Genomic DNA, 72,089 nt, shown 5'->3' on the forward strand with positions numbered 1-72,089 from the left:
TGTTTGCTTGATTTGCCATTTAGTAATGGCTGGTTTAAATTTCAGTTCCCAATTAAATTGTCAGGCTCAATGTGACGAATGGCGGAACATAATTACAGAGATATTGTGGCATATCATTCAAACAAGTATTCCTCACACAATTTTGAAACGTCGTACGCAAACACTTAGTACGGGCCTCGACCTCCATCAAATGTCTAACGTAGGCTCATTGTACGTGTATGTTGAATGTTCCTGTTATTGCGGTGACTCCCGAAAGCTATTGTTTACAAGACAGTGTTATTGTGTGCCCTCCTTAATTTCCTCACCTTTATCGTTCTAAATCTCTCTTTCAATCTCGCCCGCCGTCTCTCTCCCCTCCGCTCTGCTCTCAAGGTCAAAGGCGGTCTTCCATTATTCCCCCTCCTCTTCCATTACAATCTTCATGTCGTCCTCCCCGCACGAATCACGTTCCCATTCCTGCTGGTTTCAGATGCAAATCCCATTTAAACCCGTCACCTGCTGCCACACGTGCTGCGAGAGAAATGGAGCGAAAATGGGCCGCCGGGATATCGCAGCAATTTGCGAAATGAGCATGAATTGATTTTTAAGGGATATCAGGGCTTAGATGTGGGCAACAAGTTGACGTGGAAAGGTGTGGAGCCGGGGGGAGTTGGGCCACTGATGCGTTAATATCATCGTCAGGCTCATCGCATTGCCCGTGCTTAGAAGTTGTCTGTAATAACCAGGATCCTGAGTGTCTTAATTAAGTCAGAGACGAGCAGCCTGTCCGTTCCGCCGAGCATTTGACCTCTGGTTCTCCGCCGTCCCTGTTTTGCCCCTCGTTTCATAGCGGCCTACGTTTTGTTAAAGCTTGCAGCCTTGTCAATCAAAGGGGGCCAACGTCTGTTCTCCCGCGAGGTCCCCCCGCCGCCCTCCGCCGTGTTCGACACAAAACCTGCGGCGTGCCACGTCGCATCTAATGCTATCGAACGCCGACCTCTCCACCTCGCCGCTCCGGTTTCCTCGCTCCAAACGTGATCCCCAGCGTTGAACCCCCACCCTCCTCCTCCTCTCCCCCGTACCAGGTCATCACGTCCCATCATCAGCCCCGGGTCTGACAGCTATACACACTCTCGCTACTCGCACACTCCAATCGTTTCACAAAGCGGCTTTTTAAAAACAGTGAAACCGTCACAAGCTGCCTGAGGAATATTTAGTGGTAGACACTGACATTAAACTACAACACGGCATATTCCATCAGGTTTTTGGGGTTTTATTTGTTCAGAAGCAGACATTCATCATGGAAATAACGCATTCAGCTCACACTCTGGTACGATAAAGGCTTCTCAAGCTCAATGCAAACTGTGACTGCACAAAATGTCTTATCTATTGCTTTTTTTGTTGTGAAATGTATAAAAACTTGGTTTGGAACTTTCGCATTTCTTAGTCTTAAAACACTTTCTTTTTTTGGTAGAGGTTTAAGTGCAAAATGGATCTGACAGAATTTAAATGAAACAACAAAATAGTTTATTTTTTAACAAGCAGGTAGCAAAAATAAGCAAAATGATGCCAAGACCAGAATGACCTTGTGAAGATAGCGAGCTAATGTGTGCCGGGGGTAAGATTGATATTGATTTCTGGTGAAGGACAAGTACATTTTTACACAATTTACCACGGTAATGGATGGTATTAACTAAATATGACTCTCCAGCTCGTATCTTAAAAGAACAAGATGTAAGATGTTTGTTAGTGAGCTTTAAGGGTGCCAATAAGCTGACAGAAACCAGGCTAGCTGCGTCCACCTGTTTCCATGCTATGCTTAGCTAAGCTAACTGCGTGAATAAACATATTTCCAAGTATGACAAACCAAACAATCCCTTCAAACTATCCGTTTCTCAATCAGCAAGTGAGACCTCTCAGTGTTCAAAGCTAATGTCAGACATTAATTGCACCCTCTGGTGTTCAATGTAAATGAGTTGAGTCATTTTTGTGTGTATAGTCGCTGACACTGTATTGGAGTATTATGCTCTCTCTGGGCGAATGCAAGCGTTTATTTTCTTGTCCTGTTGGTGTCGCAGGAAGGTTGGCTCAGCAGGTGCCCCCTCTCGACATGGCACGCTGTAATATCTTCCTAAATGAGCTAAAAGGAGGGCGGCCTCCCTGTGACTCGGCAGTCTGTCAGGCCCAGATAACACAGTGGGAGGAACATCAATGCAGTCAATTCCTACTCCTCTCCTTGACCTTGGCACCCTCTGGCATCACTCAACTCACCAAGAGGTTTGCGGTTTTTTTGTGTGTGTTTTTTTCCTCACTGCACACTGGCAGGACCCCACATCCCATCAAGCAAGGCGACAGGGAGTTTTATGACTGATAAAAGGTTGAGCGCTTTTACTGTTGTGGCGCTTTGGCAACGGACCGGCGATCTTAAAAGGGCCAGCGTTGGAGGATTTGCCGGCATCTAGTGGTGAGGTTGCAGTTTGCATACGACTAAAAATTCTCCTTTAGATTAGAACTACGGTGGCTGATGCAAAAAGGCAAATGGCTCGATCCAGAGCCAGTGTTTGGATTGTCCGTTCTGGGCTACTGTAGAAACAAGAGGTCCCGCCCTCATCGAAGGAATTCGTACAGTTTGGTGTTCAAAATTAGTTTGACACGTTATGTGGATAATGTCGGAGAGTATTGTACATACATACTAGCTAAATGTGAATGTTGATGCTTAGCTTTTGTGTTCTACTCTGTTGTCTGTTGTTTTTTTTAATATATATTTCTCTTGTTTATTTGTAATATGTATGACAAGAGTGTAACCAGAGTCAACTTACATGTGTGTGTACACAACACACATGGCCAATAAAGCGGATTTAAATCACATTTCGTGGAAACTAAGCGCGGCATTAACTTGATTACCTCGATTTTGAACAGAAACGATCTCACCGAAGACTTGATCTCCACGGGTCACATGCCCGTTGCTTTGGTTTCGACGGCCTCTCCGTGTCTCGCCAACCTCGAAACGTCCACGCGCAATAACTAGCGAAGGGATCCAAAGCCTCATTCAACGCATTACTCGCCGTGCCGGTGAGCGATGACAGAAACCAGACGAGAAAAAGAACCAAATCAGCAAAGGAAATGTTTTCTTGATACACTTCAACTGCAAACCACATTTCAGAAACGGTTACTTTGATAATCCATGAAATACATGCCTGCAGGCTGCAGGTCTGGCTCATAATGACTGTGGTTATTGCTGTGGACAGCGCAAGGCCATTTATCAACTGGCTGGGGCATGACCAGCTCAGATTGCACTGCTAATCAAAGGTTGCATCAGCTGGTTAAGGATTCTGCTGGATGTCTGTGGACTGTCTGGAGACCCGCAAGCAACGATAGGTTAATGTGCTGTCTCATGCTAAGCAGGTGCAGAGGAAGTTGTTATGCCCAGACATCATGGGTCCTCACATTAATTACGTTTTTTTTTTTGGGCCTGCCCGTTTCCCCAGTGCCCTCTAATTAGTCTTAATTAGTGGCTGTGCCGATGAAGTTGTAGAAACTGATACAGTGCCTTGCCGGTGATTACGCGCTCCCCATAGTTTCCCTTCTGACTCCTCTTATCTGACCTTGCCCCGACTGTCTGAGTTACCTCCTGCCATTATGTGAAATTAAAATAGACACGGGCAAAAGTCAGAGCCGAACACCCAAAAGTGTGTATTATTCATCGGAACGACTTGCTGCCTTCTCATGGAGGATTCACGAAGGGTTTTTTTTATTTTTGTTTGTCAGTTTTGCATGCATTCAGTTGCGATGACATTTACAAGCGCGTGGGTGTCCATATTCTTGATGAACCCCCAACTGCAGGGAGGCGCTGACTTATTCCTCTCCGTCCGACAGCTTTAACGGCGGTCTTAAGTGAGCCGTAAAGAACAGCTGCAGAGATAATAATCTAATGTGCCTTTTTCCGGATAATGACCCAGTTGCGGTCTGACCTCCGTTTTTCGGCCATTGCCCACTTCAACCGACGGCGACCGCTGTGCGAGCGAGGCTGAAAGAAAGAGCGCACGGCTCTCGCGACAATGGAGGCAGCGAACAGCGGTGTTGCTATGACGGCCATGGGACCGATGATTGCTTCCTGCAGTACAATTCCACTGCGTCGTGACTGAATATCAACAAAAATATCAACAGAATAATTAAAAGCTCACATGGCTCAGGGCTGTAGTGCCCAGCGCTGAGGCCAAGCAACAGTGGAGGACAAGCCTTGGACGAATGCTGGTGTACATGCACATATAAATAGTAAACAGTATGTGTGGGTTCGGTCAATTAGTTCCAGTTTAGGAAATTGACCTTAAAGGGTAACGCAAAAAAGTTACTAGGCCTTTTGAGCGAGAGCGCCGTGGCCAGCAACCACCAAAATGGGCTGCAATGTAATCCTAGCGGACCATCAATATACATCCACTTTACATCTGGCATTGATATGAATGTAGTATATATATATATATATATATATATATATATATATATATATATATATATATATATATATATATATAGGATTTAACAGGATCACATTTACATTTGGTGTTATATGTGTCTCAGGGTCCTCCAGAGGCTGCATTTGACCCCGGGGTTGCAGCCAAGGAAGTGTCGAAGAGACGGAGACAGGTACGTCTACACTCGCACACGCACTGGGATGAGGAGTGCAAACGCAGAGCCGTGGCGGCGAGCTCTCTGGTCACGGCGGTCACGGGCGAGAGCGAGCTGCAATTTGAGCCCGGCGTATGTAAAAAAAAAACATTATACGAAAGGGATTAGAAGTCGACATGATAATTACCTCTAAATTAAAACGGGACCTGTAATTAGAAGCCTGTGAAACTACTGTCAGGGTTCAACATAAATGGATTACAAGGAAAAGGATTAAAGCAATGCGAGCCTCTGCGTTTCCCCGTAGCTCTCTACCTTGTTCATAAAACATGCCTGATGGAGTGCAGAAACATTCAAAGTACTGTGCTTTGACAGGGAATATAACATGAGACTCTTGAACATCGTTTCCCATAAATAAACAAGGTGAAATTAAATGAGTCTGTAACTAGAACACAGTGCATTGCAGTGTCGAGTCTCCTGCATGGAAATCCAGATCCACCTGACAGAAAGCAGATTGGCTAAATGTGAGCATGCCAGAGGATTCAGTTTACTTTACAGCAGGCCAATAATTTGAACTGGCTCACATTTTCATCCTGAAAGGTACCTGCTCGAGCCCACTTCCATCACAATGAGGATGAGAGGGCTATGGAGTGCACATTGAGCCCTGTGTAAAAGGTATTAACGTCAGGCTACAGATCATTGGGATGCTGCGTAACCACTGGTACACGAGGCAGGCTTTTTTCTCAGGCAGTTACCGAAAGAGAGGGTGCGATGCGTTTAAATCACGAGGCAAAAGTCAGTAGACTTTATCCGCTTGCACATTTTGTGAGGCACTGCAACCCTGCTTCTATATAAGCGCAGACGGAGCCTGGACTGGACTTATGGTAATACTGTTCTCCAATCATGGGCACACACTTGCTCACTGAAAAGGTGCATAATAAGGCTGCACACACGGCTGCCAGCCATCCAACACCCTCTCCATTGAGCAGTGTAGGAGTGACAGGGCTCCCGTTGGTACAGGCCTCGTCCTATGGTCGTAGAACATGGGTTACCATATTGTAACTTCATTTTTTTTACTCACTCAGGCTCCGCCCTCCACCTACCCAGTCCTAGTGCCCGATGAACGCCCTGCCGCGACCTAACATCAAGTCTCTGCGGCCCATTTAGCCCTTTATGACATGAGGCTGCCACAGGTGGAGCCATGACCTGACCTTGCAGGGTTCAAAAAGACACCTGTAAGCACACCATGTCCAGAGAAGGAGGGGGGTGGAGGTGTCAGGTGCAACGCAACCAACACACACGGCATCATTTACACTCGCTCCAGCCAGCCAAAACCCTGAAAAGGAGCATGACATGACCCCGACATAACCCTAACCCCGAGCGATAGAACCGCTTGAATGGACAAAGCGTCTACCACGTGTCCTTGCCACTCACCTCACCGAAAAAGGTCGCCGCCACGCCACGTGTAGAGTGTAGAGAGCCCCGGACCACGGCTGGAGGTTGTCTTCACGGCTGCCTATAAGGCTTAGAGAATGCACTCCCGAAGCCACCATCCCAAAAAGGAGAGTATTACCATAGAGTCCTGTAGAGGGCGGAGCCTATATGAGAAAAGTGTTGTTGTTTTTTCCCCCCCGGCATATTCTTGCTATCCATTGCAGCACTAAGTACCAGCACTTTGATGCGAGGCTACTGTCATGCACCTGAAAAAGGAACTTTCTCCAAAGCAAGCGGCGGCAGCGAGCAAGTAGAGGCACACCAGCTTCCTCTCTGGAGCTTTGGGGAGAAAAAACAAACAAGCGAACCCTTTTTACCTGGCCCACTGTGTTTACCCCACAGTCGCTCTGCAGCCTGCGCTGAGAGAGGGGGAGGGGGGGGGGAATGAATCAGAGAAACAGACAGAGAGAGAGAGAGAGAGAGAGAGAGAGAGAGAAAGAGAGCGAGAGAGAGGCCATGGTGGGTGCAATGAGAATGGGCTGAGAGTTCATGTCTCTCTTCAGCATCGCAGCAGAGGGAAGCCGGCGCCCTGCAGTTTACTTTTCCTGCACTGAGAGTTTGCCATTTGCACTCAAATGTTATATTGGTTTTCCTCCAGTACCACTGGGAGCAGTCAAGTGAGTGTGTTGTTTGCGGTAGAATGCAATCTCCTGACTATAGTTTCCACGAGCAACTGAGTTTACAGCGAAAGGGCACAGGGGCAAGTCGGAGTGCAGGCATCCGGCAACAAACCGAGCCACTGTCACGTACCAGCCGCCCATCGTGTCGAAACTCTCGCGAGGGTCTGTATGTGTTTTCATGAGTTATTGAGCAATCCTGTATCCCTACACTTCCACGAGCGCTTTGTAATTACTTTGACGCCCTTTAATCTCATGTTGATTTTGGCGGTCTCTATGGATAAAAGCGGTAGTGTTTTCCCTCCGAGCACCAGATTCCCTTTAGGAAACCTTTCATTTTAGTGCAACAGGGTTCTGGCTGTCTGGTTATGTTTTTTTTCTTGTGCCTCTCTTCCATCCAGAGGGCCCAGCAATATGGCCAGGGCCTCCAGCAGCGTGGTGCAGGTCTCCTCGGGAAGCAGCGAGGCAACCAGAGCTCCCGTAAACAGAGAAAGAGCCAATGCCGCCGGCTCCCACCAGAGCTCTGAGTGCAGGGAAGCCGGATCCGTGTCTGCGGCCGCGGGCCCTGCTGGAGCTAAAGGACTTTCTGGTGAACCAACATGATTTCGTTTGACTTTTCCAGGACGCGATAACCGCCATTTTGAACGTTGATCAAATAGTCTCCCTGTGATTATCGAATGGTATTTGTGCTGGAAATGGACATCTCCACCCAGCAGCTCTGCGCACGTCATTTCCAAACATGTATTGTTTATATTTATTGTGTGTTAGTTAGGTGGGTTGGGTGAAGGAGCTCACAAAGACTCCTTTGATGCAGGCTAATTCCCAAGTCTTTTTTTTTCACACTGCTCCACCTCGGGTCATTACATTTTAACACTCCATTGAAGCCGCAAATTACAAATTTTTCTTCTTGAAGAGTTATTTCTCTCGAGACAGAAATTGGCACTTGCAGGACTTGGCTGCCAGCGTTAGGATGCCAGATTCTACAGTCTACGGACGTGTTGTACATCATCGCCACATGATGCATATCATTTCTTTGTTATCGCTGATATGATCCGCTTCAATATGAACAGAAATAAAATACACTTCTGGTAAAAGTAAAACTATCTCCAGTTACGACATGTTTATGAAAACTGAGGTTTTTGCCCAACACAGCCGACATAAATCAATACCAAAGGGGGTAATAATGAACAATATAAAGTCTCTGAGAGGATATGACTGTTAGTTTTATCTTCAGCTTTTCCTCACTAGAAGCCATGTGAGAAAAAGCTGGTAATGAAAGCACATAAACAGTAAGACATGATTATTTATTTCATTAGTGTAGTAAAAACTGAGAGCAAAAGCTGAATAATGAAAGGAATTGCTGCAACTTTGTAGTTTCATCCTCCTTTAAAATATCCAACCTCATCTTCTACACATTATTTGACTGTGTCCATATGTGAGTACTTTGCTAAATGTATTCCAGGGAAACATAACGCCACATGGATTGTGGTTGTCTTCATCATATCAGACAGCACATTCGCACTGAATGCATTTTAAGATGTTCCCTGCAGACACTTTCCAGTTGTTTAGTCTTACAATATTTCTTCGGAGCAGCGAGAAATGCTGAATAAAAGATGAAGCAATTAAAACTACTGAGTTAAGGTTAGAGAAAGATTGTGGTTATGGTTAGAAAAGCTACTTAGGCCAAGGGCAGACAGGGTCGGTGACTCAAAGCACCCAAAAGATCTTAAAAGGTCGGCTCACACTATTTACTCAAAAAATGTTTGACATTTTGTTCACTTCACCAGAGATTTCTGAGATATCTGCTGCCGCCGCAATACAATGAAAGTGAATGGAAACAAGATTCCAGCAGCATGTTTTTACAGGAAACAACGTCCTGTCCAGTGACGGCCTATAAGTAGTCGACCGAGTCACCGTGGACTCGAGCTTTAACGCTTTGAGTTCGGCTTTGCCACCGAAACGTTGACCCTCGGTCATTCAACTCCAGATCTATGAAATAGCTCACTATCTCACACTTTTGCATGGTCGTGCACTTCTTTAGTTTCCCTACAGGGGGGGCAAGATGTCACATTTAGTCCGCCCGAACAGCTCCCTCTTGTGGAGAAGCTTTTGAATGTGGAAGATTTAGGGAGTGAGTTCAAGTTCGGGAAATGAAATGTCAACACTGACCACACGAGATGGTATGTGAATGTTTCAATTGTGTTTAAGTAGCTTACATCGACATGGCCCCTCGCGAGCCGCTACACATTTTCATTCTTGCACTACGTAAACATCACGATACGTCCGGCATTGCCTCCTAATTTTGCCAATGAATGTGATTCGCTACAACGTGCATACAAACAGAGAAAGAGTTCCCATCATATGAGCTGTAAAAGCCACTGTGGCCTCTTTTTTTTTTCATCAAAGTTAAAAAGCACATGAAAATGCTGTCAAACCATATATTGATTTTGGTGTTATCCTACTCCAGGAGCAGAACAACAACAGGAGCCTGTGGCCTGAAATGAACCGGGCATCACTTGTCAAATCGATACCCAGTAAAGAAACAACAAAGATAGTTGTGGAGTAATGTTCCTCTGTGTGTGTTTGTGTGTGTGTGACAACTGTTTGGAAGCGTGTTTTATGGGATAATAATGCGCGTGTGTGCTCACAAGTTTATGTTTATCCGGTAATCGTACGTGTAAGCCCATCCCTCTCCTCCTCCAGTCCTCCTCTCCCGGCCTCCCTCTTTATTTATTTACCTCGGTCTCATCCAATCGAGCGGCAGATCAGTCTGTGGAAAGGGCAGCTTGCCAAGGCAGCCCTCTGTGACAGTGCAATGCATTAGGACATTAAGACACCCGCTTCTGCGGGAAAAAAAAAATCAATCAACCACCCCCGGATGCATTAGAGGCAGAGAAGGGCACCTCTCGCACCTATCCGAATGCCATGCCGGCTAGCTCCGCGGCGCCGTTCCAATCTCTCTGCCGAGCAGCGTGCACACCTGGCGGGGTTTGTTTGTCTCGCTGTTTTCTATTCATGCTTCCAGCCCAGGAGCAGTGAGCTGGCTTTCAAACAAATCATTAACCTTCTCTATGAGCCGAAATGGTGAGCCCGAACGGCCAGTGGGGTCTTAAAATCCCCCCCCCCCCCCCCCTACCCTCTTTTTCTGAGATTCAGTAGATTAATGGGTGGCATGTAATTGTTCGCTCTCTTTCATCTGTTTCTCCGTGTCTTTCATCTTTTCCTTCTGAAGGTAGGAACTATGGAAGCTGTACCCCGTAGACTGGAGCCACTTGCAACTTGCCAAACACCTAAAATGGAATAGCATGCTTAGATGTTTGCAGATGAATCAGTCAGATTCAATTTAACATAGCCCGAGGTATGGAGATGAATACAGTATGCTTCTTGTCAAGCGTGCTCTGAATTACGCTTCATCAAATGTATTGATCCGAACTGCCAAGTTTCCGCTCGTTAAATACATTGTGACTCATTCAAATCAACGTTCATTTTTCACAGGACGCATACGGTTTCCACTCGTTACGTGCACACCGATTGTGAAAGAAAATAAGTAAGGTTGACGCATATAATATTCACGCTTGTAACCCATATGTGGGCAGCTCACTAGTTTCAATTGATTCATACTTTCTGGGCCGGGGATCGATGTCATAGCATCACAGTGCTGAAACTCAAGAGGCACAACAAATAGTGGAAATGGCCAGAGAGGATGAAGGACTAAATTTATATTTTATTTGAATTAATGAGGAGGAATCTTCCAAGATGGAATATTCCAGATTTTAGGGCTTTAGACTTGGGTGATCTAATTTGTTAGGTCAACCCGTTAACATATAGGCGTTTGTCTTTTCTAAAAACTCTCTAATTTTGTTCTGCTTTACTTCATCAAAGTCAAGCTTTGCGAAGCTAATGTTCAGATTTTGTGCTATGATTTGGTCGAGGTTTGAAACTGCAGCTGCATTATTCCAAAGGGATGATCATCGCGAAAGTGTTTTTTTTAGACGAACCTGAAACGGTTTTCATTTTTACTGTGTGCCAACTCCTAACCAGTAACATATATAGTATACTGATATTTAGACATCTGAACAAATCTCGCAAGCGGTTCCTTTATTATAACACCAAAATTATTCAAATAGCCACAGTGGCTGCTGAGATATATGCGATTTTTGAGAGGAGGCTTAAAAAATAGGTTTGTTTATGAAAAGTTAAGTACATGGAAACTGTAGCTTTTTCTTTTGTCGTTTAGTTTTAGCATTAGCCTGGCTTCTCTTGTCTTCACTATTTTCCAAACACTTTATTGTTTCAATTAATTTCGCCAGATGTATTATCGCACTAGTACTATTACTGCTCTGAAAACTTTCCAAATTTAAACCTCCTTATATTCATTCATATATTTTCACCGTTTCGCTTTTTTCCGACACGCACGACTGGATCGTCCGAGACCGGGGTGGGAGACAACAGAGAATCGGAGATCAAAAACAGAACATGAATAAAACGCAGACGCGCCAAAAGTGTGAATAAACAAGTGGAACCCGGGAGAATCGGTGAAAGGCAGAGCCAGTGCTAAAGGGAGTTAGATGAGTAGTTGCGTTAGCCGGGTACTTTCTGCCTACTGAATCAACCTGGCAGTATGTCAGCCCATCTCGCTTTGACAACATGTCTCCACGAGGGACTCTGAGGAGTGCCAAAGCAGCTCATTAAAAAGGAAATCCTCTCATTTCGAGGGGGCACATTATTTAGTGTACAATAAGTCATTAATTTTAAAGTGCTACAGCAATTTCCCTTAATGAGTAGTCCCACCACATATTGTGTAAAAAGTGTCTCGAAGTTTACACACTAAATTATTTCAGACGCAGTTGGATGGAGACGGGAGGGACATAGATTTTTTTTTTCATGTTAAAGGATTTTTTTGTTAAAGGATACTTTGTTCATTGTGTTTTTCCTCCCAATTTTCCAATTTAACTTGGTATTTACAAGATATTCTGTGCTAATTGGTCGTAGGAGAAACTTCTAAAGACTGTATAACTCTACATACTGGGTACTCCTATCAAAAGATACTGCAAAGCAAAGAAAAATTAGAGAGTTAAGGTACAGCTGAATATAACCAACAAACAGTTATCCACATAATTAAAATCTGTTGAACTGGAAGATGAGTTCCTGGTGTATAATAGTTTGGTTTCTAATACGGAATAGTTTTAATTTTCGTCTGGTTGGAAGAACAAGAGCAGCACTTTGCATTCCCAGCACACTTTGTTGCAAGAGAAATTCAGAAGAAAGGAAATAACACCAGGACATTATCTGTGGAGGGCAGCCCCATTAAAAAATGAATATTGCTTTTCTCCCCTTCCTCAGCACCGGCAACAGATAACGTCTAAACAAATAAATAAATAAAAGCTGTAAATAACCGTTGCCTGTTGCTCCAGTCATTTCTCTATTACTTTGGCCACTGGAGTGAGACCGACTTCTTTTTTCTTGCTCTGAGAAGCAGCTCTCAATTTCTTTGATAAAATGAAAAAGGGAGGAATTGGAGGAGAAGAAGAAGGGAATGGGGGAATGGGCGGCGAGATGCAAACAGTGGATTTTGTGAGTGAATTTTTTGTTTGCGTTTTGTCGTGTTGTCAGGCAAAGGTCGGGTGTTACCTGGCTCCCTTTCCTATATCCTTACTTGTGGCCGTTCCTCCGCCCGATTAATTATGCACACTCACACACAGCTCATTTCTGTCACACAGATGGTGGAAAAGACATAAAGATGATTCTAAATTACCCGATCACCCTTTTATTACTTTAATGGTTCGAGCGATAACTCACGCTCTATCCATCGTCATAAAAAAAACATAAAAAAGCAGCTGAAATAAACTGCGCTTTTTAACAAAGATCTAATATATGCTTGAAGATAGTGGTTTGGCTAATGCGCCTATAATGAATCCAGAATGACATAAACAGCCTGTTGATCAGACCGCGTTGGGTAAAAGCAGTGAACTGGTGGAGCCGTTTGAATAATTGCGGCAGAAAGCAGATGTGAGGAGCAGCCGAGCCTTCGTGTTCAGCGCATGGCCAACATGCTTCAATCAATTCACCCCCCTCTGCCTTGGAAACAATTTAAATGGCAAATGAATTATCATGCCACACCTGGCTCCACAACCGAGGGACGACAAATGAAGTATAGCTTTTGTTGCAAATGTGTCAACTGCTCCATCCATCACGCTGCCGCCTGCATCTGTCACGAGCCATGCTACTCATTTCGAGTAAATGCTAACAGAGTCAAGTCAGGTGTGCTGCACAGTTTGCATTTAACAGCCAGAACCTTCCTTTATTATCTTTTTTTTACAAATTAGTACCAGCTGATTGTTGTATGTTAGGTACTTTCGTTTATTGTTTGTTTGTTGCCCCAGTAGTTAAGGGTTTACGGGAGTCAGTGGTTAGCGTCGAACCCTCTAAATGTAGCCGCCATTGCTACGTTGTAAGCTACTCCACAGCTAACGTGCGCCTCAAGAATGGAGCTACACATCTAGATAATGGCGGCAATAACTGTGGCATTGGAGAAGCCCCTGGAGATTTTGAGACTAAAGACACTATTATGGAAGTTGAATAAAGGCTCAGCAGTCTGGTCCTTTTCATCACGCAAAGCTATCTCTGCCGCAAAGCTTTTGTGTGAATGGAACAATTATTCGAAGAAAATCAACATGGTGAATAGTCTCCAATCCAGTTTAGACACGAGGTGAAATATAAGTTACATGCGTGCAACTTAATATGCAACCCCATAACTAAAGTGTCATTCTTCCATCTTAGACTCATTATGAAAGTACGGCCTTTACTGACCCAGCAAGATGCAATAACAATGAATGCATCTTCATCTCAATTAGACTTCCGTGGTCTATTGGTCTTCCTTAAAAAAATCTATTGAGATGCTGCAACTTATCCAAGACGCTGCTGATAGACTGCTAACAAGAACAAAAATTAGAGAACACATCACTCCAGTCTTAGCTTTACGCTGCACCGGCTGCCTGTAGCCACCGGAATCATTTAAAAGCCTTTTACCCGTGTACGAAGCTCGAAGCGGCTTAGGACCGGCCGACATCACAGACTCCCTGTTGCTTTATGTTCCTCCACAAACCCTCAGATGCTCCACTGCTGGGTGTCTCGTTCCTCAAAACCCCTCGAAAGAGAAAACGGAGATGCAGCTTTTTACACTTTTGCTCCCAAAACTCTGAAACAGCCTATCCTCCAAAAATGAGAGCGGCAACATCTGTTAATATTTTCAAGCATCATTTACGAACTGATTTATTTCACCAAGTCTTTCTCTTTTTTTTAACAGCTTTGTGTGTACGTTTCACAGAGTCCCACATCTGTCTTTCAAATGATCTTTTATGTATTCAAACACTTTCATGTCGATAACTTTTTATTTATGTATTTGCCATTTTCAAAGTAAAATGATTTCCTGTTTCATTCATTTGTTGAAATGTTTTAATTACATTCTATTATTTTTTTTAATGTATGGCACTTTGAGCTACACAGCCTGTATGAAATGTGCAATATAAATACAGATTATTATGATTAAAATAATACTTTATACATATTTGTGTTGCCTAATCGTTTTGTTGCGTCAGTAAACCTAAAAACTAAGTAAACATAGTTAAAGTTTGTTTAAAAAAAAAGAGATTATGAATGTAACGAGCAGGAACTGTACGTCTCCTGTAAATAAGGACGTTTATTTTTAAAAAGACACGGCACTTCGCTGAAATGTGGATACTTAAATGTGACCCCTGACCGAGCGCCGGTGTTTGACGAGATGGGAGTGAGAACATTTTGGATGATCATAGGATTCAGACTATGTGGCCACAGTGGATATCTGTACATTTAATTTAATTACACTAAAAATCTCAAATGTCGGCATCAAGGTGGAATGAGAAGAGAGGTCAGTGGATCACCAAAGTCATTAGGATTCATTTCATGGCAATCCATCCAATCGTTGTTGAGATATTCCATCCAGACTGAACTATTGACTTTGCCATTCCACGAGCATCTGAAATAAAAACCCAGTGATCCCATTAACCCCTTGTGGCAAGTATAAATCTGTCTTAGCGCTTTGAACTTCTCGTTATTTACATGTTTTGGAACAGGTTTTCCCAAATGGGCTCGGAATGTCATATCTTAAGGTGTTTTTTTTGTTTGTATTGTAACGTGTGACATCACATCAAGTATGAGGAAAGTCAGAAAAAAAAAGGAATAGCCTGAGGACATCTGAAATGATTTGGCATTCCAGTCCTCTGACTGGAGATTCCTCTGAGCCGCCGATGACAACAATGACATTCGGTAAGAGACGCGACCGGCTGAGCATGACTTCAATCTAATTCTGTGCCAGCTTCTGTGAAAGTCACAGAGCCCAAATGATTCTGTCCAGTGGTCAAAGAAGAAAACCAGGGGGAAATATCAAGGCACAGAAAAATCAACAGAAATTTGCTTATTTACGCCATTAACTTGAGAAATAAAGACACAAATTGATATTTTCCGGAGGCCACGTGAAGGCGTGCTGGACATGCCAGAGCGCAGAGACGTCTTCCTATCGACACATTTCATCCTCGTGAAATCCCATCAGAGCTTCCTCCGACTGTAAGTGATTTTAAATATTTCCTGGATGAGCCTGCGCAACATCCAATACATGTTTTGCATTTCCATTTCATTTCACCACACACAGACACACACACACACACACACACACACACACACATCCCAGCTGCATGAAAACAAAGTGACTCTCGTCGTAAGCCCGGCCCTTTTAACAGCTGTGCCATCTCGCCATGTATGTAAATAACATATCCGAGTCCCCTTAAAGGAGATTTAAATCATAATTATAAAGATTGCAGCAGTGACGGTTGTTTTCATGCAGTTCTGGAACACTAAAGAGTGTATTTACAATAAAGTTCAAACATGGCTGACATAGAAGTCCCAACACTCTTAAGGGTACAGTATGATCATGGTGTTTTCTGCTTTTCAGGTCAGTAGGGTATCTAAAATAGAGATGGTATTAATAAGACCTTGATGGTAGGACATTGGCCTTTCGCCATAAAAAGTAGCACCTGTACAACCTCATTAAACACCAAACTATCATTAAAATGTCTTTTCTAAAAGCCTCTCACCTTCACTCGCTTTAAGAGGAGGTGGCTTTTTCAGAAGATTTAAAGGTCACTGAGATTCCCAAGGAAATTATTTAGAGCCACACACACACACACACACACACACAAAGAGAGAGTGAGACATGGTGGTTTTGTCTGGCCTTTACTCTCCTAAAATGAATTACTTGGCTCTTTGTGTCGAGGAAGAAAAACTTGATCTGTGTACCAGTTCTGTACAACATACTGCGTTAATACAGTCGTGTAATACACAATCATTTTCATACTATAGTGTGTTTTACATCATTTACCAATGTGTACTTTCAAACGTCAACTTTTGAAAAGTCACCCTCAGTTAGTTTGTTATAATGACTCCATTAAATGGAGAAATGTTGAAGAAAGTGCAGAATTAATGTTAATTATGTTGTCTTAAGGCAATAAAGCTGCTCAGCAAACAAAGACAATAGATTGAATGTTTGTGAACATTGACAGTACACTGATGTCAATGACTACATATCCCCTAGACATAATTAACAATGTGTATCACTGCCATGCTTGGTTTCATTAGTGGACATAAGAGGGTCAATATTCAGCTTTATTGTCATTAAAGGAGCCATATGGTGCTAATTATCAGGTTTCCTTTAATTTTGTGTACTCTACAACATGTTAACATGCCTTAATGCCAAAAAACACACAATATTTTTACGATACAGTTTATCTAAATGTACATGCATTCATACTGTTGTGGCTGCTGTCTCTTTACGACATCATGGAAAAGCCCATCTACTCTGCAAATGAGCGCTCATTTGCAAAGGTAGTTTTTTATGTCATATCTCCTTTAAACAATGCAGGAATTTACAAATGAAGTGCAGCTGTGGCCCCTTAATGCCACACACATTGAAATGATATGAAAAGTACAGACTAGTACTAACAAATGTGTAATAAGCCGAACATACGTGTAACAAAAAAGCTATAAAGACGTATAATAAGTAACACAGTAAGAGTAGCTACGGTATTCATAGCTACTAGGCTTTCTTATAAATAAAAACAAATATTATTATTATGAATACACACACTATCGTGTAGTGCAGGGGTTTAGAAAAGAAATAAAATACAGGGCTAAATTTCATGGCCATTTCTCATTCTGTGTTCGTTGCATGTCGAATACCTCGGTGCATCATTTGAGCGTCAGTTATGGAGTATCTATGATATCCTCCATTAGCCATGGAAGGACTTTTTTAATAAAGACTGCATGGAAGATTGTGCTATTAGTCGTGTGTGTGTCTGTGTGTGTGTGTGGGCGTGTGTGTGCTCAGGATCACTTTACAAAGCAATATTTCACAGATCAGCTTGCATGAAACCTGGCTTTTGTTGGCAATTATTTGCTTATTAATTTTTAACCTCGTCCCAACAGCTCAATAAATAAACAAATGCATTTAATGAAACAAATTGGTTCCATACCAAAATAATTGGTAATAAATCATTCAAAGCATGTGTATAGATTATACATGCTTCGTCCCTGATTTCCATTAAAAAGCCAGTGCTCATTTCTTAACAATTGCTCTAAGCCCCAAAAGGCATCTGCTAATCAATATGTAGGACTGAATTGTTTGGTCCCCTGAGGGAAAACACAAACTTTCTGCATACTGTCGAAGTAAAAAAAAAAAAAAATCCTTTCTGGCCTTACAAAAGTTGAACACAGAATTAATGAAGTACCGTGTCCATTTCATTATGAACGAGATGCTACCTCTGGATGGAAGCTGACAAGGAAACACGGATTGAATGTTCAAATGGGGGACGGCGGCCACGAGGAAATTAACCCTGATTATGAAGGTCAGAGTATAGACCTCGCAGAAGCATCCCCTCAGTCTCCGGGGCCCTCGATGGACTTAACCTGAAGCCGAGCGGCGTGGAAATGACTCGAGACACTGAGTGTGTGTGTGCTTGCTCAGCGGCCGGCGCACAATGGATGTGCATTTTCGTCATCGGGCCGCATCATTACGACAGACTCTGGGCTGCTTCCCAGTCGTCCGCCGTCCGGCTAGTTCCATTGTTGCCGATGAGCCGATCTTGCGTATCCGTCCGGAGCCTCTTATCCCTCGACACTAAACAGGTTGTTGCTCCACCGTGATGGGCATTTTGTCATTAGCTGTCATGATTGTGTATAAATGGCTCTTGGCAGTATTCTGTCATGCCTGTGACAGCCCTCTCAGGTGCTCGGTGATTGAGGGTCTTAGTGAGGCGTCATGTGTCCCTTTCCGAGCGACCCGAATGGTAACGCCGTACTCACCGCGGCTGTTGCACATGACACATTATAGACTGTGACAGGCTATTAGTTATCGCTGCGCGGGGAAACGCACGTCTGTGGCGCTTTCATTTGTTTGGTCACGCCGATTTTCTCTACAGGTGAGTCACTGGAAGGTTCACGAACAAATAAATGGATTCACGTGGCGGCACGTAGCCGCATTTCTTTCATCAGGGGGCTTATTTGACGGAGTGACGCTGTCATGCTCGAGATGATTTTTTTGTGCTCGTTAAACCCGCCAGTAACTCAGAAGGAAGCAGCGGCTGCATGGAGAGCTTGTTTGGCAGCTCTGATTCTCAGTTATAATGCCGTTATTGAAACAGGTGGGTGAGTTGATCAGAATAAACTGTAATATAGCCTCACTCATGAAAAACTAAATGAAAAAAAAGACATGCCAGATGGAAGGGTTAAATGCATTACTGTCATACTTTAACATCCAACAATTCGACTCGACAAGAAGCAATATATGACATGCTCATCTTTACAAGGTGAGCAGGGGATCAGTAGTCCAAAAGTCCTAAATGTTAGATTTAGATGCAACCTGCAATATTTGTTACAAAGGCCCTTTCAACTTCCCGGTTAGCTGCATTAGCAAGCTGCAACCGACAAAAATGTCCGTGAGGCTGTCTTTTTGAGCCTCTGCAATACCCCGTGCGTCCAATAATCGACACTCTCCTGCATTCAGTAAGCTCGTCCCACAAGCGTCATCGAGAAGCAGGTCATAAAAATGCATTAAGGAGGGCGTGGTTTAAGTTCAGGGGGGCAGCGCTAACCCACACCACTGACAAAGGACCCTTGTGCTGAGACCGATGAGGCCTCCCACGAGAGTAATACAGGTCATGCGTTTGGCCGTTGAAAGTGAATTCCTTGAGAAGTTTTGTGCTTTTTTTGCCAATCTCCTCGCCACGCCCCCTTCATGCCAGTTAGCCTGAACACACACCTCCACCCCAACAACACATTTGACCACCATTTTAACTGTCATCCTCCGATAGCGACAACTGTGACCGCCAAAGGTCGAAGGAGTTGCTGTGGACCGACTGACCGACAGGCTGAGCTATCGGGCTGCTAGTTGTAGCTGATAACCTCCAGGGGGTCGGGGGGGGGACAGTAAAGCCTTATTTGACTATTTTCTCCCTCCATTTTCCTTTTTGCTTTGGCAGAGAGAACCCCCTAATGGTGTCCTTGAGCCTCCAAACGGCTGTCCTTGTGTCTTTGGTGGCACATGTCTACACGAGCAAGTCTGTGATGAGCCTCTGTAGCCTCCGGCCAACCAAGAGCACACCGTGGTGAGGCTCCATTTGAAAGGATGAGATGGCACAGATTGTCTCAAAGGGAAATTTCATTCTCCTCTGCAATGAGGAGCAGCAAAATGCAGGACACACACACACACACACACACACACACACACACACACACACACACACACACACACACACATGCAGAGGCTGCCGGTCCCACCGGGCTGCTGGGGGGAAATACATCAGCGTGGCGCGGTGGTGTCTTGAGCATCACTTGTGTTTTATTTTTTAGAAAAGTCAGAGACCCTCTCGGGATACTGCACCAGTAGGTGGCTGCTTTGTCAAGCTTGAGTTAAAACGCCACATATGGGCAGAGGTATGGGGGGGGGGGGGGGTGGCGGGTGTGGGGGAGTTAACGGCCTTCATGTTTTCCACTAGGTCACAGGGCGACGTGCGCCGACAGATGGCATTGGGCCCACGTGGAGCTGGCCGCGTGACACAGCGTATGAGGGAAAACTAACAAGCGGCGTGGCCTTGAGCGAAGACGGCTAAGGCGACACACGGCAGAAGACAGTCGAGCTGGATGCCAGGATGCGGTCCGCAGAGCTCCATGTGATGATCAAGCTGTATCTCAAGTGGCAGCCCCCCCCCCCCCCCCCCCCCCCTCCGCACCCTGCCCACCTCTGCCTTGATTAATGAGGGCAGAGCAGATGCTATGGATGCAGAGCAGAGGGAGTAAAGCACTCTCATCGGCGCCCCGCACAGGCGACCGCCTTCATTTCCTCACCTTTGCATCAGGCATGTCTGGCCGTGTACACGGGCATCCACATACCGGTACATCTGTGAGTCTGCCGCTTCTCTTTGCATATGTGTGTGTGTGTGTGTGTGTGTGTGAATGTTTGTGTGAGAGATAGAGAGACAGAATCAAAGAGGCTGCCAGCTGGGATTGAGCAAGTGCGACCCTCGGGCATTTTAATCTCAAAATGCGGTGATGAAAAATAATGCTTTGAATAATTTGATGGTATTAACACATTATATCAGTGCATTTCCCACAAACTGTTGAAAGCATTACTCTAAATCATCCATTTTTTTTGTCCTGAAGTCTCTAACTGCTCACATGTCATGGAGATGGCGGAGCTTTAAGGGACGTGTTCGGTTCATCGGTATCGGGCAGAATAAAAATGCAACGAATGGCATTGTGAATATATTATTTGCTTTTTTTGTGTGGCCCTTTTCAGCCAAGACAGGTGTGCATCCCACAACCCGATAATTTTTTATAAATGCAGAGCATGAAAAGCACTTCCTCTTATGCAAATGAGCCATGTGTTGTACCATACTCCATCATATCGACGGGATAATGATATATTAATAAATAAAGAACAGATTTCTAATCACTGACTACTTCAGAAAGTACAAAACAGCGACGCATCCTCTTCAAATACAAGTGTTTTTGTGTGCGTACACAGACACTATTTACACAACTGCAAGGGGTTTAAAGTAAAGCAGTCATTATTTGGTTGAAGTGTAGACTTTCAGCTTCATTTTAATGAATACAACAAAAAGTACAGCATGAACTGTTCAGGAAATACAGCCATTTTACACAAGCACCCACATACTCAGAGTTTCAGAAGCGACTAACGTATTGTTAGAGTAATGATATTTTTTTTAACTTGGAGGAAAACCCTTTGCAGACAATGATTGCCTGAAGTCTAACACCCAAAGTCATCACCAAACGCTGAGTTTCCTTCCTTGAGATGCTCTGCCAGGTCATTATCCATCTGTTCTGAGAAGCGCCGTCCAATCAGTTTGGCAGCATTCCTTATTTTTAGGGACGTACCAAACTGATGTTGCTGCGGTCTGCCTGATAGGTTTGTGTAGTCTGTCAGCCTTTTTAATGGCCTCCTTCACTTGCATTGACACCTCTTTTGGGCCTCATGCTGAGCGTCCTGTGGACCAGCCACCAAATGCAAATTCAACATTTTGAACCATCTCCAGACCTTTTTATCTGCTTCATTTGTCATGAAATAATGAGGGAACAGGGCCACCCCTGGCCATCAAACCAATTGTGAGACAATTGTCCAATTACTTTTGAGCCTCTACAAATGTGGGCGACTGTGTGAAAATGGCCGTGACTCCTACATCGTTAATGCGACGGTTTTGTTATATCCATTGAATTAAAGCTCAAAGTCCACACTTGGTATTAAATCGTGATTCCAAATTTGTGTAAAGTTGTGTAAAGAGTCAAAAAAGAAATACTTATGGCCCTGACTGCAGCTGACATGTAGTGCACATACACTAACACAGCGTGCCTGTGAGTGTGAGACGGGGAAAAAAGGAACTAATAAATGTGAAAATAGGTTGTGATCCATGATGAACGGGGATGCATTTGACTGACATGCCGGTGAGACATTTCCCTCCCTGTCACCAAGCTATAAATCCCTCTGAATTATTGCCACTGAGGGCTCACACCCCTTATTGCCATTTCTTGCCCCGGGTTACGCCTCGCCTTTATTTTGTGCATTTCCTTTTATCACCGGGGGCATAAATTAGTTCATACTTAAGTGAGAAGACAGGCTCGGCCCCCTGCAAAAGCTAAGACGAGTGTCCTCCGAACCACTCGTACAGATTTAGATCTCCTTGTCGAGCAAGGGCATCTGAAAACGGAGGGAGCCGTATATTAATGATCCTCGCTGGAAGCAAAACAACCGCAACGAAAAACAAACTCTCTGGCACATTATGAAGGCAAGAAAACGAGTATTTTGAACATGCTTCCAATTACGGGCGCCGCATATTTATTTATTTTTCCCGCCGATGGATTATTTATGATGAAGCTTAATTTACATGCGGTGCATTCGGATCGGCGAGGTCTATAAATACTTCAGCGGGCCGACTGCAAATTAAGCGATAAAACAAGCAGCAGTGTCAATACCGTAAGAGCGCCCGCGCTGCTGGGCCAACGGCCGGCTGTTTTTGCGGGTGAGCGGCGAGCGCACGGAGACCGATTGCGTCCTTCTGGAGTCGATCCTGGTTTTGTTTTTGTTTTTTCCCGGTTGCGCGGAGGTGCCGTCGAGCTGGCTGCTCGTAAAAGGTCAGGTCTAAATTGAGAGAGGGAGAATGATCTTTCAAGGTTTAAGTATCAAATCTCAAAAGTCACTTTAGCGACCTATATGCAGGAGGAGAGCGAGCGAGATCCCCTTGTCCTCCTCGCCACACTGTGAACTAACGAACCTCGGCGGCAACGACGACCCAAAGCTGTTTTTCTTCTCACGGCGGCGTCCATTAGACCTCCAGCCGCCTTGTTGTTGCGACAGCTCAGCTGCACGAGTATAAATATGCATGCCCCTATTCAAATCTCAGCTCACTTACCCACATGACTGTGAGTCATCGTTTGCATTGAACACAATCTTTTTTTTACGGAAACAGAAGCAATGTGTTCTCATGTGAACAGAGGCCGGTGGAGGGAAGAGCCACGCGGAGAAGGTGAGGGGCACTCGTTCATTTATCTTCTATTTATGTTCCTCCATTTAATTGAATTTCCGGTTATAGGCCCGGCCCCGTTGATATAAATCATGCCTCTCAATCAGTCAAGATAGCCGAAAGACGGCTCCTGCTACAGATGTACGAGACGGGCGGGCACGGGGGCAAGAGGAGGCCAGGATTTATGTGCGCGAGGAACAACATGACCCTGGGTCTCTGCTGCCTGTCATCAGAGCATCTTTTCCATTACCTTGAGGATTCATAAGCACTATATTTCAGTCAGGGGTCCTTGGGCAAAATTCAGGACCGACAACAAAAAAACGCAACCGATTCCACTGCACTCCTTCAACGTTTTTTTAAATGCAGCTCAAACTTTTTTGGTATGGTAGGGCCTTGGTTATTTTGACACGAGTGAGTGGGCAATTGTGTGTTAAGCATGTATGCCACAAAAAGAAAATTGAATGGCAGAAGAATGGTGAAGAATTCACCTTTTTTTTTGCAAATACAAATGCAAAAACAAATATGTTCTTTAGAATTTCTTAAGGATACCCAACACATAATACACAATACATGCAAAAAAAATAGGGATATGAAGAATATGAGAGGTTTTTCAACATCTTGCAGAGTTCAGAGTTTGAATTTCCTGAATGATTCAGCAGAAGGAAGTGCCTAATACAATACCATATTGCTGAATGCTCTTGGAAAGTGTTGTGATTGCGTTTTTGTTTCCAGTGTCTCAACATGGGAAAGATCACGGGAGCAAGGATGTGAACCGGAGACAAAACTAACATTGTCAACTCCACACACACCATTTGCTGAAGAAATTGATTTAAATGCGGTAAATACAGATGAACAACAGAGTGTGAATGGTTTCTGGGTTATGTATATATATATATATATATATATATATATATATATATACACACACGTTTAAATGAGTGTTAAATGAGTGATTAATTGTACGTTGAAGAACTCATGAATGGCTCGCCGCGTTGAATAAAAACATTGTGCAACATGTTTATGACAGGCCTTCAACCTATTTCAGCGTCATGTCAAGTACATGTGAGTGGTTTTTCATTCATTTTCAATAACAATTACTGTTTTGTTCTGATCAGAGGAGACTGACTCATCCCAGTTGGTGAGGCCCATTGATTGATTGGGAAACGTCTTAACCAGCGTTTGTATTGACTCAATGAATCCACACGAGGTAAGTGGCAAGACTAATATTGTTGGGTGAATGTGTGTTTTCATTCTTTTGTTTCAATGAGAGAAAAAGTCCCGCTGTGGAGAGCAAGGACAATGATCTATAGACCTCCAGAGACAAAGGCTTCGTGGTAAATGTGCCTTGCTTATTTGTTGCGGCCGTGTCATTGTGGACTGTTGAACCGATAATGAATACCGATAGTTTATTGTGTCGGGCACTTCTGGAGACTTAAACCCTTTTAAACGCACGGCGGCTCGATACAAACTCTTTGCTAAAGAAATGGATTGAATTGCGTTATCTGACGTCCCGGCTTGTTAGCGACAAATAAACTAAGATGCCTGCACATTCAATATAATCACTCCGCCAATGCCAGCGCCCCCATACACACACACACACACACACACACACACGTCAACGTTTGCCGGCAGCCAATCCGGTCTCAGTGTTCTTTCTATAAAGTCCCCTCTGACAACCATGATGGAGAGCCACTCTGCTTCAGAGCGGGATACTCAGAAAACGACTTGATGATAAAATATCGCCGTCCTGCCAGTTGACTTGCCAATCCAAATTAAAAAAAAAAAAAAGAAAAAAGAAAAAGTTAGAGTGGCCAGGTTCATGCTGCACCCTTCACTCACGCCATATTTCACGCTCACATACACACTTCCTCTCTCTCTCTCTCTCTCTCTCTCTCTCTCTTTTTCCGGTAAGGACGGCAGAGTCCAATTACCTAATAAGTACATCTGCTGGGAGGCCTTCCATCTCTTTCAGCACATCCTAAAACTGGAAAAATCAGAGTGTTGGTTCCATCATTAACCTCTGAATGTCGAGAGTGGCCCTCAGTGAGGAGTTGACTGGAGGAACACACACAGTAAGGATTCTAAATATCCTCAAATTGAAGGTTTCTTCCCTTTTTGTTTTACCTGTGAAAGGGTTTTTCCTGATCCGATGTGAGGTCCTGTGTTCAGATTGAAAAGCCATCCGTGGCAAATTTGTAATTTTTGGCGATACAAAATCAACTGAATTGAATCGAATCGACTTAATTCACACATATTGTCTTAGTATAGAGTGTTTTCCTACTTTTTTTAAAATGTCAGAACTTTGTCTGACTCTCTTTACCTTACTTCTCCCACATGAGATGTTTTTATTTGCAACGCCGTGCCGGATGCCCCAGTTCTGCAATATATCTTCAAGAGGCCGACCGCATAGAGAAACATCACATTCACAACGAAAAAAAAACACTTTACTTTGGTAACTTTTTCCAATTGGGATGCTAGACGTTGTGTACTTCAAAATCAATGGGGCCAAAAGTTACGTAGAAGACAGAAATAACAGAAACAAAATCAGACTCACAGAGGTGGAGCGCTCCGTTATTGCAGATTTAATTTGATCCAGTGCAAGTACAATAAAACAGATTCGTGATCGAGTAAAAGTGTGAGGGTTTGACACAGTAGAAGGAAACATAAAGAAAGCAGTCATCCAGCAGGAGTCGAGGTCAATGAGAATTGCAGCCACATGAATTATAAGCTGTACTACTGAACCGTCTCCTTCTGTCCAACACATTTAAAGTGCCACTGATGAGGTTTAGTGGTGTTTTATTGTGTGATTTGGAGCTGTGAGGCCATGCAGGGGTAGAGGGAGGAGAGCTATGACTTCTCACTGATGTTTTATATCCAATTATCTTCATGCTGAGTGGAGGGAGGAATGGCAAACACAGGCTAAATGGTGCGTTTCATATGTGGTCAAACTCACTTCTAACCTCAGGCTGTGAATATCAGCTGAGCATGTGCTTCCTCGTCGGGTTGTTACTTTATCGTAATAGCTTGATGCACAAGGACAAGAATACGACCGGAGAGCCGCTTCCTGTTTCCAAATATATCCTGGTATTGTGGCTCCGTTCATAAGCGCTCCATAATGTAATTAAAATCCCTCTGATATCTGATTGTGGCTCCGTCAGCATGCAACAACCAGCAACACAGCTTTTCTTGATCTAACGTGTCGTCTGTTGTGCGATGCCGCGTCGTGGCGACCTGTCACATCCCAACAAATGTCTCGGTTGTGATGCAGCCGATGCAGAAGTGTCTTTAATTTGAATCAGATCTGCTGATCGTATAGAAGTCTATGAGAAGATGACCCTCCTCCTCACTCGATTTATTCCCTCAGTAAACATTGTAAACATGAGGTCATGCTCTCAATCGCTAGTTTCAGGTCTTCTTCGACACAGCATGGTGTTGCTTTAGCAAAAAAATAGACCATAAAGCATAAAGAATATGCTTTAGGGCGGGCTATCCTTTGATTGACAGGTCGCTACCACTGCCAGAGTTGTCTACGGCGTCTCTACGTCATGCCTCTAGAGTCCAAATTGGGGAATATCACAATGACTGCATCCACTTCTGTACAATCTGTGGCTGCAGCAGAGTCCACATGGCATAATTACAGGACTTATGACAGCGTCTTCTCCACAGGGACGATCATTCAAGGTCACATCTGCATGTTTGACAGCCATTGAATGCAGCAAAACCTGCTGCATCTCCGTGGACGTATCCGTCTGTGAGATAACACACGTGTGCAATCGGTAATTACAGAGCGAGTACAGAATACATTACGTGTCTGGGTTTTGCCGTTATGTACAGATGCGAGCAATGGAGGAGATAAATGTTTCAACAGAGAGACGCGAAAGCAAGCCAACAGCGGAGAGAGTGATGGCGTAATAAAAGGGAGCGTATTGTCGGATGGAGACCGGTACTCATGGATAGATGAAACGAACATAAGCGAAAAGAGGCTCGTCCTCTCAAGGCCGAATTCCCAACACGAAGAGTTAACGGCTGTGAATTTTCCCTCTGTTTAATTTTCAGTTTAATAAAAACACGAGGAACGGGCGGCGGGATGAAACTAAATGCGTTTCCCCACCGAAAAGGCAATAACCTGAGAAATTAAGCATTTTAAATTGAGTTGCGGCTCCAAAGTAGCGCAGGAGTTGCGGCGGCTCTCCGCCGAAGCGTTTCCTAGCGTGACAATAAACTGTCAACGGACACTTGAGACTGCAGCAGATCCCGCTTAATTGCTTTACATTGTACAGAACATTTTTTTTTTCTCTTATTGCCGAGCTCCATTTTAAGAAAAACAGAGTGCAATTAGTCTCATACGGTGTAGAAGTATTAATATTGTGAAATGACCTGTCGCGTTTTGAGCGCGTCGTCTCGCAGAACGCGGCGAGAGGAGAGAAGGCGCCGAAGAAAAATACGACTTTAAGTGAAAAACTATGATTTTTTGAGTCAATTTATTTGGCCGTCGAATCAATTTACAAATATGGCAACACCTGCGAGTCTGCACGTCTTGCACGAGATACTCATTTCATGAAACAAAGGAACAAGAAACGACTTTTCCATTATGGCTTTTATACGTAAGGCATTGAAGAGCTCTGCAGTCTGATCCCCCCCCCCCAAAAAAAGGAAAGTTATTGTTCCCAATAGAGCTCAGTGAGCTCAACACTGAGTTTCAGGAAGTGAAAGTGCCATTTGTATTCTGATTTGAGGATTTCTTGGTTTCTGAATCCGTCCTTCGTCAAAGGAAGGATTACTTTGAACCTTTTCTCAGGAGTTTCAAGAAGAAAAGAGGACGTCATTCGTAATGGTTTCAAGGGATCAGTCGGTCCTTCACTCCTAAAATATGTTTTACGTATGTATTACTTCCATTTTCCATTTTTTCTTGGCTTAGTATCAGACATTTTATGGTCAATATTCATCTCGTAAAAGGTTGGCTTAGTTCCATGCTTAAAACGCTCTATATACAGACTTTATTATACAATACGTCAATAGAGGGAATGAATGAGGATTTCACTTCAAAAAAGTGAGCGCTCAGTGTTGAGCTTCATATGGGAAGCGAGGAGGTCAGAGCTCGACCGCGTGGCCTACGTTCACGTATTTAACTCCAGGTGGGCTGGCAGACTGAGCTAAACTGTACATTTGACATTGCATACAAGTGAATGAACTCCCGTGGAAACAATAAATATTAATGTCTCTATAAATTCCTCCCAAACAAACCACTGGGAGCGTGTTCAGCGTAACAGCGTGAGTGCTTCGGAGCTTTAAAAAGGGAGATTGACCGCTGTGCTGATTCCTAAAAGTGCATTGAAATCTGGAACAGGAGAACAATACAAGAAGATCTCATAATTTGCAGTGCAAATGATCGGTATAGTTCAATCATTCATGACCTTTAAAGGTCTCGTGGTGCATAATCAGTAGCGCTTAAGGTCTTTTCTTCAAAACTTTTCTTCACTTTCTATCACTGTAAGCAGTTTTTTTTGAGATGTTAACATTGCAAAATGGCAGTCTATAGTGAAATGACCGCTAGAAAATCCTAAATTTTGTTGTTAGAGACATGAAATCGGGATGACAATCTGTCCCCAAATGGATTTGCGGCTCTAAACTCTGCAGTGAATATCGATTTAAACTTCAAATAAAAGACAATGAACCTGCAAGTATATCCACTTCCCATAAAACACTCCGCTTCAGATGGCTGCAAAGCAAGGCATTACGCCGCACTGCCAATCTGGCAAGACATGAAGAGAAGTGCCGGTTATATGCTGCAGGGTTGATGAGGGGGAAGCAGACGCAGGTGAGCAGGTGGAGGGCGAGAAAGAGCCTCGTCGTCACCGGGACAGGTGGGGAAAAGTGTGAGTGCATCTGGTGGATGGATGCACAGTGGCAACGCAGTGTGGAGGGGAAAAAAGCCAGAAAGTGGCTATGGGGAGCGACATGCGAGGACGAAAACCCCCTAAAAAATGGACAGAGAATGACTTTGTGACACTTGAAATCAGTTACAAAGGCTTAACGCGAGCAAACCACCAGTCGAGCAGAAAGATATCCGGCTCTCTCCCTCTGGATCGGAGCGCTGTCCGATCTCACTAAGCACAGCAGAAGGAGCAGAAGCCGACATTCAGCGCTGACACTTTGACAGACAAGTGCAGATGAAAACGTCTCAATTTTGTAAAGTTTAGTTTTTTTTTCCGGAAAGGACGGGCAAACCAGATTTTTTTTTAAAAAGGCAGCGTTTCCTGTCATCCTGCAGTGTTCATTTTTACAGAGAAATGCAGGTGACAGGTGCACCATCAGGCAGAATAATGCACTGTCAAAGGGAGCATATTCGTCCATCATCTACTTCTTTTTAAAGTCACAGCGCAACATTTTCCTCGCAGGGCCTTGGCTGTGGATGCACTCCTATTGCACTGAAGAATAGATTTCTTTAAGAAGCGCTTGAGTTTCCAACAATGGCAGCCGACAGAGTGCATCCTGGGAGTTGCGGTGGCCACGCCGTGGGCTCGTGCTCTGAGGAGACGGACCGCTTGTCATGTTCCTGCCAGATTTTTTGAGAGATGTTGCCTTGGTTGGGCAATTTGAACAAAGAAAAAGGAGGAAGGAGAAAGCAAAAATGCAAATGCCACTCCGTGTGCTGCTGCCACACGCAACTCTGATTATACACCGAGTGGTGTTGGATACACACGGGCTGCCCAGACGACAGTTGACTCACCACTTTTGATTCATCTCGTTACCGTCATTAAACAGCCCGGTGGCAGTCAAATGTGGGCTTTTTTTTCTCGGCCTAATGAGCAAAATATCCCTTTCAATGTAGGTGTGAAGAAACCTTGTCACCCTGTCAACGTTTCCCAGAAGCAGAGCTGACACGTGCGAGCTGTTACTCCGTACTCGACTAACGCCACCATAAAGTAATTAAAACCTGAAATGGATTTTGCTTCACTTAATACACAGTTTGAACGTGATGTTACGGATGATGACCCGAGAAGTTTTCTTCTTCTTCTTCTTCTTCTTCTTCTTCTTCTTCTTCTTCTTCTTCTTCTTCTTCTTCTTCTTCTACTACTACTTCTACTTCTTCTACTTCTCCTTCTACTTCTTCTTCTACTTCGTCTACTACTTCTTCTTCTACTTCTTCTTCTTCTTCTTCTTCTTCTTCTTCTTCTTCTTCTTCTTCTTCTTCTTCTACTTCTTCTTCTTTTTCATCTGGCATGTGTCAAGCTGTAATTTACCAACGTTTTATGCACCGAGTACATAACTTTATGACTTGGCACGACAAAAATACGTCGCAATTATCAGATGTTTTTCTCTATTAGATATGATTTTAGTCAAATTACATTAACTTTAAAAGTGGAGGAGAAGCGTGTCTTTTATTTAGCTTGCTAAAGTGGCTGCTTCATAACTGGTAAATGAGTGACTGCAATAACCTCAGATTTCTGTGGGTATTATATCCATCAACAAAAAAAGTGCCAATTACATCAATTTAACGGCGAAAAAACAACCTTGAAAGAGATACAAATTGATGTCAGAAAATATGTGAAAAGTGGGATGTAAGTGTCCTCCGTTGATCAGGAAACACTGAATGCATCTCACCTCGTGTAGTTTACTTTTGAACATTGCTGAAATGTTCGACCGCTGCGTTTTCTCTGCTCCCACTCGCTGCTGTGACTGTCAAAGCAGGAAGTAAAGTATTGATCAGTTCCATTATTCCATTATAGCACTTTCTTACTCTAAGTGCAACAGCTGCGTGTCCTTGGACGGAAGTCACAGCGCTCATCCGTGCCGGCTCATGACGTGAATACATCGAGCACAAAGACACAAAGACTTCCCTAATATTCCTTACAGTTGGCAGGATAACCTTGACACACACGAACACACACGTTTCTGTGTGTTTTCCTCTCATCTTATCCACCGACTCAAATGTAACGTTTAGACAAAACTAATGAATTATTGGACATTTTTCGTCCGCTACATTCACAGATGATGAATGGATCAGTAATGCAGTTCTTTGAATGTATTCCACATTTCTCTCTGTGCTTTTAATTGCTTCCCTAAATTGCTTTTCTGGATTCATCATTGTTCATCATGTAATGAAATGTGCCGTCTAATCAATTCATTATCCTGTGTAATTATTTATTACAGCTTGATTGCATTTCCTCTGCAACACTGAGGAAACGCACTTGTGAAGATATTCTGTCACGCCGCCGAGGAGAAATGGATTAGTTTTTGTCCATTATGAGACATCATCGAAGGATTTATGCAAATTAAAAGTTGAAATTTCACTTCACGCATTAGTTTATCTATCTATCTATCTATCTATCTATCTATCTATCTATCTATCTATCTATCTATCTATCTATCTATCTATCTATCTATCTATCTATCTATCTATCTATCTATCCATCTATCTATCTATCTATCTATCTATATACATCTATCTATCTATCTATCTATCTATCTATCTATCTATCTATCTATCTATCTATCTATCTATCTATCTATCCATCTATCTATCTATCTATCTATCTATCTATCTATCTATCTATCTATCTATCTATCTATCTATCTATCTATCTATCTATCTATCTATCTATCTATATACATCTATCTATCTATCTATCTATCTATCCATCTATCCATCTATCTATATACATCTATCTATCTATCTATCTATCTATCTATCTATCTATCTATCTATCTATCTATCTATCTATAAAACTATATTCATGACAACACAAATGTGACCAAATACAAATTTGAGAAAGTGTTTCTCAAATTATCATTATATATATATATATATATATATATATATATATATATATATATATATATATATATATATATCCGTTTTACTGCTGTGTTCACAAACATGAATTAGAACATATGTGCTGCCAGTTGTCTGTCTGTTTGTGTGTGAAGTGTGAAGCTGAACCCTCTCGTCCCCTCGTGCACCCTTTACTGCCCCTTTAAGACCAAACGGGAGGTTAGCTGTGAACACAAACCTCTCCGTCCCTCCCAGTCAAACCTGTTAAACCTGCAGACACACCTGCTCTGGTCCAGCAGGCTGAGGCTGAACAGCAGCGCTGACACCCTTTTGTTCAGAACAGCGTGTGAGTGTGTTGAAGGGTGAAGGTGTGTGTTCACGACTCCTCTTAAAACTAGTCCACTCTCCAAAAAAAGAGAGAGAAGATTCGAGTTGACAGAGGGGCGACTCTGAAAGCAAAGGGTAAGACCGCCACTCGTTTCCTCTGCTCTTAATGGCCGTCTCTCACTTCCATTTTTTTTCCTGCGTTGCTTTCATGGTCGACGAGGCTGATAGAATTTCATTACTTATGATTGAAAACCAATGGAGTTTTGAAAGCAGAATGAGATGGAAAGGTGCACTCAAAATGCCAGTATACCCTCCAGATGCCAGCAATCTAATTTACTGTCAGCGGTAATAAATGGGGAGCCACCCGATGGCACGGATAAGATGTTATTTCACCATCAGGGTTATCACTTAATATCTGATAATGTCTGTGGGGAGCAATTGTATCCGACAGTTAAAACAGGGGGGGCCTTAACTCCTGGCACTGGAAATGATCATCAGCGTGGAAGAATTGTTAATCTGTCAAATCAATGTGACTTCACTCAATAAAGTGTTCATAAAGGGACTCGAGTGGAGGCCGCAGTGTTAATGATTTCTCTTTAATGAAATGGAAAAGTTCTCGGCGTCATACGTTCTGTTCTTATTGAAAAGGCGTTTCAAAGAGAGGACTTCTTCATCGCGGGGATTCAGCTGTGTATACAGTGTGGAAGAATTGATTTCATGCGTAGTGTGTGTTAATTAAACAATGTCCTCTAGCAGGAATGCTACTCGAGGAGTTGCTAACATTCCTAAAATCAAAGTAAGGCGAGGAGGAAAAACAACATGCGTCGAACAAAATGTTGACTCATAGCATTTACTGCCAAGTCTCAAAGAAGGAAACTCAAATTCAGAACATTATCCTGGACCCTGGATGTTGTTGCTGTATTGTGGAGCACGAGAGCGTGGGAGTAACATGGTTCACAACATAATGTGTGTTCAATTGTGAAGCTGTGGCACACATACACATACATTCCTGTTTTGCTTTTGTTTTTTCCCCAGATCGGATCCATCTATCCTGAAGCTTTTTTCAAATTTATTTTTTAACTTCCCTTGTTGATTGTCAAAAAAAGAACCACCAGCAAAGCAGAGCATCGAGCGTCATGGGAAGAGGCGAGGGCAACGACTGGGATGATGGAGACCTCGCGGACACGGTACAGAGTCAGCCTCGCAAACACGACGATAACAAGAGCAACAGCTCCGGGAGCTCCGGGAGCAAAAAAAGCTCCGGGTGCAAATGTCCAAAGTGCTGCTTGAAGACGAGGGACTGCCTGATGAGCCCAGAGTGCGGCCGGGCGCTCCAGATCTCGCAAGTCATCGCCTTCTGCGGGATGTGCATTCGCATGTTTGTGTGTAAGTATCAAACCTCAGAAGCCGAAGCGCTTATATATATATTAATATACTGTGTGTACAGGATCATTAGCTGCTCTCATGTTTGGCTAAAGGGAAATAATGTGCCTGATGTTCATGAGTTTGAATCCATGCCAATAGAAATATTTAACCCTGGCATCTAAAAGGTGAACGTGGGTTAATTTCTATCGGTGTATGTATACTGGAATTTAACATATATACATTTTCCATTAGTTATATTATGATTTTCTTCCTCATTTTAATTGCAGAACCTAACCTTGGACATCCGGACCAGTTTTTCCAGGCTGCATTGATTCAACAGCGTCTCCCGGCACCCTTAATGAGATTTATGCCATGTTGCTTTTCTTTTTATCCGACCGAGATGAAAGTATTCACTTTCAGTTTGTTTCATCAGCTAAACTCTCTTTATTTCCCTGTTCACAAGTTATTTATTGAACCTTTCAAAAACCCGCCTATTTGTAGGCCCCTTTCCTTGAAAACTGCATACCCAAATTAAAAAGGGTGCGTCTCTGCAGCCACTAGGGCTATTTGAATCATTTTGGTTATAATGAAAGGCGATACACATGTGAGATTTTGTTCAGCTGTGTAAATATCAGTCTATATGTGAAGAGTAAATAAAGATGACGCACAGGAAAAAATGAAAAGGTTGCAAATATACATTTGTGTTTAGTCCATAGAAAGGTTCAGGCGAGGACTCCTAAATTTGCATTGGGGCACATTTGCGTGCATTTTGAATTTGAAAACAAGCTATGATTCACAGTTTCATAAAGCAATGGCTCAGTCACTGTCCCGGATTCACTGTCTGTATATAAAACAAAACAAAATGATAATCATTAGGAATGAACGAACGATCGAACGTGTCTTCGATCCGCGTGTCTTTGTGAAAGGTTTATTCAGACGCCTGTCTGGTTGATCAATTTTAACTGATCAAAAATATATTTATAATCATGGTTGAGCAGTTCCCAGTAATGACGTGAAATAAGTGTAATATTATGATTGTAATAAAAATGGATTTACCGCCTTCGCGCTTGTATGCCACGCCGCACTTTATGTCTGTCCAAAATGTCATCATTTCATCCCGTTTGACATTTTGTGAGAAATTGTCTTAATTAGCATATGACTTGTTGAGTTATGGCCTGTGAGGTCAACAGCGACATTTGACCACCCAATTTTAATCAGTTCATCCTCGAGTGGGCGTGGACATTCGTTCTCAATTCCCTCAAGGTGTTACCCTTCACGAGAATGGACCAGACGGACGCGGCGCTCGCTGACCCGGAGGCATAAAACAAAGGGAACTTGACGACGTGCAGAGGGATACTACAGGGTAATCCCAACATCTGGAGTGGAAATCTATGAGTGGAATGACCAGATGGTAGTAGAGAAAAACCTTCAAACCTGAAAAACTTGAAATGAAGCTTGAAATAACAACAGGGACAAAAGTGTATTAAATTCAACGCCTCTAATGATCGAGACCTGTGGTTAATTAAAAATGCCTTCGACGAGCATGATGTAACTGTATGACATGCTCGCTGCTGTCGACATCCTCGTATGAGGTCATTCGGAGCAAGGTGCTCAGTGCACACACGTAATAAGCGAGCTTACAAATTAATATATTTCATTTTGTTGTGAATTCACAAGTCAGTAATGACATTGCTGCCTCTTTGTGTCTCTTTTTTACATCATAAAGACATTTTAAACCGGGGGACATGAAAAATCAGGGCTGATCCAATTCAAAGGAAACATTTGTGCACCCCGCTGTACGAGCGCTATAAGTAGGTTTAAGGTGTCGAGGCTTTTACACAAGTTTGTGTCTCACATGCCGTCCACAGAGATGCGTGGGTGGACGGCAGCGATCGAGGCATTGGGGGTGGCGGTGGGGGGGTCACATGCAATCCTGTGTTGGCATCCGTGTTTGCGGTGAAGTATGAGCAACAGCAAGGTATTAGGAAAGTTGTCTAATGTTTCAGAGGCAGAGACAAGGCATCTTTGCTCGACCCCGAGGGCGAATGAAAAATAAATAAATAAATAAAAACACCCCTGGATCTGACTTCTCCTTTTGGAATTTGAAAATATATTGTTCAGGTTCAACCAAAGATACTGTAGTTTGATCATGTCCGGGGGGAATTTCAGCTTCTGCTTTCTGTTCGGGATCAGAGACACTGGAAGGCTCGCACGGCTCTCCCCGATGCATCCACTGTTTTGCCACGTTTATAATTGCATTTCCCGAATCTGTAGCATGAAGGTGGCGGGTGCAAAGTTAGCGTGACCTATTAGTCAGAATAGCCACAATTATCAGGCTCAGATCCACGCTGAAAAATAGTAAAGAGTCATCTTGTTTCGACTCAAAAAGTACCTACATAGCACTTTGTAGAGGGGCTTGTACTTTCTTAGTTATGTCTCCAATGCTAACTTCAACACTGCTTTCCACATGGATTACGACAGACCGACCCGAGTAGAGCAACAAATCACCCGTTTCTAAAGCAGCAGTGAAGCTATCGTTCATCTCCAGAACCCAAAGATTTGACCCGTAACGTACATGCTTGTATGGTTATGTTGTGGTTAAACCCCACATTCTGAGAACAATGCATCTGGTGTTTATCTCCCTCTTTTTCTTTTCATTTGGTGTTGTATGATTTCTTTTCTTGTTCTCTTTCACGACGTTTCTCCCTTCAGTTGCTGCCTCCTGTGTGCCACTGTGTCAGCGTAGGCATCACAATACAGGGGTGACATTTCAAGGAGACAGATTAGGGCCTCTCGCCAATTAATTTTGCCTCCCTTCCCCTGTTAAATACACAATCAACCAAAGGCAAAATGTCAGCGAAACAAACGAGGAGCCGCCATGTGGTTGACAATTACCGCCAAGCACCTCAGAAATGCCAATACGTTAAAGTGGGAGCAGTGTGTGAGATGAATGGGGACAAACGGCGATCCTTGAGGAGCCATGTTGCAGCGGCGCTGAAACATGCACATCGTGTCAGACATGTTGCTGGAAAGGTTAAATGTTAGCTAGGTTTGGATAGCTATCGAACATTTCCGTTAATATCTTCGCTAACCCACAATATTTGTAATGCTCAACACAAGAAGGAAAAGGATGGACGACATTACTCACTATGCACTGAAACTCCAAACCTCCACACACACACACAGATCGCAGAGGAAGAAACTGAGGCGTGATGGTTAAACTAGCCGCCAGCATTGGGTTTGCAGGTATTCAATGACAATTCCTAGCTAGCATATCGGCGGTGACCTCATTCAGCACGACAAAAAGTCTGACATTGAAGCCACAGATTTACAGACCCTCCAGCTCCAAACAAACCCCAGGTGATTCCTAAGTTAGCTAGCCAGCTAAGAGAACACAGCATATATATAATAGGACAGCAGAAGAGGTTAAAACCCAAAATGCAACGTCAGAACTAACCGGCTATCGTCTGATAACGATTTAGCTCTTTATTGGGATCAAATTAACTTGAACAAAATGGGCTTGGCTGCTTGTGAAACAATCCCGTGGTTCACGTCGTCTCTCAACTCAAATGTCACGTCTCAAACTGCTGATCAGACTGTAAACAATGAGCAACGCACACACAAAGAAGTCCTCTGGCAAAACACAGCACCTAGCCCACAGAGGCTTATCCGATAGCCTAACTTACATCAACAGTCTGTTTATTTAATGTAGGACTGACAACATGTATAGTATTTACCCTGCTATCCATCTCCTAGTTAGACAGGAAGTATTGGTAAAAATAGTAATAGTGTGTTACTGGAATTAGTAACTGTCATGTAAATTGGATATCAAAGCCACAATTGTGAAATGCCAGGGGTCTCTAAAATAACATGATTATGTATCACTTGCAATTTTCACTAAAATGTATTTTAAAAGTGTACTAATGCCCAGCAGATTTCATTAGACAGGACCCCCCGATTGCCACAGGGAGTTTCACACATTGTTTAACATTACTCAGTTATGAATTGCTGTGTAAGACAACCTTACTCTGTCAAACGGCTGCGATCGTTAACAGAAACCGAGCTGTGAATAAGAAGAGAGGGGCAGAGGGGATCTTATTGTCCAGAGGGGTGACCCTCTGAGGGGGAGCCTCGACGATCTTGAAGGCGAACCAAATCCACTTCAACGGGAGCAAAGCCACATCGAGTTTGAGCGTAATTTCAAGCCGCTGTGAACAAGATCCGGCCCTCGACGACGTTGCCAAGCCTCCATCTGTTGCTCCGGCTCCGAGCCATTCACATCTCTGCACCGCGCGCTTCATACGGGGTAAATCTGCCAAAACCTCCTCCTCCCAACCCCAGGCGGAGACGAGGTTAAGAGAGGAGGAAACCCGGTCAGGTGTGCTTGCAAGTGGGCTGCATCCTCTTTGTCAGGGTGGAGAAGCAGAAATCCTCTTTGCTCCTCCACAAGCCATCTTAATCGTCTTCTTTTGCCAGGACGCACAGCCGGCCCCAGCCTGTGATTGACTTGGCGCAGAGCCAGCCGCAATACAATTTGTTGCATAAATCCTAAATCGATGGGTCATTACACTAATGAAATGACATGACAGAGGGACATGATCCTGCAGTAGCATCAAGGTTCTTCATAGCTTCTGGCCATGGTTGGGTGCCAAGATACTGAAAGGTTTTAGAAATGCTAAATCAGTGAAATTCCTTGAAGTTGATGGTGAAAATGGCCTTGAATCCAGCCTGTGGCAATCTCTCTGTCTCTTAATGCGTACTCCCCTCACACAACAACTAAAGCAACCTTTATTGGACTGATTCCTGGTTCACCCTCCCATGAAAGCCCACATTAACATCTGCTTCCACAGATGAGAAAGACCAAATCACTCTGCACTTATTGACTGCTAGGTCCACTTCTCGGGATAAAAATACGAACTTTGGCATCTGGGAAGTACACTCTGCGCGCCCGTTTTTAAGATATCCAGACGTATTCATCATACAGTCACGGTTCACATATTCCCAAGAACCTTGAAGACTTGCTCAGACTCTTGTCTGGGATTTTTATTTTTATTTTACCTCGATTTTTTTTTTTTTTTTGCGCCATACCTTTTACTGCCACCATGAAGATGAAAGTAGCAAAAAAAAAGTGATAAAAATGTTGAGATATGCACTGGTTTGTGCGTGTTGCACCTGTGCTCGTGTATGTTGCAGAGAGGAAGCGTGAGGGAGAGAGAGACGGTGACAGAGAAAGAGAAGGAGACAGAAAGAGATGAGATTTGTGATCTCATCTGTTCACCCGGGGCCTCTCTCCAGAGCGGCCTTTTACTGTCGTCAATCATCTCCACGGAGACATCTTAAAACTCTGATGGATAGGGAGCTCTGTTGCATTTCAAACATGCTGGGGATCCACACGCCAGTCACTTTGTGTTGGGCTTCATTACAGATCCAAAGAACATTTGAGCCTCTTGTTTAGGCGACTGGTAGAGATGCTGGTTATTGGCAGCCAGTCGTGAAAGAAGTTATTAGATCTTATGCTATAAAAGAAGCAATAAAATGGGATGGAAATACTCTGTTGCAGCGATTTACAATATTACTGAAGTTAATATCATAAAGCATTAGCAGGGGTACAGTAAAGGTACTCCATATGCAGAAACGCCCATTTCAGAATAATGTATATCATATTATTATATATATTAGTGATGCATTCATGTGTACATCATTGTGATTTTGCAGCTGGTAAAGGTGAAGCTAATTTCAATTATTTGAGATATTGTTGCTGTGTAGCTTAATTTTTAATATACATCATCATTTTGTAGTATTTCCATTTTTACTTGATTAAGTGGTAGTATTTCCATTTTCTGTCAATACTCTGAATCTGCAAATCCATTAAAACCGTAAAATCAATGTGATGGAGTACAATATATTAGAAGTAGAAAGGGTAGAGATGCTGATTGGCTGATTTATTCTATTAGCTAGGCAACCTGCTCACAGTATTTATGCTAAGCTAGCTCGGCTGTAGCTTTATATCTAAAGAAGATGTATCAACCTTCTTGTCTTACTTTCCCCAAGATAACAAATGAGTGTATTTACCAAAAATGCTGAAGTGTGTGTTCAGTGGGTCGGGGAAAGGGTTGTCGAGGGTTTGTTCAGGTACTAAGCTTTGCAGGTGCAGTGCAGGCATGGCTTTGTAAAACTGGAGTGGTGCAGAACTCTGCTAGGAAGACATGAGTTCATGAGATTCATGGGTTGTCCCTGTATTAGCCATAGACACTCGTAATATTACACCATAAACCTTTATCACAGCTTTACATTATTCATAATTTAAGTATGAAACTAGAATCACCGCCTCGGGTCAAGTTGCAATTTACATCCATCAATGTCATTGTAATTGTATCCTATTCAAAACATTTCCGATGAAATCACCTTCACCTTTCAAACTTGAAACTATACTATAATGCAGCTGTGAGGAGACCATTGTATCTCTTGAGTAATGTACCAAATGTGGCCCTCGGAGCATTGCGTTGCTCGAGGTGCGATACAACGGCAAAGTGGACAGGTGATGAGAAATCTATTCTAAAGGGAGCTGAGAGTAGCCGCTTCTCTGTTTGCAGACAGCTTGTCTGCTTCTTTTCAAGAACAAGGTCTCTGTGCCTTCTATTCCGGCCTTCCAGCAAACAAACAAAGCTAATGTAATCCTCAGCTTCCTTAAAGCCTGATCAGAGCGAGTCAGGGTCAGCAGGACCAGACAGATGAAATGCGCACGGCGTATCATTAGCGTCACGATGGCTCTCTGCGAGGATTAGCCGGGCTGCTTTCGCTGCATTTTCTCAGCCAAGACCAACTTTAACACCTCGCTTTGCTCCTCGCCCTAGGGAAGTGGAAGAAGAATTCAATGTACTCTCTGTTTTTCTGAATTCTTATGAGAACTTCAACAAGTCTTTTGGCTGGCGGCCTTTACAGCACTCACTTTGTCAGCATAATTCACTGCCATTAGAACAGGCGATATAAAAGGGCACCCAAGGCTAATTCTAGAGGACAAGAAGTGCTTTCACTCAATCTTTCCACAGAGACAAAAAAGAGCCATGAAGTCCCAAAGAGTAATGGGTGGGTGCAATACACTGTAGACATTTACTCCTGGAAGAAAAGAATAAAAAACGTACCTCTTTTCTTGTTTTAAATCCCCGTCTTTGCTCTTCAAAGTACACGGCTGTCATTGATGGCAGCTTTCTTCTGAAAGTCAGCCATTAGGAAAGTGTGAATCGCAACAATGAACACCGGTGATGTCATTTAGTCGCTGTGCACTGAGTGCTGCGCTACAAATCACTTTGCAGCTTCAACCTTATGTACAAACTGTTCTTCAAAATAGTTAATACCTCCCACGTTTAAAGGATCAGTGTGTAGGACTTAGTGGCATCTATAGCTGCAAATGTCACAAGCTCTGACTGTTGCATTGTCACTTGTTAGCTTAGCTAAAGAGGACGGTAGCGCTCATTCTTAGCTAACGAAAACACAACAATTCTTAGTTTCAGGGGACTATACACGAATGAAAACCTAATATATTTTCCATTTCTTCTAATATGTCCTTTTAAATCCTAAACACTGGTCCGTAGTAATTAATAATTCTATATAATTATCAGGGTTTAAATTGACTGTATTGAAGTACAGAGCCAACGCCATCAAAAAGGCATATCCCTGTCCTTATACCTTTTTGAATTCACTGTACAGCCCAAGCTCAAACAACATTCATCAGAGAGGAATCTCGATATGAACCTGAATACACTCAAAAGCAAACAACATAAATGAAGCTCATTAAGCTCAACATATCCGGGTCCATTCTGCATCCAGTCAGTGTCTTCTGGGATAAGTCAACACGCTCTCGACTGGCGACAGCGTTCGGTGCCTTTGAAAGAACACAGGACGCATCAAAAGCAAACCCTGTCTTACAAATATTGTGTGAATCAAAAAGCAATTTAGATTGCACCAACATGGTGGTTGCACAAACTCCCTTTCTCCAAGATCACTTGTTCTTTTGATAGAAAAGGCCAGCTGTTATGGGTGAAATTGCCAAGTAAAATCAGACGGATTCCTATCAGAAGTGTGTGTTTGTGTGCCCAGCACGCTTTGAATTTAAGATGAATTCCACTTGAGGTGAATTCTGATTTAATTCAGCATCTGAGGCTCGCAGCGGAAACAACTGAATAAACTTTGCTCGTTAGTTCTTTTAAATTTGTTTGCCTGTGATCCTCGATATTTACGCGTCTGTTTATTCAAAAAACATTTTGACGGCTATTTTACGATCCTCTGATTCAAAGCAGACGTCGGTTAAAACAATTACAATTGTAAATGTGGATTGTCTTGTTTCATTTTGCGGGAAGAGGGCTTCTCTTTGACGGAGACTTCTCAAGTATTCTGAGAAAAAGGATCCTGAGAAAGGTTTTCCATTCCCCCGGCGATCTCAGCCTGTCGAAGGAATGACATCATTGGGGAATAGTTAGAGCCGCAACCAAGGTTATTGCTTCTTCAGCAGCATCGTTTGTTACGTGGTATTGTGTGAGCGTTATGGTGAGGCAATTTAATGGCATTATGTAACTATGAGGCTAAAAATAAAGAAACCGCGAATAAGCGGAACCATCATAGGCCATTAAATCAGATGTGACACGCTAAAAGCTTTCCAGCAATTACAAGAACTCTTTCACTTTCTTGAAACACTTTTTTTTTTCTTCACTGTTTTAAAAAAATGTTTTGAATTCCTTTGTAATATCAGCAATGAAGAGTAAACAATGGTTAGGAGCACAACAAATTGAATAAACATCCTAAATATCAGGCCAAGATTGGACTCAATGTTATGTTAATGTGTAAAAGTATATGTTGCAATATATGTCCATTGATCACTTCTGCTGAAATGATAAGATCTTTTTGTTTTAACCCGTAAAATTTACTCAATTAAAAAGCATTTTGAAAGTATATCTCTTCAATTGAAAGAAACCAAACATTTGTTTGTGATTATTTCTTATTATATACAATATATGCTATATTTTCTTACCCTCTAATACATATTATTTTCGTGTTTTAGATTAGTCGATGGATGAATAACTAAACGTACTCTTTTGTAATTTAATTAATGTATGCAAATGGTTTAAGGATATTTTAATAAAGAACTCGGCCAGGACCTGTGGCATGGATGTAGTGTTGCTGGTAGCAGATTTAATAAATAACTAATTAATATAAAGATATGTAACAATTATAACTCAATTATGACTTATAAACCCATATATTAGTAGAAAAGAATGATGGCACTGAGTGTATAAACCGCCATTAGTTTAGTTAACAGAATGTAAGAGGAGATTACAGTCTGAATGCCACATCATTTTGGAAAAATATGGAAAACTTCAACATTTGCTATTAATCAATTCAATCTTAAAATCAGGGTTGTTAGACAGTTCTTCTCCAGATGTAGAGGAACCTATAATTTCACCTTTATATTACTTTTAATTTAAATTTAATCCAGCTCATTAGGCTTAAGATGTTTCTATCCAAGATTATTTCTTTTTACAACTGGATGCTTCACTATGAGCTCAGGAATGTGAAGATTGTAAAAAAACAAACAAAAAAAAAACACGAATGTGGGGTCATAAAACACAGCAGACTTAACAATTTGAGTGTTGAGTCTTATCTGCCTCGAGTCCAGACACGTGGATATTGTGAGTCTGACCACTCAGCGCCCTTTGGGTCGAGAAATCAGTCCCTGAAGGAAGTTTATTCGTTTCCGATTGTGTCAAAGACATTTTCAGTTCATCTCTCGTTGGCCGTCTGCTCCGGGGGTGACATTATATAACCTCCAATTGCACCCAGAGAGACACCCAAAAATAGGAGCACGCTGCTTGGCTACTCGGCAAATGAAATCAATGACCAGAGCGGGAAGATAGCTGAGACAAATGTTTTGCATTTCGGTGGCTGGTGCATTAATAATGGATGATTAGATATCCCATTAGCAGCCACATTTCAAGCTTCTCGCAAATTCGTTCACAACTTAGGTCAGAAGCATGGAAGTAATAACTGGCAAATTAATCCAATAGGGAAGTTGTATTGAATATAAGAGATCAAGAGGTATGCAAATTCTGACGGGACACGCACACACACACACACACACACACACACACAAAAGTGCTATGGCGATAAAATCACTGATGGGAAAAAAGAGATAGGATGCAAGCCAGTGCGCATTTCTCCAGATATGAAGGAAATTACTTTTCAGCAATTAATTCTCTGTGGAGATTTGGTTCTGTGCTGTTAGGCGCCTGATCTTTGTGACGATGATCATCTAATCATTTGACTGAAATGCTAACAAAACTATTTTTGTAAGGACCACGGGGATTACTGATGGCGCCCTGGGTCCGGGGAGCCGGAGACACATACATATTCTCACTAGTTTGCTCAGTGGCCCTTCACGCTCCAGTTACCCCTCTCGTGTCAAAATTAACTTCCAGTCTGCACAGCAAACGCACACTCTCCCTTCAGAATAAACTTCCAGTGTAGGACTCTTATAATGGGTGTCGACGGGGGGAGTTTGGAGATAGTCGAACGCCTGTTGTGTCTCCTGTGCGTTGATATCGGACGCCAAAGCGGCGAGAATTGACGCGTTGGATGTGACACGTACAAACAAGGATAATCTGGTATCTCGGTGATTCTAACTGATGCCTTCAGTCTGCCTGGAGTGATTAAGTGGTTTAATCCAACACTTCCCCAGAACGCTCCGCTCCACTCTGCTCTACTTTTCACCACATGTCACAACGTCTGCGGCCATTTGCTCATGTCCACAACCTTTTTTTTCCCCCACCCGGCAGACACTTTGACTTGTCGTAGCAGGTGGAAGTAATCCGGTTAGCGGCGGCTAACTTCCACCGAAGCCTGGCCTGCACAATACTTTGCACGCTTAAACTGAATGCAGCCATCCGATCCATGCCGTTACAATCACAGCCACGCTTCATAGCCTACTGGCTTTGCACGAACGGTCCGAACACATCTTTGCCTTGTCTGCGGGGTCTGACCGGCCGCAATACATTTAACATAATGCACCGTGTACATTACCTCCCTGTGTGTGTTTTACGTCTTCATAAGCGTCACTGGAAGCAGCAGTCTGGTTCAATAAAGCTGTGGAAAGTCACCTTCTCCACAGTGTATTTTCCCACCGCGGGCCCCCGGTGGCCCGACAGCCCTCTGTGTTCCAGTTGGAACACACTGTTGTGCGACAGATGCCACATTAAGCAGCAGCAACAGCAGCAGCAGCACACAGACCCACCCCCACCCACCCTTCCATCCCCATCGCCCCGTCGTCGCTAACCCTCCGCGAAGGCCTCTCATCTGGAACCGGACTGCATCTGCGCGTGTCTGCGCATTACCCGATGAGGTGAGGGGGGTCTCAGAGGCTCGGGCCATCAGAGTCACATTGGACATGTGCGCACATGTTTACACTTAAACCCTCTGAAAGGCTCTCCAGACAGTTTATCTGGCTCCAGACCGTGGCGTTTTCCCCCTCAGCCCATCCGCACTGAAATGATCCGTGTGCGCTTTGGAGATAATGGTGGGGTGATTTTGTTGCTGTTACGTTTTCATCTGAGAGCTACATCACTTTGTACAATTAGTTTTTTATTACAAAACAATAAAGCTGCAGTTCGATAACATCAGAGTAGCTTCGAGAGACATATTTAAAACCCTTTTTTTTTCCCCTTGGCGAACGGAAACATTTTATTTTTCGATGCAATATCCTCCGCAGAAATACCTGTCTTCTTAGTCAAATAGCACGCTTGTAACAGGTTATTAAAGTGAAGAAGAGAATATCCTGCGGCTTTGCCGTAGCCATGACACTTGACCAAATCCCGTGAAAACACCCACCACTAAGCCCGTAGCGGGCTTTAGAGATGAACCTGTAAAGATTTCAGTCAGAGTATCCTTGGACAGCTCTATATTCCGGCTTCAAAAGGAAGGAAATAAGGAGAGCTGTGGAAACTAATTATTGTATTTGAGTCACTCCGACTGTATGGGCGATAGTCAAGAGAGCGCCGCACACGCACACACACACACACACACACACACACACACACACACACACACACACACACACACTGCGGAAGGCTCGATTTCGATCGATTTTCCTCCGCTTTGCCAGACAGTCACACATCAACCCAAACAGTTGCTCCAGAAGTTTTTTATTTCCTCTCCGTTCGGTGTCTCGCATGCTCCCTTCAACCTTTGAGTTGCCTCTGCTGAACAACACACAAACCCCAAAAAAACGTAGGAACACACTTGTGCTCGCAGCAGCAGTCTCCTTCCAGCTGTACTCCAACTTAAAATGTTTCATATTTCTTGACCTCCGGTCAATCAATAGCTTAACCACATCATTATTTATGAATGACCATAAATACCCATAGTACAAAGCGACAGGCTAGGATTTTAGTGTTTTTTTTTTTCTAGGGCAGGAAGTAAAATCTGATTTGTTCATTCTGGCTCTTTTCCTTGATTCGCTGTGCGTTATGGGAGTTTTTCCTCCACAGCAAGTGTGATATGTCAGGAAACAGCCAGACAGACGTGCAATATTATTAGCTGGGAGGCCCGGCTAACACCCGGAGCCACGGCGCAGTGTGATTACGCTTGCCCCCGCAGTTCAAAACAGATGCTCTTCACCGGCACTGGCAGCGTGGAAGAGGCCCGAGGCGAGGCGAGCTATTTTGGGTAAATTAGTAAAGACAACAGTTGCTCCCCAGGTTGACGCTGCCACGCTGAGGCGCGGTGCGAGGCGACAGAGTGGAAAACACAGACTCAACCTGGGCAGCGCCGGCCCCCCGCGGGCGTTTGTCATTTGGAGGCGCTCCAGCCGACAGGAGGCTGCCGCGGCTGGACCGCTCCCCGTGCCCTGGATCCAGGTAATTAGCCATTCAGCTCGGAGAGCGCAGGAGAGGGAGGGCGGTCGTCACGACGGAGACAGGTGTAATGAAGACGGGGGGCTAGCCGCCGAGACATTATTTTTGTCCATTTCTTATCTTTATATTCCAGAGCGTGTCACTGCCTGCTTCGGCCTCTGCTTTCACACAGCTACACGCCTCCAGCGGTGGAGGAAGAGCTACAGAGAAGTGACCGAATATCATGATGACTTTGTCTTCATTGACAATAATCGTGGAGTTTTTGTCTGTCGGTACTTAAAGAGAAACATGCCCACATCACAGTGCAGGAATACTCCATGTACATGTACTTGTACACAGGTTGTGTGAGGCCTTTTGTGCCACCAGGGGGAGCTTATGCAGGTGATGTCACTGGAGGCAACGTGCATCGCAGCCGAAGACTGCAAAATTTGGCGTGAGGTAGAAGTGAGATCCTCAGACGTCTGGACTCCTCATCTGTGCTTGAGGCGAGTGTCTCCGGGCTACATCAGGTGCTTCCGGCACAACACACCTGAATATGTGACAGAACTATCAGCGATGGAGTTGCATTTCTGGCAATGTAGACGGCATTTCTTCGGCAAGGAAAGGCAATGTGCGAAATAGAAACGGGGATACATGTCTGGCTCTGCTGCATCACATTGTGACTTTAATAATAATCAGAGGTGCTAAATCGGTGGGGGAATCTTTTACGAGAGGTGTCATTTGGAAATTTGGAAAACTAAAAAGGTGCATGTGTTGCTTCTTTGGCTTCGGAAAAGCAATATTTCAGAGAACGGCGGTTATCAGTGCACATTCTAACCAATCCTTTGTCTTTGTTGATGTTTTCTTAATATGATAACTATAATTTTGAGTACAGCTATTTGCTCTGTTTGTTGTCTCTGCAGTTATAAAAGTGGTATATCACTGTTTACTTATTCATGTATTCTTTGTACAACTGTGTTTACCATACGACGAGACATGGCACTGTTTCATAAATGCATACATTCTTCCGCAACTCATCCTTATTGAACCAAACAAAAATCTAAGGAGGTAAAAAAAAGACCTGCGACTACAATAAGTCCTTTTTCTCATACTTTCAAGGAGGAAGACATCCATTTGACTGGCATCTTTCTCCCAGTGCGAGCAGGTCGACCGACGGCGCCAGTTCATTACGGGCTTGATTACCTGTATTATAATATTGTCCTTATTCAGCATTCTATACTAATTATATCTACATTTGCCAGTCACACGCCAGCAACCCCTCCAGTGCAACATGAAAGCGTTGACCTCCTCCAACAGGCACGAAAACCAAGTCGTGGTAATGAGCTGCCGTTTTCTATTATTTGAACGAGGACTTTTTCATTCCCCCGTTTAGCTTTTCGTGGTTTTGTGAATGAGTCTTTTTTTTTTCTTCTTCCAAGAAGCGCGACGTGGTCGATAGAAGTGAATAGTTTGAATGTTAGTCACACAGCTGGAAGTTGTGTGAATGGTCTAGTGGGGAGTTGTGGATTAGTCAAGTCAGCGTTGATGGGCAGTAAATGGGGGAAAGGGAAACTATGTAAATGTGAACCTGGCTGGTGCTGCTCTGTTGGGAAATCAGGTAGGCCATTTGAATATTCAACCCCAGGGCCAGCGCTCTAATTCCTTTCCCCTCAACATGCCACACAAGGAGAAAGGAAGTGACAAAAATGGCAAGGGGTGCACAGGCAAGAATTTGCATTTTAATGTGCCTGTCGGAATCACTTTGGATGAGAGCTAAGAGTATGAGAGACCACACAACCTCTCGGGGTCGGCGCCAAACAACCTATAATAGCCGCCGCCCAGAAAACAACATCCCGCGCGGGAGGAAGTTGTAAAATCGGAAAAGAAGGGGGGAAAAAATGTTGTTGAGAGATCCGAATAAGTTTAGATCCTCAAAGCCCGAGCGGGTACAGTGGACAGGTTGGAAACATGTCTTCAGATACAGTAGTCCTCATTAAAAAACTTTTCCTTTCGTCCGCGCAGCGAACAGAAACTACACAACCTTGAAATGATTTGATTCCAAACTGTGATGGTAAACATTGTCATTAATTGCAATGACAGTCTAATTATAGAGATTGTTTCCTGAAGGACATTTTTAAATGCATATTTTTAAGTCCGGAAAAACAGCCAAATCCCAAAGCTACAACTGTGAAGACGAGATGTTTTTAAAGAACCAAAGGACGATCATTATTCTTTTGCCTTTGTACCTTCCCACACTGTTGTAGTATTGTCCTTCCTTCTCCTCCTTTCGACAACAGACGATAACACATTGTTTTTTTCATCTCCACAACTCCTAAGAGATGAAGACGGCAATTTGAAAACAGCTGCTCGGGAGTTCATCTTCACACGGTGGCACTCCCTTATTGCTATTTAATGTCCTCAATCGCATTGCCGTTTGACAGAAGGTGAGGTGAGTATTGAATGGCGTGATTAAATCAGTTCAATTTTATCCCTGGCCGTCAGAGAGAGAGTATCTTTCCCGCGTATCGATGAGCGTGTGGCAGACGCAAGGACACTGAGTGAGTGGCACCCGGACGCTTCCCCTGTCTGGGACGGTCAGAGAGCAGACAGCGAGGCAGCGAGGCAGCGAGGCCGGTCACCGGGAGGCGGCTGAGAAGCCGGCGTCATCCTAGAGGGCTGCATCGTCGGAGCTGATTCACCTCATCGATGGAGCCATGTTGTTCTTTCAAGGTCCTCTGTGCTGCATACAGTTCAACGAGGATGAGTCTCCTTGGATTACCAAGCAGCTGCCTCCAACTTACTCTGTCTGTTAATATCCTGAATATCTCTCTCTCTCTCTCTCTCTCTCTCTCTCTCTCTCTCTCTCTCTCTCTACACACAGTACGTACATATATACATACATACAGTATATGCAGTACGTACAGTACATACATACACACATAACTATATATATACCTGCAGTACATACAGTACATACATACATACAAACATACATACATACAGTACATGCAGTACATACACTACATACAGTACATACATACAGACAACAGTACGGACTTTCTAAGGGCAGCTGCAGTACGTGCTAAAAAATACAAATAAAAAGTATGCAGTTAATATTTACAGGAGAAAACAACGATGTCTGCCAACTTTAATGTTTTGTTCCCCGTCACATGACATGGGGCGCGCGGCGCAACGTTCCAAAAGTGTAACTACCTTCGCCGTGGGAGATGACTGTCCTAACAGACGACGATGGATTTTAAGGGTGCCAAAAATGTGGAACGTAAACAGCCCCAAAAGGGTCCTGTAAAAGCAAACGGTTCTGGGTAGAACGCCAGCCGATCCACATGTGACATGCATTGAGAATCGTTGGCTACATCTCAGCTAAGTTTAGTCAACTAAGATGGAACAATAGCCACCAGCCAGACAAGAACTTTTTTTTTTTTTAACACTTTCTTTCTCTTTTTTGTTGTTCAAAAGCACCCAACTTTTCTAACTCCCTCGGTTTCTTCCTCGATTTCCCATTCGCTCCATTTTCCAAATCTCCAATATCTTTCATAATTTCAGTTCAGCCTCTCAGTCAGCCTCAGTCTCTCTCTCTCTCTCTCTCTCTCCGGGCCGCCCTCGTCCACTAAACCCTTTACCGTCCCGTTGTAATCCAACCCGGCCTTCCGAGCCATTATTGCACCAACGCTCCCAGATCCGGTCCTAATGCAATTGGAAGAGCTTTTCCACTCTCACTGTTTCCCCCAGTTTCACTTAATAAGTCCCATCTCATTGTTTTTTAGGCCACAAACAGAATTCCACCTCAATTGAATTCATGCCGGTGCTCAGGGCTCTGCAGAGACGACACCCTCCTTGCTCCACCGCTTTTCACCGTGGGTTGTTGTTTTGTTTGAAGCTGTGACATGTCACACAGAAGTGAGAGAAAATGATGAAGCTTTGCAAGAAAAGATGTGTCGTCGCATCGTTTGTTTTTTTTGTTTCCCTCACATTTCACCTTTATTTTATGCCTTTCCACTTGAATTTCACTTGGGGGGGGGGGTTTGTGTTTGTTTGTTAATAAAAACTCGGTTCTTTAGCAGAACGGTATCGTACAGGATTTGTCTGAATCGGTAGCTGTTGTGCGTCTATAATGAGGGTTATTATTTCTTTACTGTAAGTAAATGAGCTTAAAGAGGAACAGACAAAACGAGAGCAGCGGAATCAATACATCAAAACTTGCGAGCGTTGTGTTCTCTCCCTCAGGTCCTGTGTGCGAGGCCGATGGGGAAACTTAATGCAGACTTCAGTCGGAGGACATGAGCCCTCACTGTGCTCCTAAACATTCACTTCCTCCGGGGAAAAAAAGCGGTTCATGTGGGTTTAACATGCAGCTGATGGTCCACTTGATTACCTGCAGCTCTCTCCACTTCCCTCCACTTTCTCCCACTCTCGTTGGTTAGCATCCTAGCTTGACCCTATTGATTTGCCCCCCCCCCTCCCTCTCCTGATCCGAGCACCCGCGCACTCTCCTTCTTCTTATTTATTTTGCACAGTTAATCTGCAACACAGCTTTGACCCATTGTCCCGACAGCGGACTGGAAACAAGCCGCTCAGGCTAAATGAAAAGCGTGGCAATTGTGTTTCAATTGCTCTGCAGCAGGGAAAGCGGCCATGTCACGAGGTTAGCCGAGCAAAAAAAAAAAAAAAGATTCTTGACTCCCGGGCCACACGAGCACAGGAGACGGACATATAATAAAAGATAACGGAGAGTGGTTGGACGATGACATGTTTGGAAGAGTGTGCACTGCCAAGTAAAATGAACCTATTCCTAAATAAATCCAGAAGGTGAATTCCTATAAAATGATACCTCCAGTGACCCTGAGCCTTCATATCCAGATACAGGAGCTCTGTTAGTCTCCTTATTCCCACACTGGAGGACGCTGGAGATGATCTCTGGGATGTTGCTCCCTCACAACGAATGAGGCTCAACTCTGCTGCAACTTTTACTACAACTTTGATTTGTTAATAAACTTTATTCATCCCCCTCCTGCAGTCTCCTCTCACTTCATCGTTTGCGACTTTGAGCGAACAGCAGATCCTCACAAAAAGTGAAATCTGCGAATACAAAACAATTGCCGATCATTTTCAGATGTTAATGCATTTCAATGACGTGGAAAACAGATTCTCACAATGATAAAAATAAAGACATCATAACGTTGATGCTCACAGTCTACTCAAGATGAAAGAAAAGCTGGTTAAAAGTGTAACTTTTCAGTTTCTTTACCCTCTATTACTTATTGACGGCGCATACTAATCAACAACACATTGTGTATTGTCAAGGGAGGACAATGACAATCTTAAGCACATAATGCTAAAGAATCTCACAAGGAAAAGAGAATATTAAACAACACCCATAAATTACTGCATTAGCTATTTCAACAATTCCCTATAACAGCTATATTTCTGTCTCTCGTCATAACTGTATATCACACTGGCTGTTCCATGTTAAAGTGACGCCAAGACAGCTGCCTATTATTGCAGGTAAATATATATTCTTATTTCACAAGCCAGAAACCTGAAATACATGCTGCATTAATTTAATGTTAACCGCTGTCTTGGCTCAGTTGGATACAGCCAGACTTAAGTCTATTACTTGTAATTGAATAGTCATAATGTTTGTTTCATGTTACCGCTACTGTGAGAAATGTTTCATTTCATTTGGTTTCATATGAGCTTGCCAGTGGCTTCATCCACAGCCAGGCTCCACTGATACTGAGAGTGTAGAGCAGGTATTTCTCCTTTATTCCCTGCATTTCCTCTGCCCTCTCTTGTATCTCCGTCTCGTCGGCCCTTCAGCCGGCGTGTCAAATTGGCGGCGGGTGATGCGGCGAGCGCTCTGTCCACGCTCCCACCACTCAGAGCGTGAGTGGCAGACGGCTATACCGGCCGAGGCTCATTGGAGAACACGAGCGGAGAAAAAAAAAAAAGCGTCGGGAACATCAGGTCGGCTCCACGTCCCATGAGTCACATTCTATTGTATTATTTTCAAAAGGGCCCTCCAGAGACAAAGCCTCCAGTGGGCGTTGAAGGTGTGAAAGGAAGAAGAAAAAAAGCAACCCTGCATCCTCGCATATCCGCTGCTCTCTCTCTCTCTCTCCCTCCCTTCAGCCAGGTTACAGAGCGGGGCTGAAGAAACTGACCCGCCATTTGACGGTAGCCGCTTTATTGTCCGGCTCATTATCATAAATCACTCCAACGTGTTATCTAAAACTCGCCCTATAATTCTCGCCGCTTGGCAGGCGAGCGTCCTCTTGGCTTGCACGCGAATGCTCATTTGTGACTTTGGCACATTGCTGGCAGTTAAATTGTTTGCCTAATACTCTCAAAGAATTACTCCCCCTGCAAGTCCGACCTGTACGCCCGGACCGCTGGAGCGCAGTTTGAAAAGGCTTTGTTCTATCTTAACTTAAACGCAGTGACAGTATTTGGGGATAAAATATTGGCATTAAAAGCCTTCCCTGAGCAGCAGTGTTTGCAGAGAAGGTCCAATGACTGTAATTACTAGCTCAGCCCCGGCCATGAATTTTATCACCGGCTATAAAACCCGGCCTCATTTACATATCTTCTTTAGCTGCCGTGAGACAATCCTGAAATCTAGTTTAACTTAAACACTTTGAACCACCTGCATGCATCATTACAAGCCTCTCTGTGCTTTCTTCAAATACATAATTCAGGCATACACTGGGGTTGCATACATGAATACAGAGCAGATGCCAAGTCCACTATCTATGTATTTTACGTAAACAATGTGCCAAAGACCATGTGTTATGAGAAGGGTGTCTCACATGCACACTGAGAAAGGGTGTGGGTGGTATTATTGGATATCTGTAAATCCAGAGTAGGAAAGGAGAGGCTGAAGACACTTTGTCTGACGTGTTGCTTGACAAAACGTGTGGTTTCTATCCTAACGTAACTATAAAAACCCTCCGAGTCACGCTTGCAGGTTTGAAAAGCAAGTTATTCATTATTTATTTCATACATTTATTCATAAAAACAAAATTAAATAGCGCAAACGACTGAATAACAGACATTATTGTCCGATTTTCCAACTTTACGACCTTGAACACATCGTGTGTGACCAAACGAATCAAGCTTGAAATAGTGATGTTTCAACAAAACTCTTTTTTTCTTTCTCGTCACGGCTCATTTATAATACAGCCCAGAAGAAAATAACCAGATCCTGTAAAAAAGAAAGAAAGAAAATCAACAAAAACAACTAAAATGTGCAACTGGGAAGCAATGATTGACTCCGCGAGCTTCGGGCTGCTGAAACACAGTGAAGCTCGGCGTTTATTGCTGGTAGTGATGTAAAAATGTAGATATATCTCTATCTAGATATCTCTACATGTAAAATTGATACCACTAGTCGGCACTTTGATTCATATTGGATATATCGATTACATTGTTTCTACATTTTTGTAAAATAAATGATACATTTTCATGTATTTTTTAGGTTTTATCGCATCATACTGCCATATACTGCACAAGCAATAACTGTTTGCTCTCCCTACTTCCAGCCAGGATTGTGCTGCTTGCATCGAGGTGAAAAACTCATAAATAACACGGAAAACTGAGGCCAAAGTGAGTCAAATGTGATGGGAGCCCCAGACGTATTCTTTCAGCGTTGTCCTATATAAGGCTCAGGGACAATGCAGAGAGAGAGAGAGAGAGAGAGAGAGAGAGAGAGAGAGAGAGAGCTAACAAAACATTATCGTCACTCAGTGTTCAAACTAAACTAAACTAACTACTTTTAAACTGCCATGTTAATAATTACAGGGTAATTCGCCAGATGTTCTTTTATTTCTGTGTTTCATGTGTCAGGCGAGTCGGAGGCCGGTCGAGCGGCGTCCCGCTGGGATGGAGGACCACTGCCCGGCGTTGGCATCCAGCGCACAGCCATCTGTCGCGTGTCAGTGTCGCTGCAGTTAAGCATCACGCTGCGTGCTAATGATCGTAATTAGATCGTGGAAGAAACTAGATCCCCGTAGAGGTCGCTGAAGAGGAACCGCATCACCTGTGAGAGATGTTTTGTTTATTTTTGGGGGGGGGGAAGAGTCTTTTAAACTGTCCGGGTCTGTTTGACATTAGCACCGTACTGTGTGTGTGTGTGTGTGTGTGTGTGTGTGTGTGTGTGGGGTTACAGAGCTTCACTCGAACATAGAACTCCAAACCAGAGATGTTTCTTTAACGTGCGTTATTTTAGTGCAATATGTCAAATATACCGCATGTAAAGACACTTAGAATTCCAATTTTATGGGAGAAGAATCCGAAAATCCTTGTTTCTCAACAAGGGTCATTGAAAATCATCAGATTTGTATGTGTGTACACTCGTTCCAGTGTCCAGTTAAACACTCAGTTAAACTCAGTAAGTGATAACAAAAGCAAAACTCAAGAAGTCCTGTAAGTGGCTATTACATGAGCACAAGAAGTGCAATGTTCCAACATGAAGAGCTAATGAAGTCAGTGGAGGGAATGATGAAGTGGAGTGGCTCCGCCTCTGCAGCATCCATTATTTTTTGGGACACCTCGTCATGTTTTATCTCTTAGATATCATCCACTGTGATGAATGCGTTTTTAACACTGATAGTTTTGAGGGAAAACACAACACAAATGCTACTTTAATGAATCCTTTTTATTGAAAGTGGGGCTCTTTGCCTCCCGCTGTGTGACCTGCCATCAGGAGCGTCATCCTCATGAATATAGATGGACATCCGGACGTCACGTCACGTCACAGAGGTGTTTCCACTCGTGGTAGTTTTTAATTTGCAGCGTTTGGATTGAAAGCCACATCATGGTCGCAGTAAGATGGCGTCCAGCTGTTCTGACTTGGCCAAAAGCAGCAAGTGGGTTAACAGCTGTAGCATTAAATAACTAATAATAGCTCTCTCCACAGTGACATGAAAAAAAGGATGATCTTGATCAGCTACTTCACTGCAAATATGACAATGAATGGAGGAATAGCATCAGCAATCAGGACAAGGTGGCGAGATGTAGCTAATATTGCATGCTGATGATGTAATCCATCACCTGAATGATTGAAAGTGAAAGGTAACCCATAAGGATCCTATCCTACAGCAAATAATCAGTTGCCAATGTCTCGATGTGTCATGATCTTGGGTTTTTTCATTACGTAATATGTCTTGCTAGTCTTGCTGTGTCCCTTTGTTTCTTCCACCAATCAGCTTCCAGCCTGCCCTCGAGTCTGCCCACCTGTGTCTTGTTTTCTGATTGGTTTCTTGTGTATTTTTAGTCCTGTTTTGTCTCTGTTGGTGGTCTGTTTGTGTGTCTTTGCTTTAGTGCTGCTTAGCGCTGCTGCTACTTGCTTGTTACCTGCTATACCATCTGGACTCTCTGAGTAAGTCTGCTTTTGTTATTGAAGTGTCTTTATTGCATCCACCTCCCCCTGCGAGTCTGCTTTTCTGATCCTTCCCTTGATCCCTGAATCTGCAACCCGTGGCAATGGGTGGCGGTCTATATCATCGAGGGCTTTACTTGCCTTATAATCCAAGGAGAGTCGAAGCAGCAGCTCCGCTTCGCTGTCGGTCCAAACAAATGAAGCGTGCGCCGTGCTTACTATTGAAAGGAAGAGGAAGTCGATTGTGTTATCCGTAGTTGTTGATTTTGAGGATTCTGATTGGTTTGCACGGCCTTACCCTTCTCGTTCTACTGCCGCCTACAGGTTTGACATAGTTATGACGGCGCTCGGTGGCGTATTCATGCGGGTTCATGTAAACAGAAACTTTTTGGAAAACGATCTTGTGTGTACGACGCTATTTAAAACAAAACGGAGGGCCAGAAATATGTGTTTCTGTAAATACACGGTGATGTGTAACTGTGGCCCCGGTCTGGACCCCCTCCTCTGAGGTGGATCGGACCGAAGCTCTCCCACTGCGGCGCAGTGGTGAGCGGGGGGTCATTCATCAATCAGAGTATCGGTGGTTCGATCCCGGGCCCCCGCTAGCCAGGGTTGATGTGTCCTTGAGCAAGACACTTAACCCTAAAATGGCTCCCGTAGCAGCTCCTCTCATCAGTGTGTGAATGATTCTTATGTGAAGCGCCTTGGAGTATTCAGAAAAGCGCTATATTATAAACATTATAACGTTGCTATGTTCCAAAATGTTGAAGGGACAGTAACAATCAAAGTTACAGAGTCTAGTCAAAATATATGCACAACTACTGAATGCAGTAAATGTCAAATTTACACCATGCATGACATTGTTTTTCTTGTGTTTTTAAAAAAAAATTTTTTTTATGGGGAGTAAGCTTTAAATGTCAACCTCATTAGCAACCAGTCTGTTTTGCAAAATAGCAGGGTTTCCAAACAGGATTCACTTTCTTTTGGTTATAAAACATGAGTATTCTTATTTAAGTCTGACACTGGCCCCCGCCACAGACTGTGATTACTCAGACGCCGTACTCTCCCTCTCCACTTGAACATGAACGACAAACGTCCTCAGCTCAGTCCTCTAGTATTCCTCTAGTGCTCCGTCTCTTCACTCTGTCATTCTGTCAGAACGTTGCAGAAATAAATAGTTTGCATATGTATGGGCAGATGAACCACTTATGAACCCTTTATTGAGAGGAAGACAACATTGCATGGCCCACAACACACATGTAATGAAGCTGTGTCATACGCATGTTGTTCATTCCTCATCCTGCCCTTCACTCGTAACTTCTTCTCATCCGCTGGTCACACATCTGTCCAATAGCACGGTGACACACCTGCACTGTGAGCCAATCACATAAATCTCTCTCTCTCTGCCCTTATGTACGTTCACCCTGGTGTTAGGCCCGGCCCTCCACCTCCCCATCAGCCTCCCAGTCTCATCAGCAACCACCAGCACCAGCGCCCGGCCTCCCTCAGGGGCTTTATCTTGCTGCTGCTGGGAGCGAACGCCCCTGGGTTACAAATCCCCCCCCCCGCGTATAGAGTCCATACGCGCCAAAGAATTTCTGCCAGGACTTTATCGTCACGTATCATCCGTTGTAATAAACAATTATGTCGTCTCCCCCTGATTACAACTCTTTGAATGCATTCTGTTGTTGTGGAAGTTGTGATGGAGCCATTCGGGCGGATTAATGTATCAAAAAGTTTTTTGGAAACACTCTAAACAACTTTATCGGCGCGGCTGTGTGTTCTTGTTTGCTCAAAAACCCACAGGATTTATGTTCCGATGCCACCCAGTGTGTTTATCTTAAAGTAAAAAAAACCAAAATCCTTTTTATTTTAGATTCTTTAAAAGACTGTGAATATAAGCCGGGGAAAAAAAAACAACAACCATCACTGTGTCAAAAAAATGCAAGCACTTCAAGGAATAACTCTAAACCAATTACTTTGGAAAGCCGGCTAAGCTGGTGCTTCTGTTTGTTTCCGCCTCTCCAGGAGAAAAACAGATGATGCGGCGGCGTTTGAAGTGAAACAAAAGACAACATACTGCAGGAGAGACGGCTGAAAACAAACACTGGTTAGAGGATTTGTTCACTCAAGAACGAGATGGGGAGGAGGATATCTTTCTTATCCCGACTTGTCGAGTGACGGGGGAAGGAAAAAAAACAAAAAAAGCAGACGACAACAAAGTGAAACCTGCCAATTACCGCTCACATTTGTCATATGTGACTATTTCCTCCGTGTTTGTATCCTGTTTAACTCACTTTCAGCGGGCCGAACGAGGCGTAACAACCTGAGCGCTTTGAGGACGAGTGCAGCTCTCCTCACGCCACGTTGTAGCCGCCCTAATCTCACCAAATCCCCCCCTCTGCTCTCCCTCCTTTATTTACTTTCTCTGCTGCAATCTTCTTTTGATTTTTCTATTTTCTGTAATCTCGGGGAGAAAGTGTCAGTGTCGGACATCACGGCGTGTCACCGGCTGACGTCTGACACGGGCCAGGCAGCATAGTCAATAAAGGCCCCTAATTGAGTGCCACTGGCTGCTGTTTATTGACAAAATAAGACCTGGGAATTAGGTGTGCCTCCGCCGGGCGCCCCGCGGCCCCGCCGTCCTCCTGCCTGTCGACAGCTGTCCACTTCCCGTCCATCAAGCGGGCTCGGGCTCGCCCGGCTGTCTGTGTCGGAGGATAGTGTGCCTCAATTGAAAAACAACCGCTTCGCCTTCCCACCTCGCACTCAGGTGGGAGAGAGAGAGAGAGTGAGAGGCAGAGAGAGAGAGAGAGGGAACATGAAAAAGGAGACGGGCCGTGAAACAAAAAATGGAAATCGGGAGTTTTGCTTATTTCAGTGTGTGTGTGTGTGTGTGTGTGTGTGTGTGTGTGTGTGTGTGTGTGTATGTGTGCGTAGCATGTGCCTCCACCTGTATCTCTGTAACGCCCATCACAACAGGGCTGCGTCCAGAAGCCTCCTCACAATGAGATAAGATAAGATAATCCTTTATTAGTCCCTCAGTGGGGAAATCACAGGATTACAGCAGTCTTGCTCCAAGTAAATAAAGATGAAGATCAAGTAAGATAAATAAACAGTAATAAAACTAAATAAATACAAATTAAACAGTAAGAATAATATTTAATATACAGATAAAATAAAAAATAAAATAAGCACGCGTGTATAAAAGTATTGCACAATAAGTTAAAATGTGCATACAAGTATTGCAAAGTACACTCTTGGTAATTAATTAGCGCGCATGCCTCTGAACAACATCTTATGTCGCCGCCTCAGAAGCAAAGATGAGATTCCCGTTGCTGACCGCTATCTACCTGCTTCCACAAAACAAACAGGATTCCACTACCTGCCATTAATTGTTCAACAAGGTAGCTCTCATCGTCTGCCTCCTTTCCTGCCCCCAAATTAACTTCAATCGCGTAATAACGGTTGGGTGGATGATCGTTAAGCTGCCGACTGATGGCGACTGAACACAGCTAAAACCTCGACGTCTCAGCTGCGCTATCTCGTTGCCTTTTGCCTCTTCTTCCGAGTCTCTCCTCTCCTCCTCTCCTCCTGCACATCTCCAGGACCAGGTGGGAGTGATAAGGGTGAGATGCTAGCCCCGGCAGACCGGCAGGCTGGCGGACTGCACTAGCAGGCCTCGGCTGACAGTGATGAACGAGCCATCCGGCCGTCTGATAATTCGTCACTCACAGGCAGAGAGGGGTCCATTAATCAAAAAACAAGCGCGGGGGCGGCTCCCGCATTTTCTCGTGCAACCTCCCCTCCCTCCCCCCCCCCGCCTCCCTCCCTCCACCTCTTTCCATCCTTAGCTCCTCCGCCGTAAACCGACGCGACGAGCTGCGGCGCGACAATCTGTTGCGCGATTGGATCCTGACCCTGAATGTATGCACGGAGGGCGAGGGGGCGAGGACAGGAGAATGTGGTCGAGCTGCGCCCAACGAGTTCCCCAACCGCTGGCGGAGCTGGATGAGCGTGCATGGGCGGCACAGATTCAGGCGGCGCGGCCCCCAGGCGCTGTCCTCTGAGGGATCGCTGTCCCTGGCAGGCGGCAGGTGGAGGGATGGGAGAGCTGGGAGAGTGGAGGCAGATTGATTGATCCGTTGCAGCTGTAATGCATCAGGAGCTTCCCAGTGGAGAAGAGCCTGTGTGCAGAATGCGAGGCCCTTTTTTTTTTTGTTGCTCAAATCCGGGTATAGCGGGGCACAAATCGGCAGCGCCACAACCTCCAGAGAGGTTCCCATTACCGCCGCTATATATAACAGTAATCTTGTTAAGCTTCCATTCCGTCTGGGCTCCGGCAGAAGGGGGGTTGATTCAGTCAATAAGTGACCCCTTGGACTGTAAATGAGATTCAGCCTGTTCTCTCAGGCAGCCACGTACAAACACACACCTCTAAGACACACACACATCCATGCATGCGTGGATGCTGACACATGCGCACACAGAGCACATGTACTTTAGGATCCGGTTGTGTGCACAGCAGACCGTGTTTTAATGAGATTGGGGGGCTTAACCTGTGCGCTCTGACATGAGCCCCTAATGACAGCCATTTGGAGACGTTTCTGTTTACCCCCCTTCATCTGGAAAGCGCGCTTAATTAGAAATGGCTGGTTTTCAAGCATAACAACTCGCGCTGTCGTCCTAAAGAGAGCCCCCGAAGAACGTCAAATGTTTTTCCGTGCGAACATCTGCCGTGCCCCCCTCCACTGAAAGAGAGAAAGGAATGACAGGAAGGAGCAGTGATATGTGTTCTTGAGGGAGCCGAGAAAAAGCGACGGAGGACCCGCGGCTTAGTTCTGTTTTCGCGCTGAAAAGCTGCAAATGCTTTGAGCCAAACGTGAGAATAAACAGACATGCAGTATGTTTGAGAGGGGATGCATGGGGGAAATAATGATAATAATATTTTTTTTAACAATCACGGAGCCTCCTTATGATCCGAAGTCAAGTAAGAAGTATATAGCGAAGGCAACAAATGGCGAAATCCCATGCCAGCGCAGACGTCTTGGCGCATGTTAATATCGTGCTCAGCAGAAGTCCCGGGCTCAGGCAGCTGCCTTGTGCCTCGCCGCGCTCGCCCCTTCCACCATACAGCCTGATTTACCCCCGCCCGCCTCCCCGCCCCCCACCCAAGAAAAGCAATGAAAATTTCCCTCAGAACCCCTCCGAGTGACTCCATCAGACTGTGCCTGCCTATCTGCAAATGCCAGCTCATTTCTCAAGCAAGGGCCCCCCCAGTTGGACTCCAAACGCTGCTAACTGCTCATTCGTATGCGTCCCTCTTGCCAAACAGCACATCAGACCCGGGATGCGCGGAGAGAGAGAGAGAGAGAGAGAGAGAGAGAGAGAGAGAGAGAGAGCCTAAAGTTTTCCTGGGCTATAGTATCGGGTGCTTGGAGATATCAGAGAGAGGTAGTTGAGGTAGATTTTTTGGGGGGGGCGGGAAGTTATTGGAATTGGTTTGGGGAGTCTGAAGCCCTGAATTAAGCGGGGAAGGAAGAGCAGGCGAGCGATCGGTGCTTGGCACCGTGTCCGTGGCGTGGGGGACGGCCTCGCATCGGGGATGTGCGCGGCGGGCAGCTTGTCGCGCCGTTGGTGTACGTAATGCAACGGAGGGGGGGGGGGCACGCTCCATTGTTTTCAATCTTACTTACCATCCCGCTTAAACCTCCATCCTGAGGTTGTGTCGGCGCCGCGGCGCTGTTGTGGCTACAGCTCTCTGGCTCTTCTGTATGTCCCTTAGTCACAGCTGCTTCCGCCCGCCATCTGTCCAAGTGATGCTGGTGAGTCCCAGAGAGCAGGGCCCTGCCAAACTCCCCACACACACACACACACACACACATAGACAGACACGCACACAACCTGGCCCATCAGCGATACAATTTAGACATTAATGAGAGGAGGGAGCTCAACGTAGCTGTCGAAACCGTATGCGTGTGTTCGGCTCTGCGTCTCGCAATCTTCCGAAGATGTGCTGACGGGGAGGGGGCCAAATAAAACACATCGAGGCTAACCTTATTTATTTGCATCTATCGATCATCGCAGTGAGGAGTTTTACAAGCGTTGTTCATGTGTTAGGGTTGTTGTTTAGTTTTTGTTAGCGCTCCCATTTCAATGTTCGAGGTGTCGGAGCAGACTCGCGGTTCGCGATGTTGTCAAGAAAGTCAGCAGCTAAAGAAACGGATGTCGTGCGTGCAGAAGCACAACAGCCGTAATAATTAATTCCTCAGGTGTGCGAGTGCTCCAGCCTCAATCGGGCCCCTGACTGGCAGCGCGAGACAATTACAGTGCTTTCTTATCTCAGTTTGGAACTGTCACCACGAATCAGATTTCACAGGGAGTTACGTGGATTAAGCCTGTCGCCCGTTTGGAGGGAAAACTAGGTTTTCCGCGTCTGCCACAAAGCAGCCTCGCGTTGACAGATAGGTCCACACAGGAGGAGTTTTTTTTTAAGAAAAGAGTAAGCGGTTTCTCACTCCAGCACAATAATCGTATACTGGCCTCCCACACACTGCAAATAACCGTCCGTTCTGTAAACAAGGACTCGCTTTTCTGGAGACGCGGGCCGAAAGAACAACATTACAGTCGTTGACAGCGACTGAAGAAAATAGTGAGATTTGAAAAGAGCAAGGGGTGAGTTTCACACTCACGCATATATACGAGAATGTAAATCAGCTTCTCTCCGCTAATCAAGTGCTCCACTCCTCTGCGCGTGTTAATAAAGCTGTCGTCCTTTTAATTACTGTCCTCATTTTAAGTAGCTGGTTAATACACTCTCGTAGAAAACTCGCCAGGATGAAGCAACCAAGCCGCACCGCGACCCCGTCTTTAAAAGTTAAAAAAAAAAAGGCTGCGGCGCAGTTGTACAGTTTACAACTCACACAAAGCGTTTGCCCTTATCGAGAGGATAAAAAAAAAAAGCTGTCCTCCTTCGTTAGTATGCTAAACAAACTTGGCCGACTGAGGCGCTGCATATTCATGGGAGGTTTTTGTTGCCACCGAGGTTCCTGTGAAACCCCATTTTCCCAACAAGGGACTTTCATTAACAAACACTTTCCGTCGTGCCGTCCTGGACCCGTTTGGCCTTCCCGTCTGTCATCACAGCTTAAACTGTTCTGTCAGAGAGGAGGAGCATTTGTACCGTGGCCATGCGGAGTCTACAGGGAGCGCTGCCATGTCGAAAACAAAAGAAAAACACGAGGAGGGGGGGAGGAAAAAACAAGGAAAACAGAAAAAAAAAGAATGACCAAACAAGCGAGCGAGCTGAACTGAGGACCACTGTGTACTCAGAAGCCACCGTGTCCGTATCAGATGTGTCTCGGGCGGCGTCTCGGTTGATTGGCTGCGTTGTGCGATGCTTTGAATAGGTAATCAGGCCGCGCTGCCTCTATTCAGCATGTATTGCGGTGGTGGTGGTGGTGGTGGTGGGAAGAGATAGTAGTGTCTGTCCTGTGTGCACCGAACCTCCACTGGTGTCCCAGTGCCAGTTAATAATGCAGGGTGCCAGGCAGGCTGTACCCTGTGAGCCCGGCTGGTAGACTAATGATGTGGCAAAGCCTTAAAGACACTTTCCTGCTCGTCCCCATCCACCTTGCCCCTCCTTATCACCCCCACAGAACACGGTCACACTTGTACTCGCACACACTGTACATGCAGCAATTATCCGAGCTCTCGTGTAACTGGTGAAGAAGCGGGAAGAGCGAACGGACGTCCGTATCTGCTCCTCAGACAGACTCCGCGGAAGCTGCGGGCCGCCACAAGACCCGTGGTTGTTCTTATCGGCGCTTGGCAAACACTTTTAATTAAAATAATGAGCCTCGGTGTGTTTGCTTCCAAGACCTAATTTGTTTTTGTGCTCCGAAGCTCGCGCAGACTTATTAATTCATAACCACTTAACGACGCGCACGTTTTTTCCGCGACGGCGCTGTCACCTCGCGACACCGACGGCACGTTTTCGCTAACAAAGTGCGGCGGGGCTACAGGGGAATGAGCAGCGGTGTCATCGCTGTGCTTATGCAAAGGGGGCGGGTGGGGGGGCGGGGGGGGAGAACTGTTGAAGAGATCCGCCTCGGGTGAAAACTCAAGGTTGGAGAGCAGCACTTGTGTGTCTAATCTGCTTAGTAAGACTCCTCGGTTGTCACCAGGAAGAAGGGGAGCGGAGTTGGAGTCAGCCGGCGAGCCGCTCTCCGACTCTCTCGGGCGCCAGGCGTCCGAACCTATTCTCGGGAGTTTCTTCCCACACGTCGTTCTCGACAAACAAGTCCCGTCCTGTCAATCCCCATCTGGGGAAAGAAAGCAAAAAAACTAGCGTAATTGCACGAATCAGAACTCGCTGTGTTTGGCAAGCGAGCGGCGAAACGCTTGGCTTATCGTGTCATTCTGTCAGTCTTCATCTGCTCGTTCCCTCCTCCTCCACTTCTGCACACTTCTCCTTTTCTGCTGTCGCTGTATCTTGACCGCTGGCTCCGCTGGGACACTCCAGGGCCTATGACATCTTTTAATATCCAAGGAGTTTTGTGGAGGAGGAAAGGCGGGGAGGGTGGTAGGAGAGGAGGAGGGAGGGGGGGGGGGGAGCACAAAGCAGACAGGTCGGGGAGAGAAAATTCATTATTCAGACCCTTCTGCGGCCAGCTCCAACTACCTCCTTGCACATTCCTGTGAAATAGAGCCCGCCTGTCCTGCACATCTACTGTGACCCCATTATGCTGCCACATATACAACCCTCTGATGAGAGCTGCTGCTCTGGCTCTGCCATCCTGAAGAGAGGGAAGAAAAAAAACTCCTGTTACAATTTACCACCTTATACACACATCTATATAACACACATACACACTTGCACACACACTGATTCACACACGTACAGCACAAAGCCAGCTGCTTACCTTTCTATTCTTTGTCCCAGGCCTCATTGCTCACCAGAGATGAGATTCCAGTATGTGTGTGTGTGTGTGTGTGTGTGTGTGTGTGTGTGTGTGTGTATAGCTGCGTACACACCCTTAATACACAATGCACACAATGGCATAGATGCAGGCCAAGGCAACTCGGCTATACACTTTTTGATCACACATCGCCAACGCAAATATCATGAACAAAAGGGAACTCACACAACTACACAACTACGCCTCACAACAGAATCGACACGTTCTGTTTCTCGCCAACCCGACACACACACGTCTACACACACTCGAACCAGACACGCAAGTTGCAGCGCGGCTTCTTGTTGTTGTCTCTATTTCAGATTCTCAAGAACGACATTGGGTCAACAAGTTTGTAAATATGTTTTTTCAGTTTAAATGATGAGAACTTCTGGGCATAAGCAATATTTTAAAAGATATTGCATCATTCAATGAACCCCGCAACATTTTCAATTGTGTATATATGTAGAGGTATTGCAGCCATCTTGGATTTCGGGGTTGAGTTGGTGGGGTTTGTCCAACTTTCTGAGTCAGAAATCCAACTCCAGGTGGAGCTCTAAACAAAACTTCCCAATTTAAATGGACAGCAGCACAAATAACCAGTTGTATTTCGTATTTTCTCAACAGTCTGCATTGGGAGAGGGTGCAGACGAGATGTGAAGTAGCATATCCCGCACTCAACCCAAAAGTTAGAGGTGCAGGCAGAGAGGGAAAAAGAGAGAGGCGAGGTGCATGGGGTTTAGTTGCATGTCGAGGAATTTACAACACAGGCACGTTGTTTTCTTCCCGCCCTCACCAGGATGATAGTCCATCTTCTCTTACAGCAAAGACCAGGCTGTATAAGTAGTGAATTAGATGCCGCATGCATTCAGGACTCCACTAATTTGCCAATACATATTCCACAGGTCTGCTGGTCGGTGTCGAGCAACGTCCTGCAAAGATGACTTCTCTAACCTCGTTTTCCCAGTGAATGTCAGCATGAAAATCCTCCTGTTTACCATCTAATTATTCAAGACCTTAGATACAGATTATGCAAAATATGTTAGCGAAAGACCTCATTGTGGATGACTGCAAAAGAAGAAGAGACAAAGCTTTACTCAAAAGAAATCATATCAGGAAAGAGGATTTCGTAAGTATTCTTCATCAGCTTACAAGGATCATGAAAAAGACACCAGATTTATTTTTTTTTTCGGGAAAATTAAGTGTGACAATGTGATGCATTTTCTATCCAAAACCATCAGTTGTTACATCTTCAAGTCCCACGCTGTGTTAAAAATACCACCTCCTAACCTCAGGGGAAATAGCTCTATTAATTTTTGAGATGGCAGTTCATTTGTATAATTCCTAGCGTTTCACATTGTATTAAAGAGGAAGAGAACAGAGGGTAAAAACCTCCAGTGTGAATAACGTTCATTTTAAATGGAAATATACTTGCTTTTCATGTTCATATCAGGAGTTCTATACTGATTAAAAGTGAATTTTTTTTATTCACAAAAGTTGTTTATGATCTATGACCTTCCCTTAGCTACTATTTATCTTTCATCAAGAGGAAAGGAGAGAAGTGTTTTTGAAGGGCGAATATGGCTTCTCCTCAATTATGTCCATAATAAAATCAAGAGGTGTCGAAAAAAAGCTCTCGACAAATGTAATTCAAGGACTCTCGCTCTCATAGTTAAAAGGTTGGAGACCCCTGATGTAACATAATGTCAAGATACAAAATAAAACAAGTTCAGTTCAAAATAAAGAGTTCAGATGAGCGAGATATGAACAGAGGAGCAGCTGCAAGACTTTAATCTTTTTTGTTCATGAAGATATATTTAGTCAATAAGTAGTTTTTCAAAAAATAGTAGAGATAAATATATAATACATTTGCAAAGTAACAACAGAAGGGGCACAGTGCGGTTCATCCCTGCGTCCTTGTAACATGAGTACTTGCATGGCTTTGTGTTAAACTACTGCAGCCAGCACTATATTGCTCGCATGTTGGGATTATGAGAGCACTAGTCAGTTCAAACCATGATCACAATAGCTCTCCAACTTTCTTTCCACTCACAATATCAAAAAGATTTACATGTACCATCCCTTCCGGTCTCATAATCATCTGTAAACCATTTCCCTTTTGTGGAGGCCTTTATCCTCCAGCAGAGGAGGGTTAAATAAAATGGTGGTAGCAAAGCTAATGGGCTACAATGGATCCCTGAATGTTGGACTTTCTGTTCCCTAGAAAGCACCTTACTACACTACTAGCTAAATTACATGTTATTCCTCAAGTGAGGTGACAACTGAAAGTACTTAAGTTGACTATTTGCTAAGCCAATGATAAATGGGTTAAAAAGATAAAAGCTAAAGCTAAAGCCGAGGGATCACCGGTTGATTGAGACAGAAGACAACGTTGATGTCCAGTATGTTTTAGAAACATATAACTCCAAACCACCGAGCATTACTATTACATGTTTATTCATGACTATCATCATAATCTCTGGAGCAGAGCCAGCTAGCTGTCGTATATGGTCAGAGTTAGCTGATGCTACGCTACGATCGGCCAGTCCGCGTTTGAGCGGCGGGAAGGGTCAATTGCTCAGAGAATTGTCTGCGCGCAGTTGAAAACATTTGTTTCCATTTTTGTAGCAACACCTGAGCAACTGTCTCCATTTGGTGTGGCCCGGGCGGCGTAGACGAGACATGTGGAATACTAAACAGCGCTTTTTGCCTCTCGAGGCTTAATCTATGGAGCTGTCAGGGCGGGGAAGGTAGGAGCAACTGGTCCGAAGAGGGAGCAAATTTATCTGACTCTCACAGAGACGCAGTCACACACACACACACGCATACACACACTGCATCTGTCTTTTACCACTCGCTGCTTTGCCACCTGCATGTTAGCAAGATACGCAGGTGGCGGGGTAGGGGGGAGACCGTAATCGCTCCTCCTGCTCCCTTGGTCACAGTTTAAGATGTACTACAGCCATATTGAGATGGATGCTGGCCAGTGAATCTTAAGTGTGAAATGCTACTACAAACAACTGAACAGATTAGATATAGAATATATATAGAATGAGGAGAATGGTGAGTGTGTTTGTGTGTCCGTGTAAGCCCATGATTGTTTCTCTCAGTTGTGATCTGTGTGCATCTTCACAGAGTCTGAATGTGAGTCCAAATACAAACATCCTTTCGATCCTCTCACTGTGACCACAGCCAGAAGTGGGTCTTGGTATACACCGTCATTAGGAATACACATTATGCACAAGGTAAGCACTGTGAATAAACAGGCTGAATTCAGCCAGCCTTCCACACACCGTTCTATGTGTTCAGAATATTTCCCGTGTCTCTAGCGAGAGAAAATGATGGCCAGCCAGTCGATTTAAAAAAAAAAAAAAAGAAGTTTACTAAGAAGGTGGACTTGAAATGAATCTCGCTCCTGCATGTTTAACTCGGGGCACAAGTGATTCAGTTCCTTTGCTGCTGAGAAATAATGAAGAAATCTAAAGCCTAAATTCCAGTTGTAATCAATTTGTGGTTTCTTTTACAGCTCTGATGAGATTGTGATCCAGAGGCGATTTTGGGATGGGATTTTTTTCTGGGTTGAAGGGTGGGGTGAAGAAAGAGCCATGATGGGTCGCTGGGCAATTTAAATGTCAGTAATTGAAACTGGCATTTTGGGAGGTGGCAATAATCCCAAACTGAGTACGGCTCAGAGGGAACATTGTGTTTTATGTGGCTGCATGTTAATCAGCGGGAAACGGATGGCTGTGGATGGTGATGTGTTGGTTTTCTTCATTTTTTCGCCCCCATGCATAATAGTTAAAGGTGCCAGATTCAAAATTGGGAGCATTTGGTTTGCCTCTCAATGGCTCTTACTATGGCGGTGGCAAGGCAGCAGTTCAAAGCTAACGGTGCTAACAAAGGTAAACTTGCTGACTGAGTTAGTGTTTATCTGATGGGGAAACTGAAGGGTGGTGCTAGGTTTCCACCATGACTAGCTGGCATCATAAAAATTACATTTTTACATAGATAATAGTTGTAGCTGAAATATTGATGCTCAGAATGTTACATAAAGCTCTATTAAGGCCATAAACATGCATTGGTGTTACTGAATTTAACTATTAGCAGGTTATCATGAACAGTTTCCTGTTGATTTGGCATAGTTGTTACCTGGGTAGCAGCTAATTAGCGCAGCCCAGCTAGGGTTACATTAATCTCCACACATATGTTAAAACTACAGGGGACAGGAAAAGATGCTGGTATCGAAAGCGTTCTGGATATTCTTTATTAATCCGAGTAGTTTTAGCCTCTTACGTTCAACGTTTTGGTAAAACCTGTCGTACAGGTTGTCTCTCAGTTTCAGTCTCGCATCTCAAGTTGCTAGTCGGACTGCAGAAGGTGGGCAGCGCATGGAAAAGGAAGTCTTGGCCCGGGTATCCTGTAATATATGTAGTCCATCTGACTGATAGTCGAGCTTTGTTTCTAGAAACCTCGTCTCCGTCTTTCAGCTGTTTGAACAAACCTGCGAGCTAAGAATGCTACTTAATTAGCATTCTTTTGTCACTAGTGCCCCTACAGTGTGACGGGGGAGCTGTACAGCTGTCCTCAATGTGATGAACCGGTCTGGACATGCCCCCGTCCAGAGATGACAGGGCACACTTCACTGCTCACACATTGTTAGCAGACGGTCAAGAGACACATCCAAACAAGCTGTACATAAACCGCATCAAGGAGCAAGAAATTAAAGACAGAAATCGTCTTCAAACTGAGCCACACGGACATCCAAACAGTCACAGCTGAAATATCAAAGCAGCTGCTTCTGCAAAATTGATGTATTCTGCATATGGTGTAGCTTTGAGTGTGAAAATGATATGATATGTCTTCTGGGCATAACCGTGAGGAATGTGCAAGAGCTGTAGCAAATAGTAATTGCTCGAGGTGATGTATGGCAGAGTTTAGCATTTCTTGTCTGTGAACCCCTCTGCTGTTTGATATGAGCGCGGCATAGAGGCAGACAGGTTCATAGTTGACTGACAGCATACGACGATCTCATGTTTGTAGAACATGTCTGACTGCGGCTGTAGATCCAGCGAGACTCCCTGTGTGCTTCTGTTCTCGTCAATAGAAGAAAGGCTCAGTCCATCAAATGTAAACTGTCAGAGGGGTCCCTCCAGAGCTCTTCTCGTGCTTCTTGCCTCGTGGATTGGATCAATTAAGCAAGCGTAAAGTATTTCTACATGAAAAGCAAATCGAGGAGGCGCATTAGCTGATCTGATGAGACAGCTATATATACGCCACATCAATGGCCCCGCCGTTATACCTCAGAGGCATGCGTGGATAAAACTCCTCGTAAAATCAAGTGACTGTTTAATGATAGTTGTATGGCAAGCTAGCTGCTGTAACGACATCTTTTTTTACAACTTTCTTTTTTTATATATTCATATCACAGTAACACTCAAAGAGATCTATATCTACCTCTTCATTTTTTTTTGTTTCCCCCCCGTCGCTTAAAAAGAACAATCATAAAACCATATAGTTTTATTAGCTCAACAGTCTTTTCACTTATACGTGGCAGTAAAGTCTGGCAGCCCAACATGAGGCTGTGGGCTCTGCACTGCAGGTTCTAGGCATTTGTGAAACAGCTACATCTTTAATGCTAATCGCTAGTGTTTGTTCGCCCGCCTCCCAAGTGTGCCCGAGATCCAGTGCGGGTGACAGCCTGTCTGAACGCCATGACTCATCGGCATGCCGTAATGTGAGAGCCAACGCAGGAAACTCAACTGGCTGCAGCGTCATCTCTGACGCTGACACTTTGATAGATACAGAAAGTCCCCCGGAGGTGTTGCACCTGTGTCATCACACCCTGGTGGACTGAGCTGCTTTTCACCTTTTTCCAGAAGGTCTCATTTCCACCTCTGACACCTCGTCCCTGAGCTGCTTCCCCCCGAATCCTCCAGAGACCAAGCGGGAAAAGACAACGGTCCAAAGTGTTAATTACTAAAATCCCTCATGTATTAGTGAGTTGGCAGACTTGATAATCCCAAGAAAGGATGGGAGAGTATGGCGGAGGGAGGGGTATTACTGAACAACTGAGACTCATCTCTCCTCATTCCCTTTACTGTAGACATCCTCTTTCTTCACAATTCATTGTTTGTCATTTCCCAGCAGATGAACGCACAGTCGCTCATCCATTCCCAGCTGTCACCTCACATGCCCTTATGCTAACGCGGCCCCCTCCGCCATTACCTGATGTGTCGCGGTGACAGCGCCACAGCGGGAGTGGTGTGATAAATGCGGGGCCACGCTTTGAATATCATCCATAAAGCACGGTAACTGAAGACATCAGTCTTCTTGTTTGTTCATTCCCTTACTCATGCGCAGTCAGGCGCAGTCTCGCTTTCTCCCCCTTTCCCTCCCGTTCCGGCGGTGCCACGCTCGCTCCTCTGTCATCATTTCAAACCCGCTCGCTTCCTTTGCTGTCGCCGTCCCAATTCTTTACGGGGTCCCCAGTTGCCCACGCTCCGCAGGTGGCCGACGAGTCTTCATTTTTAAGAGCGGCACGGACGACTATCTAAAAACGCCTAAGGCTGGCTTTCACTTGATGATATATCTAAATCATGTCACGATATATATAAATATACAACCAACGTTGCGTGTTTACCTCATTAAGTTGCATTTTTTTCTTCTTGCTGCTAATTTAACATTCATAAATGTGTTAATTTGTACACCTTTTTCTAAAATATGGTTTTATTGGGGTAGTATTTACAGTTACCATATACTGTATGTATATACATACACATGTATAAGGTAGCTTTTTATACAGAACCACGGGGCTGAACAAGTACTGGAGTTCAAAGCTGTACAACAGCAAAGGTCAACAACATAGTGATGAGGAGGCTATATCACATGTTTTGCAGTACAGCATTAATTTACACAATTTTCATCTCACGTGGGGATACTTCGCCTTGCAAGACTGCAAATTGATTCAAATGACAAACAACTTAATTGCAGCGTTGTCTGGGTCCGGCTCTATCTGTAACAGGAATATTAACATATTATTAATGCAAAGAAAATGTTAAACACACCGTAGGGGTGCAGGTTTCGCTGTCCTCGTCTTTGAAGTGGTTAAACGCTGCTTGCCACCGATATCAACCAATGGCCAACAATTGGTGGCCAATTTCTCACTAATGGTTGCTTAAGCCAGCCTGGCTAGCCTCACTGCAGCCGTGCGTTTGGCCGTCCATTCATCAATGTACAAGAAACCCTTCATGTTTTAGCTTTCACTCCAATCATCTGAGTGCTGAGTGTTTTTGTTTTTTTTTTCCAGCATAAAGCCCCATTTACCCCTTTAGCCAATTCCCTGAAAGCATTCAACATCAATTAATCAGAGTAATGGAATTGTTTTGTTGGTCTGTTTAACTCTTCCTTCCTAAAGGTCGGCAATGCCCCGGAGACTGTAGACGATGTGTTATAAACTGTGCAGCCAACTTCTTGTTTGACAAGTGAAGAAAAAAACAAACATTAATGTTCTTTCTGTGTCATTTGGAGAGCATTCAGAGAGGTCCGTAGAATTTTG

General features: G+C 44.2%; 1 long non-coding RNA gene across 1 annotated transcript; it reads left to right on the plus strand.

Moving 5' to 3' along the window:
- The first annotated feature begins 31,970 nt into the window (after positions 1–31,970).
- On the plus strand, positions 31,971–34,353 carry LOC137789935 (uncharacterized). Its single transcript, XR_011077864.1, has 3 exons — positions 31,971–32,072; positions 32,973–33,323; positions 33,590–34,353. It is a non-coding gene; the product is annotated as an uncharacterized lncRNA (long non-coding RNA).
- Positions 34,354–72,089: the final 37,736 nt, after the last annotated feature.

The sequence above is a fragment of the Clinocottus analis genome, unplaced genomic scaffold (assembly GCF_023055335.1).
Source record: "Clinocottus analis isolate CAN_PGR_092001 unplaced genomic scaffold, fCliAna1.0.p SCAF_19, whole genome shotgun sequence".
Classification (NCBI taxonomy): domain Eukaryota; kingdom Metazoa; phylum Chordata; class Actinopteri; order Perciformes; family Cottidae; genus Clinocottus; species Clinocottus analis.